This window comes from Podarcis melisellensis (genome assembly GCF_964234715.1).
Source record: "Podarcis melisellensis genome assembly, chromosome: 7".
Lineage (NCBI taxonomy): Eukaryota > Metazoa > Chordata > Lepidosauria > Squamata > Lacertidae > Podarcis > Podarcis melisellensis.
The window spans coordinates 66195302-66267390 of NC_138539.1; the positions used below are offsets into that span (position 1 = coordinate 66195302).

A 72089-nucleotide genomic window follows, 5' to 3' on the forward strand; every position below is an offset into this window, starting at 1 on the left:
AACCAACCTGGACAAAAGCAATAGACTTGTCTCCGTAGAGTTGATTGGCAAAGCTCAGCTCGTAGTTTCTGCTCGGTTTGTCAAGCTGAGCAAGGATTTTGTGGAACTCCTTATGGCTGCCTTCGGGCATCTCACATTTATAATCAGGAGCTTCCTAAAAACACAACAAGAAATGGTGAAACACGTCTTATTCTGGTGCTAAACAAAAAATGCCCAAAATATTATTCCCTAAGAGTACCTGAACCAGGGAGAAACAGGTTAAAATCCCCACTACACCACAAAGCTCACTGGGTGGCCTTTGGCCTGTCTCTGTCTCTCCACCTAACCTGCCTCACAGTTGTTGTGGTGAGGATAAAATGGAGGAGGGGCCATTTTCCTCACATAAACCATAATAAATAAATAATGATGCCTAGCTTAGGACAGTTGTGCCAGGTAGCAAGATTTATGGCCCATTCCAGTGTCTTCGTTTTCTGCTCAATTTCATTTAATTCCACATTAGCAATGTGCTTCCGCAAAGTCTTCGACAATAAAACCCTGCCTGCTTTCTGGATGCACGCTCATCTGCATGCACATCCATCTGTTTAACACATCCGTCCCTCAGCCACAAAGCAGTCCTGTCCAGTCGGTGTGGTATTGCTACAGGCAGTGCTTTTTTTCTAGAAAAAGAGGTGCCAAAGCTCACCATGAACTTCTCCCTTGTTCTCCTGGAATGGCAATGGCACCCACCTGAGAGGTGCCAGAGTTGAGCTTCTCTGGGGGGAAAGCTCTGGTTATAGGTCAACTTAAGCAGAAACCCTCAAACAACAGAATGGATTCCCCCCCCCCATTTCTCAAGCTCCTTTTGTGTTCAGAACAGAAGCATACCCTATGAGGGCGAGGTGCAGATTCAGGTTCAGGAGAAGGTACTGCCATGCCACAAGGGTGTGGTGCTGGGCCCTGTGTTTTCTGCCTACTGTCCACTGTCCCATGGCTTTTGGCAGTTTCAGGACATCCTCTTCCACGTTCTTCCTCTTTTTCCAAATGAAGTATCTAATGCAGAATTTTGGTTTGCAGTCATAAATAATATTGTGGTAGATGGTACATTTCATTGTGCAACGGTGCTCAGCAACCCATGCACATTAAGAGGCTTCCCCTTTTACATAGTTTAGATGTACAGTGGTACCTCTGGTTACAGACGCATCAGGTTACAGACGCGGCTAACCCAGAAATAGTACCTCAGGTTAAGAACTTTGCTTCAGGATAAGAACTGAAATCGTGCTCCGGCAGCGCAGCAGCAGCAGCAGGAGGCCCCATTAGCTAAAGTGGTGCTTCAGGTTAAGAACAGTTTCAGGTTAAGAACAGATCTCTGGAAGGAATTAAGTACTTAACCCAAGGTACCACTGTATATAAATATAAAATAAATTTTGCTTTCTTTTTCTAAATTTGCAATCTATGCTTTCTAAATCTGCAATCTATTTTTTGTCTTCTCTGCCCAATTTCACAAATCTAAGAACAGACTGAAGAGGAAACCAAGGACAGGAAACATACCTCTTCCTCTTAGGCATAACTCATGCAGATTTTGGAGTTGCACTGAAACTGCTTCCCACATTTTCCAATTCAAATGAGAATGAGTTGAATGGGTGCCACATACTGGAAGCATGATGCACATCCCAAAGTGACCCTGCCTTGCCATAAACATGAAGTGCAGATATGCTTTAGGAAGCAGGATGGGCACTTAAGCTATGCCAACTCTTCCCAACTTGGTGTCCTCCAGATGTTGTTGGACTACAGCTCCCATTATTCCTGATCACTGGTCATGTTGGCTGGGGCTGCTGGGAGTTGGAGTCCAACAAGAGGCTCAAATATTGTCTTTAAGACGAAATTTTAGCTTCCTGTTAATTGTGTTACTTTGAATGTGTTCTTTATATTTGACTGTCTTCTGTTATGCCTTGTTCTATTATGCCTTATTCTGGTTTGTCTTATTTGATGTCTTAATGTGTTGCCAACCTCTTTGAGATTATTTCTTAGAAATAGAATGCAGTGTAGAAATAAAATGAATTACTGCCAATAATATTGTCTAGCCTGGTTAGCAGCAGCTCTCCAGAATTCGAAACGGAAGTCACTCCCAGACCTACCTTGAGGTGTCAGAGATTGAACCTGCAACCTTCTGCATGCAAAGCAAATGTCCTTCCACTGATCTATGGCCCTTCCCTAATGGATATGACATTCATGTGTTTAAAGTTTCTCTGGATCAGAACTAGAAGCGGAAAGAACGGTACTTTATTTCCAGCACACAATAAAGGCTTCTATCTGCAGCAAATGCCCACCATTTCTCAGCTTTGCAAACATAAATTAAAGCAGTGCCTTTGAACTGAAATTGAAATTGAAGCTTGCCCTTTGAATTTTGCTTCAAAGGACTGAGGTATTATACCATACCTACCTTTTGCAGTTCAGCAGCTGTGTGGCCCCGGGCCCCAGAAAGGAGGACTTTCAAGGCGACTGCCAAATTTACAGGAGAGAACAGGATGCTTTCACAGTGTTCATCCTTGCTCAACTTCAGGAAAAAGTCAAGGGCAGCTTTTGCATTTGCTTCTGTGTGAGGAGAGGCCATTACAAAATCTAAAAGCAAGGACAGAGCACTGCAATTTTCAGAAATTTTCAGGCATCAGGCTCGCCACAGTGAGAACAGCATGCTGGACTAGATAGGCTACTAGACCATGGGTAGGCAAACTAAGGCCTGGGGACCGGATCCAGCCCAATTGCCAGGCTCCGACCTGGTGGAATGCTCTGTCCCATGAGACTAGGGCCCTACAGGACTTGATCTCCTTCCACAGGGCCTGTAAAACAGAGCTATTCCGCCTGGCCAGATCCAATATTCCCTTTTCCCTTTCCTCTTCTATGAAGAAACCCTTTCTGGGACCCCACATTTAAATTCTTCCCTGGTCTCCTTGCTGGCCCTTGTAGGACCAACTTGGCCAGTTAGCCCTGGTGATCATTCGATGTATATTGACTGGGTTTTGTTTTTTTCCAAAAATGACCCCTGAATTTTTGAATTTGATGCTGCATTTTATGTTGTATTCTATGCTGTTTTGTGCTGTTTTTTAAGTCGCATTTTAATCAATGTTTTATATTTGCTGTTAGCTGCCCTGAGCCCGGTTTTTAAACCGGGAAGGGCGGGGTATAAATAAAAAATTATTATTTATTATTTATTATTAAATCCGGCCCGCAGACGGTCCAGGAATCAGCGTGTTTTTACATGAGTAGAATGTGTCCTTTTATTTAAAATGCATCTCTGGATTATTTGTGGGGCATAGGAGTTCGTTCATCCCCCCAAAATATATATATATATATAGTCCAGGCCCCCACAAGGTCTGAGGGACAGTGGACCGGCCCCCTGCCGAAAAAGCTTTCTGACCCCTGCACTAGCCTAATCCAGGAGACTCTTCTCTTGTCTAAGGCGATTTGTGGCCGCTCTTTATAGAAAGAAACATGGCAAGTTATAAGCTTTTAAACATCTTTTAATGTAGCATACAGCCAAGGTGTGGATTTGAATCTGGTGTGAGCACAACTCTCTGCAGTGCATTCGCTTTCAAGGGAGGATTTCACATGAGACTGTTTAGCGTCATAGCATCACCTACAGGCAGCAAGTGGTTTCAGCCATACAGGGGAACTTGCTTATATTCTTCTGCTCAATCCTCACTTTTAGCAACTTCTGCCTCACCCCACCCCTGTTTCGTGCCACCTCTGTCTGCACACCAAAGGCCTGGGCACCTCCACCTTTGGAAGATAAGTGATTAGAGAGAAGGTCTTTGGAGCCCTGGTTGTTAAATTCCCTTCTTAGACATACTGGCTTGCATCCAAACGGAGACTGCAATCCCAACCCCACTTACCTGGGAGTAAATCCCATTAAATTCAGTAGGACTGACTTTTGAGTATACATGGTTAGGGCTGCATTCTATGTCATAACTAACTTGTTCCACTGATTTCAGTGGGTTCTAAAGTGTGATCAACTTAGGCTAGCTCCAACATGTTATGCCTGGCACCATCATTGTTACTGATTAGATGTTTAGATGCTAGATTAATTTAGGTACTAGATGTGATAGCCATCTTCAAATATCTCAAGAGCTGTCGCATGGAAGAGGGAACAAGCTCTGGAGGGTAGGACTCGAACCAATGGCTTCAAGTTACAAGAAAGGAGACTCTGAATAAACATACGGAAAAACTTTCTGACAATAAGAGCTGTTCAATAGTGGAAGAGTCTCCCTCGGGAGGTTGTGGACTCCCCTTCCTTGGAGGTTTTTAAGCAGAGGCTGGATGGCCATCTGTCATGGAGGCTTTAGCTGAGATTCCTGCATTGGAGGGGGTTGGACTAAATTCTCCTTGTGGTCCCTTCCAACTATGTGATTCTATGATTAACTCAATTAGCTTCTTTCAAACTTTTAATGACAGCTAGGGACTTTTTGGCTGAGATCATCGCATCTGTATGTCTGTGCTCTGTGTGCTCGCGTTTAGTTTCTTGCTAATTCTTGATTTGTATTACTGTTAGTGTTAGTATCTGAGATGTTTTCAATTGAATAAGTTGCTTTGAGGGGGTTTTGTTATGGAAAGGTGGGGTGCAAATGTATAAACAAAACTGTCCAGTAAGTAAAATCACTCTAACTCCACAAAGGTTGCTTAGTTTGGCTAAACTGGCAGATCTACTAACAAGCCTACAACGGAAACTAAATTATACAAATTTCCATCAATGAAAGCAAGGGTGAGTTCAGCTTTGAAAAATAAGACATTTCTTTACCTGGTCTTCCAGGGTGCATTTAAGAGCTGCTTGACAGAGAGCTGGTTGTTGCTCACTGGAGAATATATCTATATATAGGCCTTTTCCACACCTACTTTATTTTGATTTGCATTTGTTAGGAGCTGATGACTAAATATAATTTGCCTAATGAAGCCAAAAGTGGTGGCCTCAAACTGAGCATTTTTCTGTAATCAAGGAAAACCTTCACTTGGAATATCCTACGAACAACAGAATGGTACACTCTAATCCTAAACAGCTGAACCTAAACATATTTACAAAGAAGTACCCTATTCCATTTTGCATTTTGCATATAAAACTATACCATTATAAGATCAGCCAGGGCAGAGGAAGGGAATCTAGTATGAACTGAGAAGAGGTGGCATGGGCTTTGGGTCTCATAGAACGACATTATGGTGCTCCAATCCCTGTTTCCACTTCACGAGGATTATCAGGAAACATAAGTTTTGTTTTGTTCTGTTTTGCTTAACTCCCTATTATATATAATTTTTATTTTCTGTTTTACAATTTAAAATACTCATTTTGCATCCATAAGATATCAGTTACTTCCCTTCTTCTCTTTCCATGGTTCATTTTACATATCATAAATCCCTGCATATAAAACTATACCATTCAGTATTCCATTATTACTGTACATCCATCAAAAAGTGTTTATACTGTTGAATTTATCTTAAGGCTGGCAGTGTTTTCAGCTGTTTACAATTCTTTCCCATACTGTATATGTATTCAATAAATGTTTTCCAATCTTCTTTAAATGTATGTTCTTCTTGTTCTCGTATTCTATACGTTAAGTCTGCGAGTTGTGCATATTCTGTCAACTAAAGTTGCCATTCCTCTTTAGTTGGAACCTCGCTCGTTTTCCATTTTTGGGCTAACAAACCACAAACCACAGTGGTTTGTTGTTGTTGTTGTTGTTGTTGTTTAGTCATTTAGTCATGTCCGACTCTTCGTGACCCCATGGACCAGAGCACGCCAGGCACTTCTGTCTTCCACTGCCTCCCGCAGTTTGGTCAAACTCATGCTGGTAGCTTCGAGGACACTATCCAACCATCTCGTCCTCTGTCATCCCCTTCTCCTTGTGCCCTCAATCTTTCCCAACATCAGCTTCTTTTGCAGGGAGTCTTCCCTTCTCATGAGGTGGCCAAAGTATTGGAGCCTCAGCTTCACAATCTGTCTTTCCAGTGAGCACTCAGTGCTGATTTCCTTAAGAATGGAAAGGTTTGATCTTCTTGCAGTCCATGGGACTCTCAACTGCAATGGTAGCATACATAAATAACCTTTTTTGACACCTGGGAATTTCAGTCTGAATTATCACCAACAGAAAGGACTTGGGGGGAGTACTTTTAAACATTTTTTACAATTCATTATGGATTACTTCCCAATACGTTTTTACCCTTTTACAAGTCCACCACATATGAAAGAGAAAACGTAAGTTTTAATATTGTGTCCTTCAAGGCATAGGTTTCAATCCAAAAATGTGACGATAAATTGAGCAACCCTCCTACACCAACCGCATCCCCAAATTTGCTTCTTCCTTGCAAAAAAGGAGGGGGCTAAGGATGAGAGTAAATGTAAATTCTAAAGACCCCTTTCAGGGTCAGCTAATTCCACCAGAGATCGAAATTACATATCATTTCCCCCTGCTTGCCCACTTGCTAAAAGAATACAAAGACTAGGTGACTGACTCATTTGTAAGAGTCATGGTTCAAAGTGAAGCATCACAGCAATCAACCTTAGAAGCCCTCAGGCATGGGTGTTCTACCTGTGTAATTAATAGGCTATTATTAAGGTTAACCATTATATCACAAGGAAATGTTACAAGGAAAACATGGGATACGCAAACCCATCTTTCCCTTGTGGCATTAATTTGGGAGTTATCCAGGGCACTTGCAGTCTGGTGTCAGGTCAGTTTTCTCCTGCAATTTTTCACCAGATGATATTTAAGAAGATCCCCTCCTTTAGCAATGTCCCCAAAACAGAAAGGAGCCTAGCAGAAGAGAACTGGCAGGTACAAGCAGAGATGGGAACATCTGTCTATTTTTTGTTTCTCTTTTTTCATAATAATTTTAAATTTAATTTTCAAAAGTTTAACATATATACTTCAATACATAATTTTCCATGGTGTTTTAATTTTTCCCCATCTGCTGCGCAATACCTTCTATTTCTTATACCAACACAGCAATTGTATTCTCTCATTCCTGATGTTGCTCATACTTCAAATCCTGCTCGCGAGTTCAGCAAACAATAATTATTTATATAGTCTGAAAGGGGTTCACGTTCTTCCACAAAGCAGTCATCATTAGATTCTCTTGTTTTGGCTGTTGCCTGCCATTTTTGGATAGTCCATCACCTTACCTATCCATTTGTCTTTGGTGGGAACTTCTACTTCCTTCCATTTTTGTGCATAGAGAATCCTGGCATTTTGGTTTCTCTCTGCATCTCCTTTTTCCAGTTTCCCACATTTCCACATCACTTTGGAAAAACATTTAGTCCTCATGGAAATTTATTGGCATTTTAGTGCAAATTTCTCCTACTGCTGTAAACATATATGCATTTTGCCCAATATATACATTTTTGCAAAAACCATTCTCTCTAACATAATGCATTTTTATGCACACTTGGCACTATAAAATTGGGAGAAGTGCAGTTTCAGAAGGATGACTCTGTTTTGGTGCACCTATTGTTTCAGAAAATGTGGTTTAGGTTGCTCCACCTTTAAATGTGAACTGAATTTCACATTTGAACTGGATTTATACCCCATCTCTTGGTACAAGGGAGATTAAGCACCTCCTCCTCCTAGATGTCTTCCCCACATGAATTCTTTGTCATCGCAGCAAATGTGAGGTGGAGCTACTTGTTTGCCAAGATAACATCTCCCTATACATAGTTTGAACTTTAATCCTCTACTGTTTTTGTGTGTATTCAATGTATACCTGAAGGAGTGTCTCCACTCCCATCGTTCAGCCCAGACACTGAGATCCAGCTCCGAGGGTCTTCTGGCGGTTCCCTCACTACAGGAAGTGAGGTTACAGGGAACCAGGCAGAAGGTCTTTTCGGTAGTGGCACCCGCCCTGTGGAAAGCCCTCCCATCAGATGTCAAAGAGATAGTAGGATTCCTTAAAGCTGGGAAGTCTTCGCTGTTGTGTGAAATTTCCAATGCAAAACCAGCAGAGGCTTCTTACCCATTCACAACTTTAAAGTCACATGTAGGCAATGTCCACTTTGAAAGCTATAAGCTTATAAGTTGCAAGCATGGTTTTCTAAGACTTCAGTTCCAGTGCTAAATATTTTTATTGAGCTTCATGATATTTCCTCCCGAAAGAGCAACAGCAAAATTGTATAGCATGGAAACTTGGTCTGTATTTTTGTGTTTTTATATTGCAAGCCACCCTGTGATCTTCAGATGAAAGGTGGTCGAGAAATTTAATAAACCACAATAATAATACAGTTTAAAATAAGTAAAGTGGTACATCTAGTTGTGGACATGATCCGTTCAGGGGTGCCATTTGCACCCTGAAAAGTCCGCAACTAGAGTTGTGCTTCTGCGCAAGCGCGGTGCATGTTAGGGCACTTCTGCGCATGTGTGAAGCATGCAGAACACTTCCGGGTTTGTCGCGTTCGCAAGCCAAAAAGACACAACATAAACCTAACGCAACACAAGGCATGACTGTAGGTAGATGGCCATTTAGGATGGGCATCAGCAACTTGAGCCATAGCAGATATGAAATAGGAATAATCATAGGTGAGATAAAGCTACAGCATGGCACAACATTGGATGGAGAGAGGCAGGATGTTACAAAGAGAAGGTCTGGGTTATTATATTTAAGGCATCTCAAAGACAACTATATATGTACACAACTTAAGAAGAGCAGGCTAGATCAGGCCAAAGGCCCATCTAAGTCCAGCAACCTGTCGTTGCAGTGGCCAACCAGATGCCTATGGGACACCCACAAACAGGGCATGACCAGTGGCATCGCAACAGGGGGCGTGGGGGGCGGTACGCCCCGGGTTCCATGCCTGCGGGGGTGACAAGCCTGCGGGGGTGACAAGCCTGTGGGGGCTCACGGCAGCACAAGCAGCCATCGCGCCGCCTTATCCGCCTTTGGAGGTTCCCCCTTTTCGGCTGCAGCCATAAGCAGAGGATCCCTGCGCCGTCAGCAAACCGCTAAGTACAGTGCATGTGTGGCGTCACACGCATGCGCTGTACGTAGCGACGCCGCACATGCGCCGTATGGACGGTGCCAGGATGCCTCCGTCGCTGCTACAGCGTTCGCGCTACATGATGTTCGCGCTACATGCACCCTATGTTGTGATGCCCACCCCGGGTGTCACAACACCCTCCTTCACCCCTGTGCATGAGTGCAACAGTGCTCTCCCCACCTCCAGTTTCCAGCAGCTGGCACCCAGAGGCATACTGCCACCAACAGAGGAGCTGGAACATAGCAATTGTGGCAAGTAGCAGCATTTTATAACAGAATAACAGCTCACCAGTAGCCTAACCAGATGAACCTGTCCCACCGTGTTCTGTCAGAATTGGCACAAGTTGCCTGAGGCAGAAAATCCAAATGGCAACACCAGCTCATAAAAACATAATAATAAACTAAATCGTTGCCAATTTGCTGTTCCTTGACGTTACCCCGAAACCATAAATCACCTGAGGCATGCTGCCTCATTCTAACAAACAGCTGGCCTGGTGTCAAGTTTAAGAAACAAGCCTCTGTAGTTGCATTGGCTCAAACCACAGCAGCTCTGCATAGTCATAGGATCAAAGTCTAAGGAGCGCTCATCAGTTGCTCCTCATGTCTTCCATTTGCATTTCACCTCAACCCAAAGAGCCTAATCCTTTTTGTGGCACAATCACCAGACGTCGGCTACTTAGCAATTTTAGCATGGAGATGGAGATTCTGAAGTCCCCACTTCAGAATCGGTGTTCTGGAATGCAAAGCAGAAATGGGATAACCAAAGCATAGTGCTGTGTTCTCTCAGTTCCTTACCTCCTTCAAACTCAAAATGATCATAAGAAGAAGATGGAGAAGGAAGATCCACATCTGAGAGCTGTCCCTGGCAAACTGTCTTCTAATGTGTTGCTCCCCAGGGGGTTACCAGCAGGAGAAAACAGCAGCAGTGCTCTGATTTGTCATGTGTAACTATGACCACAACACCACCATTTTAATTGCCCACAATGTCCCAACATAACTTTGCTCCAAGGCAGTGGAGGGATGGGGAGAGGGATCGAAAAGAGGTTGAAAAAGTTCACCAATCTGCATAATGTTTGCATGTAGTAATTTATATGTATAGATATAAAATTAGGAGACCATTGCTATAATTTATATTGTAATACACTGCATCGCACCATGGTGGGGAAGACATCAGGTGACTTCCATGCTTGACCAATCTGCTGACCAGGTTCTGCTAAATGTTGGTGGGCAATTTCAAGGCTCCTGGTCCCCCTTTTTATTAGGACAGCACACAAACGACCAGAATGAGTCTGTGGAGATGGGTCTACTGTTCGATTTTGTTTTTTAAATCCTAATTATAGATGCAGTCAGCAGGGGGCAGAGGAAGGAGACACTGGGTCTTCTTCACACCCATCCCAACTGAGAGCTGGAGGATTCAGTCTTGCTGGGGTCTGCTTCACCTTGCCTTTAGGGATCTTGTTGACAAAACGGATCCTTGCACCCTTTGCACGTAACACTCTGACCCCTGAATTCCCTGGATCTGGGCAGATCTGTGTGGTCCGACTCAGGGAAATACAGGGGTTGTTGTTGTTTAGTCGTTTAGTCGTGTCTGACCCTTCGTGACCCCATGGACCAGAGCACGCCAGGCATTCCTGTCTTCCACGGCCTCCCGCAGTTTGGTCAAACTCATGCTGGTAGCTTCGAAAACACTATCCAACCATCTCGTCCTATGTCGTCCCATTCTCCTTCTGTCCTCCATCTTTCCCAGCATCAGGGTCTTTTCCAGGGAGTCTTCTCTTCTCATGAGGTGGCCAGAGTATTAGAGCCTCAGCTTCAAGATCTGTCCTTCCAGTGAGCACTCAGGGCTGGTTTCCTTCAGAATGGATAGGTTTGATCTTCTTGCAGTCCATGGGACTCTCAAGAGTCTCCTCCAACACCATAATTCAATTCTTCGGCAATCAGCCTTCTTTATGGTCCAGCTCTCACTTCCATACATCACTACTGGGAAAACCATGGCTTTAACTATACGGACCTTTGTTGGCAAAGTGATGTCTCTGCTTTTTAAGATGCTGTCTTACAGGGGTACCTTCCCTGAATTCATCCCAAACTTAAATCTCCCACAAACTGACTCAAACCATTTCTGGAGTTGGCCAGATCTGTTGCACAGTCCCACTTTTCATCCTTCCTTATCTTTCAGCTAGATTTAGACTCTCAAAGAGAGGGCTGTCCGCTGGCAACCAACCCTTTGACAACCTACATGGCTACCCTAATTTAAAACAATCACCTGTGGCACTAGGTAATCCCAAACTCAAGAATGTTGGTGACAAGGCAGGCTGGATCCAAGCATGGTGCAGATGTCAATGCTGGTAGGATGTTGCCAGCATCCCTGCAGCTGCCTGTGGGTTCCAGACACTTGACACTATGTCCAAAGAAAATGAATGACTTGTTCATTTCAAAACCCATCAGTAAGATATGGGAGCAGAAAGTCTGAGAGAGGGTGGAGCTGAAACCATTTTCCCTGCTTCATTTTTATGTATGGAAACAATGCGTGCTATGTATTCATAGACCTCAGCGTATGCATTTTGCATATTCATGTAACGACTCTATGTGCAATAGGCATAAAATTCTTAAATTGTATTTCTTATGTGTGCCATTGACTCCTCTCACTTCCTGTGTCTCACTCACTGGGCAGTCTAGAATATGCAAGGTGAGAATCTGATTTCCTCATCTGATGTGGCGCTGCAGAGCAGCAGTGGGTCAAAGGTTGTGTTGAACAAAGCTTTTAGACCCAAGCTGAACAGTTTATTGTACTAGCAATGATTCCCCCCCCCCCATCCCATGTGTAAATGCCTGGAGCTGGATTATTGCCATGGGGACTGACTCTCACTGCTACTCCATTGGGCAGGTTGGAACAGGATGGGGGAAAGTGTAGCAATGTCACCCAGAAGAGTGCTGGCTTCTAGATAAATAGAGCCGATAAATGGCACCCAAAGAAATAGAACATGCCATCAGTGGGTACCTTTTGTATAAGTGCAGGTGTCAGGCCTGAGGAATCTCTCCGTGGTGTAGTGGTTAAGAGCGGTGGATTCGTAACCTGGTGAACCAGGTTCGCGTCTCCACTCCTCCACATGCAGCTGCTGGGTGACCTTGGGCCAGTCACACTTCTCTGAAGTCTCTCAGCCTCGCTCACCTCACAGAGTGTTTGTTGTGGGGAAGGAAGGGAAAGGAGAATGTTAGCCGCTTTGAGGCTTCTTAAGGGGAGTGAAAGGCAGGATATCAAGTCCAAACTCTTCTTAGCCAGGTAACAGAGGGTATGTAACCGCTTGGTCTGCTGCTTATCCAAGCACAACCGGGCCACAATTTCACCACACACCTGATTCTCCTGGGAGCAGCGCTGGCCCACCCAATAGCCAAGGTTAGTCCCTTGCCTCAGACGGCGGTTCAAGAGGAGCAGCAGATCCGTATCTCCTCTGCCTGTGATGGCTACTCTCTGCCTTCACAGTTGCAGGCAATCCTGCTTCTGCACGCCACCTGCTGGAATCCACAGGAGGAGAGAGTGCTCTTGGGCTCGTATCCTGCTTTCGGGTTTCCCGCAAGTATCTGGTTGCCCACTGGGGGAACAGTGGCCTGAACCAGAAAAGTCATCTTATGTTCCTATATTCATTTCTTAGCAACTACACTCAAGTTTCACCTTCCATTTGGTCCACAGACTTTTTTTTTTATGAAGCTTGTTTTAAAAAGTTATCCAATGCCCTTGACTGTACAAAAGGCAAAAAAACAACTTTGTAATACTAGCAGGAGAATACAAATAAATGCACTCAATGCACAGCTGGACTTTGAGCCCTGCCTTATAACTATTTGAATCTCAAACTTCAAAATGCAGTCGCATCCAGAAAATTACACGTGTGCAACTGGATGGCATTATTGCAGATTCACAAGGAGCACAAGTCTGTCTGCTTTGATCTTTCTTTTTTGCAGCGTAAGAGGTTGCAACCCCACACTTTGCACAACATCAACATTCTGTCCCTCTTAGTTACTTCCCCCTGAACCTCTGATGACCAGGAGGGGAATTAAAGGACCAAAGAAAATCTGGCAGCACCCTGACTGTGGGACAGGGATCCATTTGTCTCCAAGGAATGTAAACAACAGCAACCTTCTTCCCAGCTTTGTAGGTGGCTTACCCAGACAGAATCACCATCTAATTCACAATGTGGACAAGACGAAAGACAACAAAATGAATTAGAAGGCTTGACCTAATGGTTACATAAAACGACTGCCCATGTATGGGCTGATTCGCTTTATTTCATTAGGGGTGTTGGATCAGCCGCCAAACCATCTTGTCATAGCTTCTCCACCACACTCTTTTTCCAAGAGCATGTGTGTGTTTGCTTGACTACTGCAGATTAAAAGGTGGCAGTTGTCTCCCAAGCAACACACTTTTTTTATTAGTCCCTTGAAGGGGAGGGAGAGGGAGAGGATAAGGGCAAATTGTCTGTTTGTCCACACTGGTGCATCATGCCCCAAAGTTCCCATTAATATTACACAGGCACTGTCACAATACTGTTTTCAGCTCCAGCTAAGCTAAAACTCAAAGCAAAAATCGCATTACCCAGGCATGTGATTTTAGCATACAATTTTAACATGTGATTTTAGTTAATATACTTGTTTCAAAATTTGCTAGCTTCACATTAAGTTTTTATGTACACATTTGTGTAATTTGCTTTTAATGCTTACTTTTATTAGTATTTTAAGGAAAGTTTTAGAGTGCCTTTTGTAAAGGACTTGGAGGTCTTAAGTTTGAAAAAGCAGCAGTGTGGTGTAGTGGTCAAGAGCGGTAGTCTCGTAATCTGGTGAATCGGGTTCGTGTCTCCGCTCCTCCACATGTAGCTGCTGGGTGACCTTGGGCTAGTCACACTTCTCTGAAGTCTCTCAGCCCCACTCACCTCACAGAGTGTTTGTTGTGGGGGAGGAAGGGAAAGGAGAATGTTAGCCACTTTGAGACTCCTTCAGGTAGTGATAAAGAGGGATATCAAATCCAAACTGTTCTTCGTGTAATTGTGTGAAAATAACAGCAGCAGCAGCAGCAAGTAAAAATAAGCCAGAAGTGCACTCTGGAAAAGTGCAACATCCCAGGCTGTGCAGAAAGCCCAATCAATTCCACTTGTAGCTTAGACGGGACAGAGCAATGATTCTGTAGCACTGGGTGTTCTATCTACACCTGGAAAAGTTATCCATTGTCAGTATATTCCTCATATGAGATTGACACTTCGGGTGACTCCGAGTAACCCTGAAAGTAAATGAAAGCTAATTGCTTCATGATCCCTAAGCTATCATTAATGGAGATTAGCAGAGCATCCGTCTCTTCAGTGCCTGCCTTGTTGGCACGTATCACTAGAAATGGCAGCAAGAAGTGTGTTTATAGAAATGTCTTCCCTGTGGGGATTAAACCAGTCTGTGCTTTCGTGAGGTTTAAATCCAGTCACTACCCTCATCTGATTCTTCGCAACTCCTGAGTCATGTCTGCACATTAACTTGAAACGTCGGTCTTGCTTTATTTCCCTCAAAAAAAAAAAAAATCAACAAGAAAATTTCCAGATGACTAATTAAAAATAATGATAAAACTTCATAAGGGGTCCTTTGGTTGAAGCTCCTCAAAGACTGAGAATGTAAAACATCTGAAGGCTTATGTCTATTTCCCTGAGAAGACTCCACATAACTCCACAGAAACATCTGGCGGAATTGATTTGTGACACTATGAAACTCTTTAGTGGGGAGGAATCGTGGGAGGGAGGGGGATATATCTCTCCAAACAACCCCTGAAGGTCCCACCCCCATAAGCCAATGGGTCTGCTCATTGGCGCCTCAAAAACAGGCCTGCTCATTGGCTCCCCAGAGGCAGCACTGCAAACCATCTAACCACACCATACGCAGACAAGGGAGCCCGTTCCCCCCCCCCTGCACTCATGATGGGGGCACCATTCTGGGTCCCCTGCTGAGATGGGGACCCTGTACTTGTGCACCCATGTGCAGCTTGGGAGTTAGTGCAGAAGTGAAGCTGAGGCTCCAATACTTTGGTCACCTCATGAGAAGAGAAGACTCCCTGGAAAAGACCCTGATGTTGGGAAAGATGGAGGGCACAAGGAGAAGGGGACGACAGAGGACAAGATGGCTGGACAGTGTTCTCGAAGCTACCAGCATGAGTTTGACCAAACTGCAGGAGGCAGTGGAAGACAGGAGTGCCTGGCGTGCTCTGGTCCATGGGTCCACGAAGAATTGGACAGGACTAAACAACTAAACAACTAAACGATGCAGAGACTTATGGAGGCTCAACAAGGCCACAACCCTCTTGGTTATAGTGCACCAAGCTTGGTGTGGCATAGTGTGAGGATGCAGCCATCAAAAATCTCGACTGCTGGATGGTATCCTGGTTCCAGCCCACTTGCAAGAAGTTGGCCTGATAGCATAAGCTACTCTAGTGCATGGGTAGGCAAACTAAGGCCCGGGGGCCGGATCCAGCCCAATCGCCTTCTAAATCTGGCCTGTGGATGGTCTGGGAATCAGCATGTTTTCACATGAGTAGAATGTGTCCTTTTATTTAAAATGCATCTCTGGGTTATTTGTAGTGTATAGGAATTCTTTCATTCCCCCCCCCAAAAAAAAATATATAGTCCAGCCCCCCACAAGGTCTGAGTGGACCAGCCCCCTACTGAAAAGGTTTGCTGACCCCTGCTCTAGTGGGTTCCTGTAACTGAATGAGAGTTCAGGTTAGCTAATTTCTCTGCTGTTCCACTGATATTTGCAGCCCGTTGCCATGCATCTGGACTTAGAACCAAGCTCCACTGAGTTAAATGCAGCTGGGTGGATTTTGGCAGGATCACAGTATCTGTCTCCTTGGAATGAATACTAGGCAGATGGAATAGTGGGGAACAAGTCTGGACTAAAGGGTTAAAACACACATTGATTTAAAAGAGTATTTTTACAAAATGATGTGTCGTTGGTACCTAACTCCCAGTAAGTTATTTAGAATGTGTAAAAATGTTCCAAATGTTTGTTGGAAGCATCAAGAACACGAAGGTACATTTTATAATGCTAGGTGAGCATGCAGAAAAGCTAAAGCATGTTGGATACAAATACAGCGGTACCTCGGGTTACATACGCTTCAGGCTACAGACTCCGCTAACCCAGAAATAATACCTTGGGTTAAGAACTTTGCTTCAGGATGAGAACAGAAATCGTTCTCTGGCGGCACGGCGGCAGTGGAAGGTCCCATTAGCTAAAGTGGTGCTTCAGGTTAAGAACAGTTTCAGGTTAAGAACGGACCTCCGGAATGAATTAAGTACTTAACCTGAGGTACCACCACTGTACATACATTGATGCAGAAGATTTTGGTTTTGGTTTTTTAAATTCATTTTTATTGATTTAAAATATCATCTTATATATATATTACAAATAGTTACATCAAAATTAAACACAAAAATATAATAGAAAAAAGATAAAGAAAATAAAAAGCAAAAAAGAGTTAACAATAAGAAATAAATATTGCTTATAACATCCTGTCTTTTCTAATAAAGTCTTCTGAAAGAAACTTCCCATCATTCTCATACTTTTTCTGTCTTAATTTTATCGCACAGTTTGTTTTATAACTTTTCCTGTATATATATCTAGTAAATTTATTCCATTTGTTTATTATATACAAGATGCAGAAGATTTTGAAGGTCTTTGCTCAGCTGAAACCAAAGCTCTTCCTGGTGGAACAGATGGATATATAACTGGAAAAAGAATTTGGAAGATTAGTGCAATATGCGATCATAGAGGCGAGACTTATATGCATAAAGATGGGGGGACTTACTGTATTATTACCTACTATGGAAGAATGGTCATTTAAATTAATGGATTTGGCTGAGATGGCAAAATTGACGTGCTTAATTAGGGAAAGATCATTGTTGACATTTATTAATGATTGGAAACCCCTTATGGACTTCTTTGCACAAAAAGGAAAATGAGCTTCTGATATCTGGCTTTGAAGACTGAACAAAAGGTTGGTTTAAGGAAAGTAGAAGAGTTGGATGTTATTATAAAGTAAGAGTTTTGTATAAGTTTTTTAAGCTGATAGTTCAAGAACTGGGAGTCTTTCGTTTACTTTTCATGTAAAAATATGCTTGATATTTGATGTTGATTTCTGTATATATATTTTTCAAGCTTTAATAAAAATAGCTTAATAAAGCAGGGAAAATGAATGCTAGGAAAATGTCATTGCCCTACAAGCCTTTTTAAAAAATAAATGCATACTTCAGACATTTTCAGCTGGTAAAATAACCAGATAAGTCACCTCTCCTTGAAAACAAGATCATTATAATAGGTAATAAAGATTGCATCTAGGAGTCAGTTTAGACATACTTAATGTTCAAGCAGTTGCAGACAGTATCAGGATCAAATTAGTCCATGATAATGATGCTTATGAATGTATTTTAAGTAACCCATGGCCACACGCAACTGATGGTGATGCTGCAATTCTTCCTTTGATTACACAGATTTCAAAGGAGCTCAGGTAGCTCAGCACGCTTTCCACCTGTACCTAATGCAGGAGGATGCAATAACTTCTCTTTTTAAAAATAGGTGAAGGGCAAATCTCCCTCTCACACATACCCCTGGATTGATTCGGAATTCAAAACAAAGCAGAAAATAGCTTAGTAATTCTGTATCCAGTACACCTTCAACTATTATACCTAAAAGAAAAGCTTATGTGCTTTTAACAAAAAAAAATTTAGAAATTTTTTTTCCCAATTCATTATATATCATCTCCCAGTAAGTCTTAACCTTTTTGTCCACCATATGTGATAGAATGTACCTTCTTTTTCTTTGCATTTCCAGCAGATATCTGATTCAGATTTATACTTTTTGGCTAATTTACTCGGTGTCAATTATTTTCATGCAATCAATCTGCACTCTCTCCTATAGAAAAGCAAGGACCCTTGAACCATACCTCCTTATGGGCCTGTCTCTCACCGTGCTTGATGATCAGGTCTAATGTTCTCATGCGATGCAAAAGAGCTATTTTGCTTTTCCTCCTTGTAGGATGTGGAGTGGAAGACTTTTACCACCAGTGATAAAGGGAATAATGGCAAATGAGGTGTGTCAGCTTGTACTTGAATCAATGCACATATTCCCATTTCATCTCAGGCAGCAAATCAAGACCCCTGTGTCTCCTGATACTAAAAACTGTCCTTAATTGTAAAGGGAACAATTATTCTCGTGTCTGTTTGGGAGCTCTCCTAGGTAAAATGACCCCTGACCGTTAGAAGAAGAAGAAGAGTTTGGATTTGATATCCCGCTTTATCACTACCCGAAGGAGTCTCCAAGCGGCTAACAATCTCCTTTCCCTTCCTCCCCCACAACAAACACTCTGTGAGGTGAGTGGGGCTGAGAGACTTCAAAGAAGTGTGACTAGCCCAAGGTCACCCAGCAGCTGCATGTGGAGGAGCGGAGACGCGAACCCAGTTCCCCAGATTACGAGACTACCACTCTTAACTACTACACCACACTGGCTCCCAGTTGTAGATGTGGGGTTGTGGCACTCATCTCACTTTACTGGCCAAGGGAGCTGGCGTTTGTCCGCAGACAGCTTCCAGGTCATGCGGCCAGCACACTCTGGTGAACCAGAGCAGCACACGGAAATGCTGTTTACCTTCCCACCGGAGCGGTACCTATTTATCTACTTGCACTTTGACATGTTTTCGAACTGCTAGGTTGGCAGGAGCAGGGACCGAGCAACGGAAGCTTACCCCGTCACAGGGATTCGAACCACTGACCTTCTGAGTGCTCCTACTTTCCCTTTATTTTTCCAGTATTAAGAGCATAAGAAGCTGCCTTCTTATTGGTGTGTCTACCTCAGTATTGTCTACTCTGAGTGGACGCGCCTCCCCAGGGTTTCAGACAGAAGACCTTCCCAGCCCTACTTGGACTGAACCAATCTAGGACCTGCTAGATGCAAGACAGATGAGCAAGACCCTCTCCCAGCCGCTTTTACTACTGAATGTGGTCTTTCAATTTTAATGTAGCATCTTGTGCCTCTCCCCACCCTGCAGCAAGTCTGCTTATTAACTTGCTCTGCTGCTGCTTTCCATTATGGCAGAGAAATCTCTTGGCATTGGTTAGTGCTGGTAAAATAGTAACTCAGTGTTTCCCAAAAGTGTGTGATACCACCCCTTCGGGGGCGTTGGAACGGCCCAGGGGGGCTGTAGCCTCGGGTGCAATGGGAGGGGGGCATTGAATAAAAATAAGGGGTGTGGAAGCATAAAGAAAGAAGAGAAGAAAATAAAAATGGCAAAACCATTTGTACATGTTTCATCTGCTGGGAGCCTCTGCACTAGCTGAAAACATGGCGGCCGACATCAACCTTGGGGGAAGGCAGGTGTAGGGAGCATTTTTCAGGGCCATGTCCCTTGCTAGGAAACTTTCAGGGGCCCACTTGATGGTGGTGGTTGGAGTCAGGTGCAAAGGCGGGTGGAGCAACAAATGTTTATTTAGAGAGGCATCCATCTGCCCAAGGCATGATGGACAACAACAACAACCAGGGGAAAGAAAGACGTATCTTACAAGGACAGGAAGAAACACCACGGACAGAATAATTGCCACACACAGGAAGAACAAGGATATACAGTGGTACCTCAGTTAAGTATTTAATTCGTTCTGGAGGTCTGTACTTAACCTGAAACTGTTCTTAACCTGAAGCACCACTTTAGCTAATAGGGCCTCCTGCTGCTGCCGCGCCGCGGGAGCCCGATTTCTGTTCTCATCCTGAAGCAAAGTTCTTAATCTGAAACACTATTTCTGGGTTAGCAGAGTCTGTAACCTGAAGCGTATGTAACCTGAGGTACCACTGTAGTTTGAGTTCCTCACTTGTAGTTTTGTAAATCATTTAATGGGTCAACACGAATAGAAGCTATTAATATTGCAGTTGTTGTATAAGGGATTATTATTAAGACCAGAATGTAATGGAAATTAGTAAGATTTATTTTTTCGAAATTATTTTATTTGGTTTTTCAGATTTAAAATTTACAGCCACATATCCAACATACAACATACAAACAAGAGTCCAATGAATCTCTTGAACTTCCCTTTTCCCCATTGTGGGTCCTACTGTTAAGTCATTTCCTCCTGCATCTTTTATCATAATCCAAATCTTTTATCTCTCCATTGTATCTAAACTACAAGTGATATTCTGAAATTACTGGTAATAAGATTTTGGAATGCAGAAATAAAGCAAAGAATCAAACCATCAAATCTAGCACACAGGGAGCCATTTTTTTCTAAATTATGCAATTTGGTATTTGAACAATTGGTATTAATAATTGTATTATAAATTGGTATTGTTATAATGAGGCTATTATTGCATTTGTTATGTACTGAAGTTCTCACCCTGGGCCAGCAGGGGGATACTGTAGATAGTTCAGGTCCACATATGCAAATAAGGGATCAAAAGTGATGTTCAGTGATTGGATAGTTACAGAAAATGTTTACTGTTGAGTTCTAGTGGGCTGGCTGAACCCTTCAGTTCAGTTCTGTTCTGGCCTGTGAATAAACAAGAGCTGTTTGAAGAATCATTGTGTCATCTGATATGTTCACCCACAACTTAACAGCATTGTAATTCAAAACTAATATTTCTTTTATCTAAAATAAAATAAAATAGAGAGGCATCAAGGGTCACATGCAACTCCCAGGCCAAAAGTTTCCCATCGCTGGTGTAAGTGGTCCCCTATTGCAAAAAATAAAATAAAAAACAGGCCTTAATATTACATTGGACAAGGCACTTTGTTTTCAGTCCTTTTCAATAAGCTGAAAGAAGGAATCTGACTTGTGTTTTAAGGGGAGCAGAGTTTGCCAAGGAAAAGGATGGCATTGCTAGGATTGTGCCGGATGCAGAAGAGGAACGGGTGATTAGCCTCAAATAGTTTATAGGACGGCAAGGATCTGTTGGAGACCACAGCGCCTGTGGCAGCGGCTGCTTTTGTCCCCACTTCGTCAACGTCCACAAAGGCTTTGTGAAGCACTTTGGATAAGTATAATTGATCCGAGGCAGCCATCCCAGAAAGGTCGGCTCTGGATCTGTCAAACACATCAATCATCCCCAGGGCTTGCAAAGGCGAGTTGAGGTCGAAGGACTCTTCAAGCTTGAACTGGGGGAGATACACCTCGACATTCTCCTCTGTCAAGTTTTCTGAGGCAGTCCAGCATGCTAAATTCTCACTGGTCATGGTGTTTTCAACCTGTATGGCAAAAAAAAAAAAAATTAAGAAACAACATGGCTAAAATAAACATCACCAGGGCCGGATTTAGTTTTAATGAGGCCCTAAGCTCCTGAAGGGATGCGGGTGGCGCTGTGGGTTAAACCACAGAGCCTAGGACTTGCCGATCAGAAGGTCGGCAGTTCGAATCCCTGCGACGGGGTGAGCTCCCGTTGCTCGGTCCCAGCTCCTGCCTACCTAGCAGTTCGAAAATACGTCAAAGTGCAAGTAGATAAATAGGAACCGCTCTGGCGGGAATGTAAACAGCATTTCTGTGTGCTGCTCTGGTTCACCAGAAGCGGCTTAGTCATGCTGGCCACATGACCCGGAAGCTGTTTGCGGACAAACGCTGGCTCCTTCGGCCTATAGAACGAGATGAGCGCTGCAACCCCAGAGTCAGCCACAACTGGACCTAATGGTCAGGGGTCCCTTTACCTTTACTTTAAGCTACTGAAGGTAATGAGGCCCTTTATATGTCCAGCTGTCCTCTGTAAACAACAAATTGCTGCTGTTTTTTGTGTTGAATATATATGGTAATATATGGACCCAATAGGTAACTAAAGCCATTTGCACATGTTGTCATGCAACCAGTCCATGCAGAATGTAGGCACCCTATATATAGAAATGAACAAACCAGTGATATTTTAGGGAGCAGGCTATTTGTTTTTTATCTTATATTTTGGAAATGTACATCCAGGGTTTTTTCCCTTTAATTTTTTTGGGGGCCCCCAAGAGAGTGGGGCCCTAAGCTATAGCTTGTTTAGCTTATACGTAAATCCGGCACTGAACATCACACACAGGAAATATATGGGATACAGAACTCCGCTTGCAGAAAAATGAAATTTATTAAATGTGCCAATATGATTGGAAGTAAAAAAAGCAACTCTGTAGCTGCTGATAAGGGATCAAGATCAAGACTGAATGTTATAGGACTAATTAAGACTTCGGAAGCAGGACAAAATAAAATGATCTCACCTTGAAATCTAGCACATGGGAGGCCACACAAAATTTATAATTGCCTTTATAATTAATATATATTTGAATTTGAATTGTAATTTGAGATTGATATAATGTGGTTTATATTGGATTTTAGTAAAATTTGTAAAATTATTTACAAAACCAAACATGATTCACTGTAAGTTATGAGGGCAAATCATACGAAGGAAACTCAAAACAGTTGAGTTTGTTAAAAAAAGTAGAGATTTTTTTGAAGGAGCGGGGCTTGAAAATGAGAGGTGCCCTACACTTGTGGAACACATTGAGACTCATTTTAAGGTGATCCAGATTCTTGCTTGGGTTGATCCTCACAGTGATCCTTCCATACTCCAGTCCTAGTAAACATAATCTCCTGGGCTTGGCCTTAATGGAAAGCAATGGTTAATTAAACCAGGAAGTCTCCAATCATGGTGTACAAGGACAGAAAGGGAAAAAGGGTGGCATGAACAAGGTTCAGATAAACTGAGATACGTATGTCAAAACCAGACCATTATTCTGCATCTCTGTGATTTATGTTTCAAACATGGTGACTTGTTTGTGACTTACCTGTTTCAAATTGCTGATGTCGTCTGGCAATATAATGATCATGGACAACACTTTGCCATGGTATGGGAGGCAAAGGATCTGTGCATCCCTCTCCATCGTGTATCCCAGCTTAAATCGACCTTTCTGGTGCATCATCTGTACATGTTTACTTTCATTCTGGCAATAGAGAAAGACGTAGGTTTAGCAGAAACACACACTCTCTGGTTGTCAATAAATATGGCAAGAAGACAGCATGCTGTTCACTTCTTGGGTCAGCCGAATGCACAAATGCTGAACAACTGTTTGATAGCATTGTACAAGCCAATTATTCAGAGGGTCATAGCTGGCAGGGGACAGGACTGGCTAAGAATGGAAGCTGTGAGGAAATAGATGATTAAAATCTCAGTTCAACCGCAAATTTGCTAGGTGAGGCTACTATGCTTGTCTGCTTCACAGAGGGTGGATCAACACACAGGAAAAAATGCTATAAATAAGTCAGAAATTAAATTGTTATAACAAAAAAAAAAACATGATGTAAAAATCACATAGAAAATTTCTTTGCTCTCTGGCGTCATCTGGTGTTGCATGTTTATACTGCATTCAAAGCGGGTTTGTTTTTTTACAAATATAGCTGAGTCCAGAGTTGCTGTTGGGTTACTTTGAATATTTGAAGTGAATTGAATGTATGCTCCATTTTTCTGTCCACTAGAGATGCCCTTTACTTTCTGCTACCTTTTCTTGGTGAATACACTGCCTCTCCCCCCGCCCCTTGGTGACATTTTTAGGAATGCCTTTTGTCCATTTTTGTAGCATTTGTAGTAAATATTGCTGAATGTTCTGCAATAAGTTGCAGGTGTTCCGTGTATTTCTTTAAAAGCGTAGCACTTAATATAATAAAAGGCAAAACCTTTTTTAAAAATGGGAAAATTTCATAATTTATTTAAGAGACCACTGCAAGCAGATGAAAACATTAGCAGGATTTTTACCTCACTTGTAATGTAGCAAACACTATGGAAAAGATGGATAGGTATAAAATATAGAATATGGAATAATATGGCAGTTGTAAATGTTGACAATAGGACCCATAGATGGAATGGGGGGAAGTCTCAAGTCATCTCTACATACGGATATGTACGGTATTTGGATTGTTATATCTCCACATGTAATCGTCCTCTCTGTCGCTGTAGAGATTGTTTAGTAATAGAGGAGCGCCCTCTTGTGAACCCTTGGAGTAAAATCATTTGCATTATACAGACTTTAGCTTAAGCTACACATATAGCAGGTGGCGCTGTGGGTTAAACCACAGAGCCTAGGACTTGCCGATCAGAAGGTCGGCGGTTCGAATCCCCGTGACGGGGTTAGCTCCTGTTGCTCGGTCCCTGCTCCTACCAACCTAGCAGTTCAAAAGCACGTCAAAGTGCAAGTAGATAAATAGGTACCGCTCCAGCGGGAAGGTAAATGGCGTTTCCATGCACTGCTCTGGTTCGCCAGAAGCGGCTTAGTCATGCTGGCCACATGACCCGGAAGCTGTACGCCGGCTCCCTCGGCCAATAAAGCGAGATGAGCGCCACAACCCCAAAGTTGCCCATGACTGGACCTAATGGTCAGGGGTCCCTTTACCTTTACCTTTACACATATAGCAGAATAAAGCTGTGAGCTGACAGAAAAGGATGTGCCACTTCACACTGCCCACATGGGCTGCTATTTATTTAGTACTCCCCAGTGCTGGATTTATGTATAAGCTAAATAAGCTATAGCTTAGGGCCCCACTTGAATTTACAATAGCTTATAATAAGTCTAAACCTTAACACTAAGAATACTATGTACAGAACACCACATCAGAAGGAAAAGAGATGGAAAGAAAAAGTGAAACTCAAGCTCCTTCTGGCCTCTTGCTTCAGCATGACCTTGAAGAAGAGATAACAGAACCATTTTACTGTACTCAGCTTCTCTGAAGGAATAACCCAAACTTCATGAACCTTCTGCTTGTTTATTTCACACAGATAAGCTTCCAAAACCCTCTTGAATTAATTAGAATAGGAAAGATCAGATCAATACTTTTCTGCACATCAGATCAATACTTTTCTGCACTAAGAAATGCAAACTGATATATATATCTAGCTCAGCTGCATTTACACAGACTAGCAGGCATTCTCCAGAGCTTCTTTCCTAGACACACATGGAGATGTTGAGGGCTGAAGCTTGGACCTTTTCCATGAGTTATGGCCTCTTGCCAAAGGAAATGCAAGATCCATGGCTTGAGCCAGCCAGCCAACCAAGTCCTTGACCTGTTCTACCACACAGCTGAGAAGGCTGGTAGAGTGCCATTGGGCCGCCATTTTGTAACATACTTGAATCAGCATTGAACATTCACACGATTCTAAAACAATAGATTCAGTTGTGCTACGATACCTCATTCAGCTTAAATTCTCTTTCTGTTGTAAGCTTTGGGTCAAACTGGTGTTCCCAAGTTGCTTTAAAGTAGACGGCATTTGCCAGCACCAGCACAGTGTCTGTCTGAATAATTCCCGGAGGGAAAAGGTCCTTGATGTTTCCTTAGAGAAAATAAATTTGAATTAATATGGGGTTTTTTTTAAGTATAACCTCACCGCCTTTCATACATAGTAAAAGCGACTGAATTGTTTTTGATTCACAGAACTGAGGAATTGTGCTTATCACACTTCCCCCAACCCCTCAATTACTGTTTTATTTTTATTTATTTATAGACCACTCTCCATCACATTGAGGTTATCCTGGGGCAGTGTCCAGCATATAAAAATAAATACAACTGTCAATAAGAACCGAATGATTAGCACAGCAGCATAAAGCTCCAATAGCAGTGGCAACTCTCATTATGAGCTCCTGTAGGTTGGACGTGTGTGGCGCTGTGGGTTAAACCACAGAGCCTAGGACTTGCCAATCAGAAGGTCGGCGGTTCGAATCCCCATGACAGGGTGAGCTCCCGTTGGCTCGGTCCCTGCTCCTGCCAACCTAGCAGTTCGAAAGCACGTCAAAGTGCAAGTAGATAAATAGGTACCGCTCCAGCAGGAAGGTAAACGGCATTTCTGTGCGCTGCTCTGGTTCTCCAGAAGCGGCTTAGTCATGCTGGCCACATGACCACATGCTGGCCAGCTACCTCGGCCAATAAAGCAAGATGAGTGCCGCAACCCCAGAGACAGCCACGACTGGACCTAATGGTCAGGGGACCCTTTACCTTTACCTAGGTTGGGGCAGCGGGCATTGCAAGTGAATTCTGCAATATGCCATTGATGCAGTAATAATACATTAGTGGTGGATTGCACATCATTTCACCTTTTTAGTAGCCCTGCAATGCTTCCTCAGTGTTAACCCTGTCGACACAAGGGCTTCGACTTATGCCATGGGGCTTTCCCTCACTCTTCCCCAGGAAAGTCCTGTAGAATCCCCAGAACATCATGCAAGGGAACGAGGATCGTTCTGCCTGGCAAACAGACATATTGGTGCAGAAGGAGCATTTGTAATAGCATGTGATTGAATTCCACTCTAAGTTTAGTAGTGTTTAACAACTTCAGTGGGCCTTCACTTAGGGCAGCGGTTCTCAACCTGTGGGACCCCAGATGTTGTTGGACTACAACTCCCAGCATCGCTGACCACTGGTCATGCTGGCTAGGAATGATGGGAGTTGTAATCCAACAACATCTAGGGACCCAAAGGTTGAGAAACACTAGCACTGTACACCACCCAGTATGGCTACCCCAAAACCTTTGCAGGCGCAAACAGTATTGAAAATTGGGGTTGTGTAAAACCACCCTGGTAGCATCATGAGTACACAAAATCATGAATGCATTATTAAAAAATAGACGCCCCAAGGAACCTCTAGCACCTGAAAGAACTTGATGGAGAAAGTCCAGTAGGGTTTTCTCCCATTTGCACCTCCAGAGGAAGAGGATCCCAGACCTGGGAACCCACAACTTCACTGGATAAAATTTAGCTTGCTGTGCAAAATGCTGTTAAAGGCCCGGGGAAAGATTTGCTCACAAATGTATTGACAGCTGCACGAATTATGATAGATAGGAAGTGGAAGGGGGAAGCAGAATATAAGATGGAAGAGTGGTATAAAGAAATATGGGATATAGCTATTAATGATAAATTAACAGGGAATATGCAGGAGAAATTATTTCAAGGAGATATGGAAGGTTGTTTGTAGAATTTGTACTGTTAAAATGAAAAAGGGTCAAACCATCACAAGAGGTGTTGAAATTTTGGGAGGTTGGATAGTTACAACGGAATGGTCTCAGTGGTGGGGTGTATATTTTTATTCTTATTTATTTATGGTTATTACTTTGTCAAAATAGAAGGAGAAGGAGAGGAGGAAGAGAGGAGGAGGAGGAGGAGGAGGAGGAGGAGGAGGAGGAGGAGGAGGAGGAGGAGGAGGAGGAGGAGGAGGAAGAAGAAGAAGGAGGAGGAGGAGGAGGAGGAGGAGGAGGAGGAGGAGGAGGAGGAGGAGGAGGAAGAAGAAGGAGGAGGAGGAGGAGGAGGAGGAGGAGGAGGAGGAGGAGGAGGAGGAGGAGGAGGAGGAGGAGGAGGAGGAATAAAGGCCTGGGGTATTGCAAGAAAAATAAGGTGGTGATCTTGGTTTTGTGCTACAAATCAATGATTCCTGCGACACTGAGTGCTCCCAGGCTGTTGCTATTCCTGAGTGGGGTGCTGGGTAAATTCACTGGGAAGTGTGGAATAATACTTGATGATGTAACATGGTCTAACATCCCCACAAACAAATGGGGCACCCTGCAGTATTTACAAGCCTCTGCCTTGGCTTTATGACTCCCACAAGAATGGATGCTCAGGAGGAATGCTCAATAAACATGTCGTCGGGAAGTGACCTTCAGCTTCCTTACCCCTTGTCTGCCTGGCAACTTCAAGGTTAATCTCCTGCCTTGCTTTTTCGGTAGCATTTTGAAAGTCGACCGTTTGCAGCGTAGCTCCAAAGATTTCCTTCGTGCGTGTGAGATATTGCTGTAGAATTTTTAAAAAGGTAAGAGAAATATTGTGAATTCCCCAGGTGAGCCATTTGTAGATGACAGTATACAGGTACTGATCACCTCTTACCTAGTGCCTTGCTGGGTAATCCATGAGACCTTCCCACAGAAAGTGAACCATTCACCCCGCCAGAGCAACACTTGATATGCAGTGTGGACTGCAGCTTCCTCTTCTGGGGCATTTGGCCACAAAAGTGAGAGGCAGATAAACACTCAGCACTCATGCAAAGTGCACAGAAAATTTAGCCAACCCTTAAAATATAGTCAAGGTATTTCTAGTTATGCACCTGTCAGGATGCTGTCAGAGGCTCCCGGCTGCTTGCCCAGGAAAGTATAAAGACAAGGAAAAGTTGCTCACAGTCCTTTTTTATTTCAAACTTTACAGAGAGAGGCTATAGAACCCAGACTCTTGGATAATGGCTTTGTCCCAAGTCTCCACCCCTCATCTCTCCCACTTCCTCATTTGTCATCATCATCATCATCACCTCCTTTACGGTACCACTAAGTACCCTCTGCCTTCAAGCTCTTTGCTCTCCTACTTTTAAGGCTCGTCGGGTTCTGGGAGATAGAGGGTCTGGAATGCTTTCTAATGACAATGTTTCAGTCGGCCGTTCTGGCTGTCCCATGATTTCCCAACTTTTCCCTTTGAAAAGTTGCCTCTGAGCTGTGACCTCCCTCAAACTACTGTTGTTAATCTATACTGTCTTCCTCTTCCTCCTCCATGGAAGGGTCAGGATGAAGAGGCCTCCACCATTCCTCCTCTGCCCAGTCCCTGACAACACCCCTCCTTTGTGGTCACAACAGCTTTTTTGGATCTAAGGGGGCACCTTTGGCCTTCCATATGATGCTTGACTCTCAACTCCCATCACTGTCAACCGGTATGGGCAGTTGTTAGGGATGAATGAAGTTGGAGTCCAACAACATTTGGAAAGCTACAGGTTTCCCACCCTTGATTTAATGATGAATGTAGCCTGGATTCAGAAGACTATCATTTAAACCTTTTAAAACTATTGGCAACAAGTCTTGGTGGGCTTCCACCTCCCCTCTCCTCCTCCTCCTCCTTCATGCACAAGAAGACTGTGAAAACATCCGCTTTTATTTTCTTTTTTTACTAAGCCACAATTTCCCATTTATGTACACTCTGGGATCCAATCAGAAACGAGGATGACCTTAGCCCAGTTGGGGTATATATCTCCACCCCCACTATTCAGCCCAGACATTGAGGTCCAGCTCTGAGGGCCTTCTGGTGGTTCTCTCACTGCGAGAAGAGAAACTACAGTGAACCAGGCAGAGGGCCTTCTTAGTAGTGGCGTCTGCCATGTGGAATGCCCTCCCATCAGATGTCAAGGAAATAAACAACTACCTGACTTTTAGAAGACATCTGAAGGCAGCCCTGTTTAGGGAAGTTTTTAACGTTTGATATTTTATCATGTTTTTTTAATATTCTGTTGGGAGCCACCCAGAGTGGCTAGGGAAACCCAGACAGATGGGCAGAGTATAAATAATATTTTATTATTACAGTGGTACCTCAGGTTAAGTACTTAATTCGTTCCGGAGGTCAGTTCTTAACCTGAAACTGTTCTTAACCTGAAGCACCACTTTAGCTAATGGGGCCTCCTGCTGCCCCTCCTGTAACCTGAAGCGTATGTAACCTGAAGCGTATGTAACCCGAGGTACCACTGTATTCTCATTATTATAATTCTGGGATGTCCTGCTCAAATCGGGACTGTTGACGGGTACAAGAGACCTTTTGCATGCATTGGGCAGCTCTGCAACTGAGCTACGCCTTTCCTTCCACAGTGAGAGATCACTTACCTTGAAAAATTCATATCCCTTCTGCATGAACAGATTGTTGGCCACATTCAGCTCATAGTCGTTACTGAGATTATTCAGCTGAAACAGAACTTTCTTGATCTCTGGATAGATTCCTTCTTCCTAGCCACAGTATTAAGAAGATTTCAAATGGGGGGAGAAACAAGTAGATTAATGGATGCAGAAATGTTTGGCAGCAAGAGCTCATTGCTATCTATTATTTTTAAGGGCTTGCAATGGAAAATGACAGAGGCCAATCATCAGCAACAATTTACCAATCAGGTATCCCGAAGCTTCTAAAATGGGGATTGCCCATCTTCAGTGAGCCTCTGGAGGTTGCTGCAGTCAGTGTATGACTCGCCTTGTTGCATGTGCCAGCCCCTCCATTTGGATGCTTGACCAATGGGCCTCTCCCTCCCCCAGTGGGTCTTCAACACTTGTCACAGGATTGCTGTATATGCTTATACTCTAAAGACTTCCTGCCTAGGGAGCTATGTGGGTGTGTTGCTGTATATTGCTTTCCTCTCCCCCCCCCCAATTCTGTTGTGTCTGTTCAGAAGGATGCTCGAGGGCTTCCAGTTCAGGGACACTACTGGCAGTGCCACTGGGGCTGGTGGACTAGGGAAGCCATAGCAACATCGCATGTGTGGTTCAAGGGATTTGTGTTGGGGAGGGTGTCATTGTCATTGTGAATTACAGTCGTACCTTGAATCCCGAACTCCTTGGCTCCCAAACAAATCAACTCCTGAACGATCAAAACCCGGAAGTGAGTGTTCCAGTTTTCAAATGATTTTCAGAAGCTGAACGTCCAGCGCGGCTTCCACGGCTTCTGATTGGCTGCAGGAGCTTCCTGCAGCCAATCAGAAGCCGTGCATTGGTTACCAAACATTTTGGAAGTCCAAGGTACAACTGTAATTGACTCCCTCCAAAAGTGGGTGACATGCGGCTTATGGGTGTGATTGCTGGCACTGTTCCTGATTGGTCCATTCCCCAGGGGTGCTGTAGGTTTGCCTGCCATTTTTATGTCATCTCCTGTTTTCCTGTGTTGCTTGCTTTCCAGGCTGTGTGGATGTGGCCATTCTACCAGTGTGTTGATGGTATATCTACCCACCGCCAACTCAGTGCAATTGGTGTAGAGGGTCGCTTGACACATTTCTGGCTACAGGTCTTGATGGTACCAAAAAAATAACCCGCCACTTAGTCCTATGGCTTTAAGAATAGTTCTGGACATACCACTGAAAACTGAGCTGCAGTATCTCTTTCGGGTTCTGACGCAAAAAGGCACATTTTACCCTCAGAAGCAGCTTGTCTTGTGCTTCCCAGAGTCCTATTGAAGTGCAGCACCTATAGCAGAAACAAGTTGTAAGCAATGCAAAGCATCCAGGATAGCAAGGAGGCAAAAAATCCCACTTACCTTGATTAAATAAACAAGAGACTACAACTGCTAAAAATATTGTTACTGCTGAAACAGCTACATTGGTTTGTGGCGGTAGTTGTTTTAAAAGGAAAGCAGGAAATGAATATGAAAAATGAAGTACGTAGCTTACAGGTTTGTACCAATGGCTTCTTTTAATCACTCTTACAGCTACTTTGAATATATAGTGTTTTGACACTCGTTTTCTTACAAATTTTCTGCTTTGCTAACACTAGTCAAACAAGTTCCTTTGTTAAGGCAATGTCCACAGCCTATCAGCTAAGTACCAATCACCTGCATTTTAAAGAGTGAGCTCTACTACCATAGAGATACATGGAAGGGCTTTCCCCATCTCACACCATGGGAATGCCATGACATCCTAGGATGAAGAACAATAGGCCAAGGGAGAGCTGTGTATGTGTGAGTCTTGGCTGACAATGGAAGCTGAAGACATAGAGAGTTGTCTTACACTGTGCTGGGGCAAAAGCTGTGGCTCAGGGTTTGCCTGGAAACCTAGTGAGGAGGCAAGAACTGTGGGAATGTTAATGCTGTCAGCTCCTCCATCCTATGCTCAGGTTGTATAGCTGTGTAAAAAAAAGCCAGCCATATATCCTAATGACACGTCAGTAACATTGACCTTCATTCCAGAGAAACCAAGTCCTGGGTAAGTGGGGAGATGTTATTGGGTTGTTGTTGTTGTTGTTGTTAATAATAATAATAATAATAATAATAATAATAATAATAATAATAATAATTTATTTCTATCCTGCGCATCTGGCTGGGTTTCTCCAGCCACTCTGGGCGGCTTTCAACAGAATATTAAAAACAGAATAAAACTTCAAACACTAAAAGGTTCCCTAAACAGGGCTGCCTTCAGATGTCTTCTAAAAGTTGGATAGTTGTTTTTTCCCTTGACATCTGATGGGAGTATTGTTTTTATTCTGATTATATATGTATAATCAGATTATTCTGATTATATATGTAGTAGTCTTTTCTGTGAACCACCCTGAGACCTCCTCCGGGTATAGGGTGGTATATAAATTCAATGAATAGATAGAATAGATAGAATAGAAGAAGGAGAAGAAGGAGAAGAAAAGCAGGAGCGCCTGCAGCCTCTTGCCGCTTAGAGATGCAATTGTATGTATTTGTTGATGCTCACCTCTTCCATCTGAGTTTTGCTGCTTCCCCTGGCACCAAGTTGTACCATGGCGAGGGCGGATGTGATACTTATTGGAGAGAAGAAGATGTTTTTGCAAGTGTCACTTCTATTCAGCTTCTTGTAAAGATCAAGACCAAAAGCAATAATTGCTGTAGGAAGGGGGTCCTTGGTGAAATTCAGATCCATGATGACTAGCAGGTGAAGGAAGGGAGAGAGAGAGATTGATTGCTCAAGTTAGGAAAACTTGACTTCATGAAACTGGTTTAGTTCTGCTGCAGATATATGACTGGAAAGCCACACACCCAAGTGGAAAGTTTTTTCCCCCACAGACCATTTTTCCTCCCAGAGCATTTCAATATTGAAAAGATCTCTTGAGGAACACCTTTCCAAGCCTATTCCTCAATTGTTCACTTTATATTCAAAGGATACGTGCAACTGGAAGTTATTAGTCAGCAGCACAAAAGCAGAATGCAGAAAGCTATAAGATTCATAAGAAACTTTTGATAACGTTGTAGAGGAAAGTAGGATTGGTATCAGGCAGGACATAATGTAGTTGGGACCACATTTGCATAGCAATTAAAACAAATAAGCCAGGCTGAAAGGCCATGCTACAGCTTTTCAAAAGTAGTCCTCAAGCATAACAACCACCACCACAATAATAATAATAATAATTTGTATACTGCCCTATACCCATAGATCTCAAGGCAGTTCACAACTTGAAAAGTGCGTGTTGGTTTTAATCTTTTTATCCTATCTATGCACTACAATGTCAAAACGTACAAGACTTAAATATCATGTGAAGTCTTGTAATCCGTGCTTGCTTTCAATGTTTCAGAAGTTAGTACCTGAGAGTAGGGATTTTTGCCAGCTTCATTAACGTATGAACCCAGAATTCTAGAGTCCCCCAAACGGATGCCAAAGTTTGGTGCTAGTTTTGTGCTAGATGGGGTATTGGTGCTAGATGGGGTGCCAGTTGCAGCACCAAGTTTCCTTCCCAATTTACATATCATGTTTAGGAGGTGGGGGTGGGGCTTTTCATCTGGACCACATCAGGGGAGAAATAGTTAAACTTTCCCTCCCCACTCCCTGGAGTTCTACTGCTGCTCTGCCCATCCCTATGGCTGCTGTGTTTTTTAAATATCTATATATATGATAATTAATTGTATTCACCCAATTAACATCATGCCTAGCTTGGCCCCGTGGCTGTAGGCATGTGAACACCTTGATTTTAACAAATTAGCCTGAATTTGTATTGTATAATGAACTGAAGGTATAAGCTGACATTTCATTTGCAAACCCACAAATTTGGGCTTCGTTTACAACCCTTAATCTGTTGTAAACGAGATGCCTTGCGAAATCAACCTTTAGGCTTATTGTTATTTAAACAATAATTTTAAACATATATTTACCTCCTTGTCTTCGGGAGTCAAGAGATCAGTATATACTCAGTATTCTCTTCCTCTGTCTCCGGCTTTCTGGAGGAACTGGAATATTCAAGGTGTGGCCACGCCCACTAATAAATATTCCACATGACCTCATGATCATTCCCGACTTCTGGTCTTCCCGCACTGATTATATTTTCTCAGATTTAGATTTGATTACACAGAAAGCTGTATATTTTAGGAGAATTCTCTTTCTTCTCAGACTATCCAAATCTGCTGCAACAAATGTCTCAGCTTCCTTTTATCACATGGAATTAGCAAACTCATCCAAATGTACTCAAAGCAGAGAAGCAGGAGTCTGCCAATACAGATTATATCAAGTTATATGAATGAAAGGAATGAGCAGGATTCGTTTTATGTTCCATTGCCTAGAGTAATTCTCCCACTGGCTCATATATGTATGTACATGTGTGCGTATGCATGTACACACACACACAGAGATGTCAAGATGATAAAGAACTACACAACTTTTAGAAGACAGCCCTGTATTGGGATGTTTCAATGTTTGACTTTTATTGTTTTTATATGTTTTGGAAGCTGCCCAAAGTGGGATATAAATTTTATGTTTGTGTGTGATTTAATAATTGTAAGCAAAATGAATACTAAACACAAGATAAAAAAATAAATAGAAAGTTGATAAAGAAAAGAGGGGATACAGCAGATTTGAAAAACACACTTTGAAAGAGAATTAAAGTCAATACATTACAAGGCGACACATCATGTGCTCTTTCATTCCCATACTGAATAAAAATAAATACATTTATTTTGATAATTATTATTTGATTCCAACCAAGCAGCTTTTGGTGCAATCTCATACCCTCATAGCAGCTAAGAGTCTTATCTGAATGTCTGCTGTCTCCCCCCACATTCTGCCTTTAGGCTCTCACCAGATGCAGAATCATGGAGTTATCTCCAGCCAAATTTTGTACCTTGTCACCATCCCCGTAACATAATTTGTATTATTGTTGTTATCTAGTCTGATGAAGAGTTCTGTAGAACTCCATTGATAGGATTGGCCTAATAAAAGTATTGTCGTAATATGGATGTTGGGGCTGTTCTCACTTGAAATGGAACTGTTTAATTCAGACGCGTAAATAAGCTTAGGAAAGTGAGTAGCCTGCAGAAAAATTACCAGACTGCTGGTAATTCTGTCCCTCCTTTGGCAGCCTGTTTGGTGACTATGCTGAGCTTCAAGAAGGGGTGTGGTACCCAATATCCTCCTCCACAAGTTTCCTCACTTGCTTCCCTCACTCATCTGCATGCAATTTGTTGTTGCCTGTAACTACCATCTTAGTTTTTAAATACAAGGCTGCTTTAATTGGTAATACCTCTTTGTATGTTGGGACGTGGGTGGCGCTGTGGGTTAAACCACAGAGCCTAGGACTTGCCGATCAGAAGGTTGGTGGTTCGAATCCCCACGACGGGGTGAGCTCCCGTTGCTCGGTCCCTGCTCCTGCCAACCTAGCAGTTCGAAAGCATGTCAAAGTACAAGTAGATAAATAGGTACTGCTCTGGCAGGAAGGTAAATGGAGTTTCTGTGCACTACTCTGGTTCTCCAGAAGTGGCTTAGTCATGCTGGCCACATGACCCAGAAGCTGTACTCCCGCTCCCTTGGCCAATGAAGCGAGATGAGTGCCGCAACCCCAGAGTCGGCCACGACTGGACCTAATGGTCAGGGGTCCCTTTACCTTTGCCTCTTTGTATAATACCCAAAATCAAAGTCAGAATGAACAGTTTAGATATAAGATTTTTTAAAGAAAAGGAAATAGCTTAATGACAATAGACAAGGTAGCTAAACAGGCATTTATTCTCACCACTACAGTGGCCCCATAGTAAAATAGCAGAACTTCACTGTTGTAGTTATAGTTGCTGCCTTCTGTTTTGGTTTGCAGTTCAGATTTAGTGCTTGCTTCACTGCACGGGTGCACAATAATTCTCTGGGCAGAATTATTTCCTCCTCCTTCTTGTCATGTGGGTGTTGCTGTGCGATTTCTCCATAGAGATACTATCCAGGCTCAGACCTGCTGCAACTTGTGAACTTTTCCTGAGATGAGGTGAGTTGCTGAGAACCTCAAAAGCCTAGCTATTGAAACTGGAAGGGTGTGGAAAAGTATATGCTTGAGTGCAACTTAGTAGTTCACATGTACACGTAACGTTCCTTACAATTTAATGATTCACTGCTGACTCATCTGAAAGCGTTGAGTCTGCAATAGTTTGGAGCCATAGGGAGGCTTACTCATGTATGTACCAGCCCCATGAATGGAAAGAGCAGAAAACTTGTGTAGACTTCAGTTTCTAAAAGCAACCTTCTTCTCTCTCTAGGGTGTGGTTCACACATGTATGCACAGCACTTGATTTCTCATCACTTGAAGACTTGAATACATAAACTGACTCCATTGCAAACTGAGTTTGAGTTGAAATTATATTCATTTATTTGTTGCCTGCTTTTCACCCCAAGGTCCCCAAGGTCCCAGGGTGGGTTACAACACTAAAACATATTAAAAACAGATAGATGATAGATGATAGATAGATAGATGATAGATAGATAGATAGATAGATAGATAGATAGATAGATAGATAGATGATAGATAGATGATAGATATTCTAAAAATATACACCTCAAGTGTCAAAATCCAGAGTAAAGAGGTGTATCTTCCACATTCTCTGGAAGCTGTATGATGAAGGTGCCAGACACACTTTGTGGAGAGGCAGTTCCATAGCTTAGGGCAGGGGTAGGCAACCTAAGGCCCAGGGGCTGGTTCCGGCCCAATCGCCTTCTAAATCTGGCCCATGGAAGGTCTGGGAATCTACGTGTTTCTAACATGAGTAGAATGTGTCCTTTTATTTAAAATGCATCTCTAGGTTATTTGTGGGGTATAGGAATTCGTTCACCCATATATATATATGGTCTGGCCCCCCACAACGTTTGAGGGACAGTGGACCGGCCCACGGCTGGAAAATGTTGCTGACCCCTGGCTTAGGGGTTGCCAAAGAAAATGCCCTCTCCTGGGCTGCTGCCACCCCCAAGCCTCTGAGGGCAGAGGAACTACTAAGAGTGCCCCTCTCTGTCAATCTCAACACCTAAGAGGGTCTGTGGGGAGGGAGGTGGTCTTTCAGATATTTAGGGCTCTAAACACTAATGTGGGTATCTGGATTGAGCCCAGAAATCAGCTGGCAACCAGTGCAGCTGTCTTAAAACAGCGGTTGTATGAGATCTAATTGGATCCCTAGCCAGTACCTTGGTGTAAACCTCATGGAACACAGTGGAAATAACATACATTTAATTGCTCCATTAAAAAAAAGATTTTGGACCTTACTTTTCATTTCCTATATAACAAATGGTGTTGCTGATTAAATTCCCTTCTCTCCTGGTATCTGAGGCCAGATTTTATGAGGTAAATGCAGGGCCAGCCAAAGAAATTTTGCTGACTGAGGCAAAATACAAGATGGCCACTCCTCCCCATGCCATGTACAAAAGCTGTCCAAGCTGGCAGCTGAATTGTATTTCAACACCCTCCACTGTTCCTGAGGGCAAAAGGTGAGAATAGGGTGCAGCATAGACTGAATGGCACACACAACTCTGTCTACCCATCACTGCTGAGACACCTCCCTCCCTCTGTCTAATGATAGGGCTGGGCCCTAGGTGAAGGTCAACACTTATTCCTACATAAACCATTTATCTTTGGCAATAAGAGAAGACACTCAGTTTCTGCAATGCTTTATTTGGAATGATTTAAGGTAATCTTGATGACCAAACACAGGTAGCAGGAAGGGAGTTAACAAAAGATGAAAACTTACATTTTTACTGTATTCAACTTGAATTTGGTTCAATCCCACAATAATAACTGGATTTCAATTTTAGAACAATTCTTTCCCCACAGGCAGAAAACAGCATCAAATCAAAAGCCATATAAACTTAAGATGTCAATTATTCCAGTAACATACTGGTATTTTACTTCCAGAGGGTTGTTGTTGTTGTTTTTTTACATCTGAGGAGATGCTACAAGTATTTCCCAAGGCCCAAAATTCCAGAAAAGTAATTAATTACTGTAGATGAGTAAAAAATGAACCACATTATTTTGGACACATAATACAAAGTTACATGCTATGTTAATTGCTGCCTCTGGAAAGTGCATATTGTCAATTCTGCTTTGAGTAATAACTTCATGTAGAAAGTAAGTTGTACAGCCTACTCAAAATATGAAACAGCTTAGATTACCTTTCCAATACTTCATACTCAGCTTTGAAAGGTTTGCAGAAAAAATGTTGTGATAGAAATATATAAATCAGGCTTCTGGTTAATTGCTTTTTTCTGTTTAAGGAGAACAGAATCTGCCAGCAAAAACAATATTGCGAGTTTTGGTGTGCCGGAAGAAGAAGAAAAATGGATGATCGGCCTTAAATTCATCTTTGTGTTGCAGGATCCGGTACCCTGGTACGTCTAGGGACTCTGCCCCTTCTTCAACAACTTCCAGAGAGACTTTGTGGATGACCTGAGACAAAACTACCCCTTTGGTCTCTGACATTTCAGAGAAATCTGACGCACTCTCATCAAACATGTTGGTCATGCCAAGACTTTCTAAAATTGGCTTGAAATCGTATTCCCCATCCACTTTGAATTTGGGAAGAAACACGTTGACTTTTGTGTTTGCCATCACACTTGGATTTGTCCATTGTATGAGCTTCTCGGGGGTGAGTTCCTTCTCAAGCTAAAGACATAAGGCAAAACAGCAAATGAATTAGAGTATCAGTGGTCACAGTGCTCTGTTAGCCAGCCAGTCCATTAGTTGCCACAATAAACTGTAACAGAGCTGTCTAATGTCTTACAGATACATAGCTGAAACCACGTGCAACGATGCTACAGCAGTTTCTAATGCAAGAGTACAAACATAAATCCGTCTTGCAATGCTGTCCACCCGGCACAACCCCCAAGCAATTAGGATACGGTTAGAATCATAGAATCATAAGAGTTGGAAGGGACCGAAAAGAATCTCATGCAGAAATCTCAGCTAAAGCATCCATGACAGATGGCCATCGAAGTCTATGGCAGACTTGAACAACTTGTGGCTTCCAAAGTTGGATGCAGCCCATCAGCCATTTATGGGAGGTTCAGGAAACCTGGTACGGCTGGCTGGTTGGGGCTGCAAAAATAGTGGGGTTGTCAAACACCTGGAAAGCCACAATATACAGAAGGGGTTCATTTGGCTTGGTAAGCCACAACTTAAGCAGGTCTGAGCAATGCTGGCAACACACCCTTCTGTCCCTGTGAACAATCTCTATGTTACTCTTTGAGATGGCGATTGTCACCTGTTGCATTGGTGCAACATTTTAGCATCACTAAAGGAATAACACTAGTTACCAGGGATATGCACGGCCCCACTTCCCGTGGGCTGGGCCAACCCAGGGATCACCCACCACAGGAGCCAACTTTTAGAGAGCCAGTGTGGTGTAGTGGTTAAGAGGGGTAGTCTCGTAATCTGGGGAATCGCGTTTACTTCCCCGCTCCTCCACATGCAGCTGCTGGGTGACCTTGGGCTAGTCACACTTCTCTGAAGTCTCTCAGCCCCACTCCCCTCACAGAGTGTTTGTTGTGGGGGAGGAAGGGAAAGGAGAATGTTAGCCGCTTTGAGACTCCTTCGGGTAGTGATAAAGCGGGATATCAAATCCAAACTCTTCTTCTTCTTTACCCCCCCAATAAAATATTTGAGGGGGCTGCCCCCCAAAGTTGATGGGCAATGCCATTCAAATGGTATGCGTGCACTGCATCATGTGATCAATTATGCAGGGCAGGGCTTATCTGCCCTCCCCAAAATATTTTATTCAAGTTGTCACCCCTGCTACCCCTGGATCAATGCGGGGGCAGGGCTAGTGTTTAATTGGAGCTTTTAAAACCCTAATGAAGCATATGGTCAGGAACGAGTGGTTTCCCTGCAGGGAACACACTGGTGAAGCAGACCCCTGTAGCTTTCCTGCCCAATACCCCGACTCCTGACAGTTCTGGATGACTCTGGGCATCCTGACCCAGGGCAATTTGGAGACATATATATTTGCTCCCTTCTCAATGGACCATTATGATGCATTTAAGGATGAGGGTGACCAACGTGTAGATCTTACTTGAGCTATCAAAGAGGGCTTTCAAATGGGTTTTCTACCTGTTCGAGTCCAGTGGTATCATCCTCAATGTCTTTGGGCAGCAAGATGAGCATGCTCATGTGCTTGTTATGACAGGGCAGCTCCAGAATCTTGACTTTTAAATCGTTTACGTAACCGAGGCAAAACGTAGCTTCCAGGTTCATCATCTGCACCGGCTTGGTTTCCGTCTGTTAAGAATGAACAAAAAATTAAAACGAATTTGCTTGAACGCTCATTGTGGATGATCCCACAATGGGGATCCCCGTTGAGCATGTTCACATTCGCCTTCCTGCATTAGAAATGTGCCTGGAGAATGAGTTCTCAGGCAGTTTCCAGGCAAGGTTTACCACTAGATAAAATGTATTACTGCTCAACTATGTGAATGCATATGAGACAACCCTTTAATGGTGCAATCCTATGGTTGCCTAGGGGGCAGTCGTAAGGTGGTGGGAATTATGAAGGCTGTTGAACTCTCTCACCCAGTAATAATTGTTGTTGTTGTTGTTATTTATTTATTTATTATTTGTACCCCGCCCATCTGGATGTAATAAAAAAAAAAGGAACACACACTTCAGGGTTTGACGTGGTTGTAATCCAAAACGGTTGTAAACCAAGGTACCACTGTACAGCTTAAGTCAAGGTTTGTGGTTTGCTTTAAAAGCAAGGTTTGCTTTTAAAGAACACAGACCTCTCACTGGCTTTCTGGGATTTCTGACAGAGCTTTAAGCAATGTGATGCTTTGTGAACAAAAAACTTGTCTTTCAAATCATAGAGTTGGAAGGGACAATGTAGCCTCTCCACTAGTACAGCATCTCTAATGGGGGGCCATCTGCCCTATGTTTTAAAACCTCTAATGAAGGAGAGTCCACCCCCTTCTGAGACAGCCTGTTCCACTGCTGAATGGCTCATTTTGCCAGCCTTCTCTTCCCAATGTCTGATCAGTTATTGTCGTGCAAACAAGTATGTTAATTCCTATGTTTCCAGGAATCCAGGATCAGAAAGGAAAGGAGGAGAGGTGGTGGAGAATCATTCAGCAACTGGATGATGGAATAGTGGTTACTTAGTTATGGTATCTATGTAAATATATTACGGCTCAATTGGCATGACCCCAAACCGTCTCTCTGCTACACCATCAACTGCAACATGCTAAGTAGTCATCTTATGGTCAATCAGCTTTAACTGCAGTATAAATATCTCTATGTCTTCTAATCATGTTGCCCGTATGCTTAATACTGGTCTTTCTGTGAAACAGAGCCTAAGGGAACATTTTGCCATAGAGCACTGCTTGAACTAGGTGGTGTGGATAGAATCAAAGACTGCTTTAAAAGCTCAGAAGGAAGTCAGGGATTTTCGTGTAATATTTAATTTCTGTTTTGAATACGGGTTCTATCTGATAAATGAGATACCATTATTTTAAGGGGGGAATGCTTTCTTCCATACCTTGTTTATCCTAAAAGGACATTCCTTAGTTTGCGCCTCAGGAAATCTCTTCATCCAGTTGGTTACAAAATAGGCAGCATTTATCAAGAGGATCTTTGTCTGGTCATTGACAGTCCCCTCAATCAAAATATTCTCCATTTTACCTGCAGGTGCATTAGAAATAATACTTCATTAGAACAGTATTCACACACACCCCAAATGTCAGAGGTACTGGGTCACAGGTACATCCTGCCAAAGTTAACACTTTAGGATAATTGCAGTTCAACAATTTCCAGAATAATTGATGAGGAACAACCAACGTGGTGACTTCCAGATGTTGCTGGACTTCAGCTCCCATCATCCTTGACCATTGGCCATTCTAGCTGGGGCTGATGGGAGTTGTAGTCCAACAACATCTGGAGGACACTATCTTGACTTTCCCTGAACTAGATTCTTAAAGTGTCAACTTCATGTCATAAAACAGGCAAATTGACTGCTTGCAGAAAATGTTACCTATGAAAGGTAGATCCACAATCAGATCTTCCATCTCTTTTTTTAAAAAAGTGTGTGTGTGTGTGTGTGAGAGAGAGAGAGAGAGAGAGAGAGAGAGAGAGAGAGAGAGAGAGCGCAAACTTGATCAGGATTGCAGAGCTAGGGGAAGGAGAATAAGCCTGTTTCCAGACTGTTAATTGCCTTTTTAGGAAAAAATATGCATGCACTCATACTTTTGCCCTGCTATTGACACTTATAATTGAGAGCCCATTCATGCAATCACTAATTGGATGAATGAAATCACATTTAGTTTAGTCTGCAGTGTTTGCTTGCAAACAAGCACACACATGGCCTCAGGGGTGAGGTACCTCATTTACCTCCACAAAAAGGGTGTTTGAGTGTTATTGCTATGTTCTTGCCACATGGGGGCACTCAATACAAAAATATCATGCAGTGGTTAAGGCTTCAAGTGAACAGCCTTAGGGTTGCCTGTCGACAGCATAATTACTCTCTGCCAGTACAAGGTATGGCGAAAGCACACCTAATATCAAACATCTGTTTTCCTTTGGAGTAAAAAGGAAGGTGTGCTTCCTTTTGTCTGTCCGGAACCTTCCAGTGATCGGCTTCATTGGGTGACCTGAGTTTTAGTATTGTGTAAAAGGGAGAACAACTTCTTTCTATCCACATTCTCCACAAAATGCATATTTTTATTCAGGTGTGTCATGCTTCCCAATACTCACATTTTCTCCAAATTAACAAGCCCCAAGTGTTCATTTGATTTCTTTTTTTAAAAAATCCTGAGGTATAGCTAAGTTAGGGTGTCAACTATATTACAAGAGAGATCCAAGTGCATATTGTAAATTTAGGTTTGCGCAATTAGTAGATTAGAGCATTTTCTTGCCAGAGTGCAACAAATTCACTTTTTGAAATAATCAGATTTTTTTTATGGTTTGGAAGGTGAAAATGCATTGAAAAGTGCAGGATAAAGAAGTGATGGAAGGGAAGACAAGCTGAATGCAGAATTTAGGCTCATTGTCATATAACTGTCCTGCAAACAAATCAGAATAAAGAACAGATATCTAACCTCCATGTAAGCTTTGTTCAAGCAAATCAGGACAAGTGCTTAATAAATAGTCATCTGGAGGAGCCCTGTGTCTTGTTGCAGCAAGAACAACAGAGCCTTGAGGCACCTTAAGGATTTAACAAATATATTACGGCTTAAGAAACAATAATGAAGCAGAGATCACTTCATCAGCTGCATGAGGTGTTATAGATCATGGGAGTTAAATGAACTGATGGCCACATGTACTAACAGCTCACACAACTTCACTGAAACTACTGGGGGATTTTACTTCAACTCTAATGGAGTCAGGATTGGATTTGCTGGCTTTTTTAAAAAAAAGAAGTTGAAAACATTTCAATGCAATATGGTATACCTAGCCTCTGCATTCACAGAATTTCCTTTACATGCATGTGGTTCATGCCTTCCATCAACCAGACCTATTACTGTATTAGATAAAGCTAAAGGGACCCCTGACCATTAGGTCCAGTCGTGGCCGACTCTGGGGTTGTGGTGCTCATCTCACTTTATTGGCTGAGGGAGCCGGCGTACAGCTTCCGGGTCATGTGGCCAGCATGACTAAGCCGCTTCTGGCGAACCAGAGCAGCGCACGGAAACACCATTTACCTTCCCACCACAGCAGTACCTATTTATCTACTTGCACTTTGACGTGCTTTTGAACTGCTAGGTTGGCAGGAGCAGGGACCGAGCAACAGGAGCTCACCCCGTCACGGGGATTCGAACCACCGACCTTCTGATCGGCAAGTCCTAGGCTCTGTGGTTTAACCCACAGTGCCACCCGCGTCCCTGATTATTGTATTAGGGGACTTTAAACTGCAGTTTTATCACAGCAACCCAGGAGGAGAGCTTTTTCTCTTTGTGGTCCTGCCAGGTTTTGGGTGCTTTTGCTGCTTAAAATGATCAAAGAGGGAGAAAGGGCAAACTTGGCCCTCATATATTATGGAGAGGAAAGGAAGGATCAAGCTAGCAAGAGGCAGAGGGGTCAGAACAGGAAGAAGATCCTCGTGAGAGGGTCAGGTGTGAGGTGCAATTGTGTGAGGAGCTCCAATCTGCCAAGGGTTTCTGAATGCTGTGGAGAAAAGGAGTTCAGTGTGTTGATGGAGGAATGAAAGAGCCATTGCTGGGGTTTAATAAAATATGGAGCAAAGCAGGCTGGGAAAGAAGTCAGACCCTCCAAGTGTCCCTATTTCCAAAGTACAATCCTGGATTTACAGAAGCCACCCCAAACTCTGATTTGACCCTGGAATGTTCCACTTTTCCTTAGAACATCCCTATTTTCATCGGAGAAATGTTGGAGGGTATGGTATGTGACCCCCCCAAGCCGAGCAGATAAGTAACTTTACAACCTTTATAAGATATCTGAGGGCAGTCCTGTGTATAGTGAAGTGTTTTAATGTTTAATGTTTTATTATGTTTTTATATGTGTTGGAAGCCACCCAGAGTGGCTGGGGCAACCTTGTCAGATGGGTGGGGCTTAAATAAAAAAAATATTATTATCATTATGGGACAGGACGTCCCTATTTTTGTTGGAGAAAGGTTGGAGGGTATGAGAAGTTTCTCTGAAGGTCCCTGGCAAAGTGGAAAGTGCCATTTTAATATTTGACCTATGGTGAGTTCCACTCTGAGGGGCACTCCTGATTCAAAGAGTTTGTTCATTAGAGTTCACTTCTGTGTTTAAGGATTTTGAACAGAGCACTCTGTTAAGATACGCTTACCATCAGTGAGATCAGAAACAGATTTGTTGATTTGCAGTCTGGTGTCTTCTGTTTTCTCTTTGAAGTCCACTAATTCCAATTCCGATGGGAAGGGTCTTTTCACAGAACTTACAAACTCCTGAAAGGCACGAGGAGCCAAGTTAAGTTCTAATGCATAATGCTGAACCAAACTTCCTAACAGATGTGCCCAGTGGCACTGACACCATTTCAAGAAAGTGGGTTTTGTATAACCATTTTTCTTCTGCTGGAAGTGAAGCTTTTTTCAATCACTGATGAGAGTGGGGGCTTGCTCCATGTGGCAAGCTGTAATGCCTGTGCTGAGGGAAAGACCATAATAGCACAAAGTTGAATTCCACCCATTATGCATTTTAATCCAGTGTACAATATAAGCACGCACAACTTAAGGCGAAACCCCTTAACAAAAAATATGTGTGATTTAAACATCAATTGTAATGGTACTATAGCTGTTGTTTATGGGGTTATGATTTTGAAGGGAATGTAATTGAAATTATTAAGATTTTGGAACACAGAAAATAAAATAAAATAAAATAAAAAACCAAAGAGTAAGCCATGAAATCTAACACGTGAGGAAGCCACTTTAACTAAATTGTATAATTTGGTATATAAATAATTGGTTTTATTAATTGGATAAAATTGGCATTGTTATAATGAGGCTGTTATTGGAATGATATTGAAAAATCAATAAAAATATTTATTTTTTAAAAAAAGAAAATCTGTAAACAAAATACAATGCAACTCGTGCAATAAAACTATAAAAAGAGAAAATTAATGTAATTTCAAAGGAGGTTTTACAAAGAAAAAAGTACAGAACATGTTTGAATAAAGTGCAGGTATTTTTTTATTATTATTATTATTATTATTATTATTATTATTATTATTATTATATCAATGCCGCCATGTAGAAACACTATTTACAGTAAGATTTAAGCCACCATAGTCAACCAGTTGACCCAGACAGAAACAGCTAGAATTTCTTAGCAGCTTACCATAGTGGGGTTAAGGGACTTTTCTACAAAGAGACGCTTGACCATTTTCAGAGGATAAAAAGAACTAAGTTTGGCAGCATCCGTTGTTATTGTTTGGAATCCGAAAGGCACATCTTTGACATCTTCTAAATGTAGGCCCTGTTAAGAAATTAGTTTAGATTTTAACATTGCTTCCATTATGCATCTCTGAAAGTACTGATCTGTCAACACAATTGTGCCAAATATCCTGTAACACATAATGCAGTGTGTGTAGAAACTTCTTACACTCAGGCGGGGGCAAGAGGTGGGTTGGTGGAGGGAAGGGGAGACTGGCTGTCAGTTGTCCATGGCAGAGGAAGGTGTGGAGAAGTGTAGAGGTGGGAGAGGAGCCAGCAGTCAGGGAGGCCCCCCCAAAAAATATTTTGTTCAAGTTGGCACCTATGCTCCTAGGGCTGGCCCTATCATTAGGCAGAGTGAGGCAGCTGCCTTGGGTAAGAGATACTGAGGAACTTGTGTGTGTATCACACAGCCTTCCCCACGCTGTCTAAGCTAGCCCACATTAAGGTATGTGGGATGATGCTGTCCCATTGGCAGCACTGTCCGTCTCACTGACTTCTGCAGGTGGAATGGGGGAGGCGTCATGTTGCCCTTTGCCTCAGGCGGCAAAACATCTTAGACTGGTGCTGCATTTTCCTGATGAAAATCACACCGCCCCCAGCTGCTATTTGCCACTTAGGAGGAAACTTACAAGTACCAGCTGTATTTTGCAAACAACTGCAGGGGAATTGAGAATAGATATGAACTCCTTTGCAGCAAGGCTCCCTCCCCAACACTCATTTAGAGCAAAGTTAATGCTTTGCTCCTGGCTACAGGGCATTATGATCTCATTGCATATGATTCCTGATTGGTTGGGTTTGCTCTGCCTGGGACAGCAGGAAGAAATGGCGCCGCCACAACAGCGACAGAGGAGGAGGAAAACAAATACTATAAACAGCAGCAACAACATAGGTAATATTTAAGATAACTTTTTAGGTTCTCCAAACTCCCTCCTTAACCCCAAAGATGTTTACAAGCAAATATGAGAGCCAGTGTGGTGTAGTGGTTAAGAGCGGCAGTCACATAATCTGGGGAACCGGGTTCGCGTCTCCGCTCCTCCACATGCAGCTGCTGGGTGACCTTGGGCCAGTCATACTTCTGTGAAGTCTCTCAGCCCCACTCACCTCACAGAGTGTTTGTTGTGGTGGAGGAAGGGAAAGGAGGTTGTTAGCCGCTTTGAGACTCCTGAAGGGGAGTGAAAGGCGGGATATCAAATCCAAACTCTTCTTCTTCTATCTAGTGCAACCTTAGGGCATGTGAATGTGTGTGTGTGTGGTCTCATGTTATTAAGGGGGAAATGTACATTTTTAAATAAAAACATTTTACACACAGAGAGAGAATTCTGGAATTCTAGTTTAGTCCTCACAGAGCTACCCTTTGAAAAACTACAGTTCCCATGATTCTTGGGGCAGGGAATGTCCTTTGAATGTCCTTTAAATGTATGTGCTGCGTTATCCTACATCCAAGTTGGAAGCGGAAACCTACCTGTTTCATTTGGGTTGCTGTGTCGCCCTTGGCAGCTTTGTATGCAAGAGCCAGTGAGGTTGAAGTGCAAAGGGGAGCGAAAATAATATTAGCAGTTTTGTCCTTTTCGGCCAGTTTCTTCAAAACGTCAACCGCAAATGCAGTGTTTGCAACTTGTAGGGCGTCCATTGCTGTGGTTCTGAAACAGAAAAGACACATTGACGATACCAACCAATCCTGCCTATAAAGAACTACTGCTTTGCCTTCCTAGTTAAGGGTGCTTAACTTCATTGATTTCAACAGGCCAAAACACATTTCATTTAGCATTGGATTGTGGCCTTAGCGTCTATTTTCTTTTTTTCTTTTTTGTAATGCTTTTTTATTATTATTTTTTTAAAAATGATATTTATTGAAGTTTCCATTAAGAACATGTACAAACAAACAACAACAATAAAAAACAAACATAAACAAAAACAACAAGTATAGTTTCAAACCTTATTTTCTCAACCTACTTTCCCCGACTCCCTCATACCTCCCCGTTCTGTATTCTAATTTCATTATCCAGTCAGTAAATCCATTCCCTTATTTCCCAAAGTTTTTTGACAATTCCATTCCTTTTCTTGATCTACATCTCTGAACACCATATTATTTTCCAACCCATGTCATTCTAGCCTTCATTAGTTTTATAGTATTTGTTAAGATAATCTTTAAATTTCTTCCAATCTTCTGTTCCACTGTCTCTTTCTCCTGGTCTCTGATTCTGCCCTTCATCTCGGCCAGTCCCATATAGTCTGTCATTTTCATCTGCCATTCTTCCAAGGTGGGTAGCTCTGGTGTCTTCCAATACTTTGCAATAAGAATCCTTGCTGCTGTTGTGGCATACATAAACAAAGTTCTGTCCTTCTTTAACACTACATGGCTAACCTTGCCCAGGAGAAAGGCCTCTGGTTTCTTCAAGAAGGTATATTTAAATACCTTTTTCATTTCATTATATATCATTTCCCAGAAAGCCTTAATCTTTGGGCACGTCCACCAAAGGTGAAAGAATGTTCCTTCAGTTTCTTTGCATTTCCAACATTTATTGTCGGGCAAATGATAGATTTTTGCCAGTTTGGCTGGGGTCATGTACCACCTGTAAATCATTTTCATAATATTTTCTCTGCTTTTTTATTAAATGTTCAACAAACAACAAATAAAACAATCTTTTACAATCAACATTTTGTGTCATCTTATTTACATTGCGTATCTTCACGCCACGACTTCCTTCCTTCCCTGCGTCGGTTTTCTTAAAACATATCTTCTCTTGTAGATTCTTATTGACCTTCTATACACATTGCAAGATTTATGTTAACTGTGCCGTAGTTTTTAAACTTCTATAGTTATTTCTTATATATACCACAAATTTACCCCACTCTTCTTCGAACTTTGTACCTTTTTGGTCTCAAATTCTATATGTCATTTTAGCTAATTCTGTGTACTCAAAAAATTTGGCCTGCCATTCTATTATCGTTGGGGTCTCCTGTAATTTCCATTTTTGGGCCACAAGTATTCTGGCTGCTGCAGTAGCATATTGAAATAATTTATGGTCTTTCTTTTTTACTTCCTTCCCTATTATCCCTAATAAAGAGATTTTCGGTTTTTTCGGAAATGTGTACTTGAAAAGTTTTTTCAATTCATTATATATTAGGTCCCAAAACCTTTTCATATTTTCACAGTCCCACCACATGTGGTAGAGATCCCCATCTTTTAATTTACATTTCCAACAGGCTTTATTGTTCAATTTATACATTTTGGCCAATTTAACCGGGGTAATATACCACCGGTACATCATTTCCCCCAAATTCTCTCTTAAGGTTGAGCATGCGTTAAATTTTATCCCTTCATTCCATAGTTTAGTCCATTTATTGTATTCAATATTATACCCAAAATCAACAGCCCACTTTATCATAACTTCTTGAACCATCTCATCCTTGGTATCCTTAGCGTCTATTTTCATAGGTGGTGCATTACTCATGTGGTGACTCTACCATATCACCATCTAGGACAAGGTGATTTGAAAGCATTCCCTTGTGGAAATTATGACTCACATGGAAACTTACCATGATAGAAAGAGGGCTGGGCTAGGAATGGAGAAGGAATTTTGTACAGTTCCAGGAGTGCCAACTCCTTGGGGCCCAACCTTTTTGCCCTCCCCAGCTCCTCCCAATGCCATGATATCATGTCACACATGACATCACACACATGACGTTTCCCCCAATCTCGCTCACAAGTTGGGGCCTCTGTTCAGTGCTCATTTAAAGCTGGACCAAAATTTGACTTTCCAAAACAAGAACCGAAATGCAGCTATCCTTCAGAATCTGCACTTCTCAAAATTTTGCATTGCATTTGCAGCCAAATAATGTGTACAGAAATGAATATCATGAGGTAAAGTTGTATCAGAAGAAGTGTGTCTGAAGAAGTGTGCATGCACACGAAAGCTCATACCAAGAACTAACTTAGTTGGTCTTTAAGGTGCTACTGGAAGGAAATTTTTTTGTTATGAGGTAAAGTGTCCATCAAAATGCAAATATTAGTGGAAAATCACATACAAAAAGGCATTATATTATGGGAAATTGCTTATGTTATTAGGCTAATTGCATATAAACATTTATGTTAGGAAAAAATTACACTCAAATGCTGATGAATCTTCATAATAACATGGGCTGTTGTTGTTGTTTTTACAAACTGATGTAGAAATGTGGAGGACTCAACAGATGATTGGAAAAATGAGAAGCTGAGAGAAACCAAAGTTGACAGATTCACCCATCTCTATGTCGGTCTGGAAGCATTTGCTCTGATGTGGTAAATTTTGACATAGTGCCTGCTTTTTGCAGGGGAATATTCTTAAGTGACTTCTCCTGTGAACGCCACTGAATTACAGGCCTCACTGGTGGAACAACTTGTACTTCTGAATCAGCCATACAGTTTTCCAACCAGACAAAGAAGTGCATCAGAAGCCAACAGAGAGTGATCAACAGCAGGAGAAAAAGAGTTAGAGAAAACTACATTCAGAAAAGCCCAGTTTGTTCTAATGGTACACCAAATTTGCCCAGCCTTAACCTTCCCATGGGAAGCAAACCGCCGTGTGAGGAGGGCTAGGACTTGTGCCGTGGGAACAGTGACGCTCTGCAGTAGACCTAGAAGCGCAATTTTAATATTGATTCACAATGAAGCAACATCTGACAATCACTACCTGCTCTTAGGCGCTGGGAAATCTCAGGCAGGGTGGAGTCAAGGAAAAACTGAAACATGAGTTAAGGAAACTGCTGCTGTACAAGCTCATACCACATTCTTTCTTCCCTATGGAGGAGAAATGTTAAGTCAGCATCTAACCAATTGCCCATGGCATAGCGGTATCCTTGAAGTACAGTTAGCTTGCAACCCGCCCACATATGATTGAAATGTCTAGGTGAGACATTACCCTTATTAAACTTTCTATTTGGAGCTTTCTTAAGAAATCCGGGTTGTTCATGTTTAAGCACCGCTGATAACTCCCAAGACGTCGTGGGTTGTTAACGTGCATTGTTAAAAAGATTGATGAAATAAGGAAATGTGCATATTTCTACAAATACCTGGGTGAACAAAACATGGGTAGTAGGATAGGGAGCTCTCTCCTCAACTTTTTAAAGTCAGCTTAAGAGTTTTCCACATGCTAGGAAGCAACAAGTCATCCTGCACTTGTGTGTAATATGTGGTCAGTTTGACAGTAATACGTGGCAAGATAAATGTGGCATATATCTGTTGCATCACATCTCAATATGCCATTAGGTCATATTGCAGCAATGGCGGGGAACCTGTGGCATTCCTGGTGTTATTGAGCTCCGATTCCCATCATCCCCAATCAGCATGGCCAATGGTAGGGATATTGGGAGTTGTAGTCCATGACAATATGAACCTTAACTGTCAAAGGGTTGCACCCTGAGAAAACCTCTCAACTGTTGTCCATGTGGTTTGATTTCAAACTACATAGGCCAGGCATGTACAAAGTCTGTTTTGGGGGCCTAATTCAGCCCCTGTGGCAGCTTATTTATTGGGGTCAAATCCTTTAAAAAGCTCATCAACTTCAATCCTAAGAAAAGCTCAACAACTTTGGGGTAAAATTGTAAAAAAAGGTCGGCCCTCACACATGTTCACTTCATCAAATCTGGCCCTCTTTGAAAAAAGTTTGGGCACCCGTAACATAGGCAAAGGAAAATCCTTCACTTGACAACATGGTGTCATCAGGTTATTGATATATGGGCAACTGTGTCCACTGGTCAGAAAGGCCCAAGGCAGTTGGGTGAGGTAAATAACTCACCCAGTAGCCAGATCCAGTTGCTTTGGGCTGAGTGGGTTGATGGCTGAGTGGGGAGCATCTAGTCTGACACTCCGACCACTAAACCACACTGAGGGTGACAGAAAGATTCCAGTCCATTTTCTGGGAAATGTTTGGATTTAAAATTATTTGACAATCAAAACAAATGGGGGGGGGGGGAGAAGGGATTTATAGCTGGAAAATGCTATATAACCTTAATGTCACAGCAGCCACAAAGGGACAGAGACAGAATTTCCTTAACACTCCAAAGTAAACACCGTCTACTTAATACCATTTCCTGTAACAGTTGCAGAGACAGAGATAGAGAACCAATGACTTGGAGCTTTCATATCAAACACAGATATGAGGCAGGCCTCCGCCATTTGCAAGTCAGAAAGCTGAGCACAGCCTACAAGGTACACACTGTGGATTGCCTGGTGCTATGGCAACCTGTCTCTTTTTGCAACCCCAGGAAGGCAGTGACCAAAGCAGGAGGTTTTTTAAGTCCTTCATACGGCTGGTGGGCTGGACTTGCCTTGATGGGTTCCAAATTGTACAACACCCTCCACCCAACGCTCCCAGGACTCTTGGCTGTAGATTTGCTTCAGCACCCTTCCTTTGTTCTTACCAAGACAATGTTAAAAGCCCTGGACTGTATGCAGGAACCCTGTGGCTTTCTCCGCCCCCCTTCCCATGCCAGCATCAACCAAATTTTTTAAAAGGTTTACACCGGCTTGGAAAGGAGTCACACCACAGCCTTCTCCTGTGCGGTCCAGGGCTTCTCATGTGATCTTGCCAGCACAGGCCATGAGGAAATATGAACACCTTGCATTTAAATGCATTAATTATACTCATATAGTGACACTATTAGGCCCTTACTACTGGACACAAGTCTTAGACCTCAAAAGACTCTGGAGAAGGCAGCAATCTTTGAAAGCAAGGAGTAAGGGTACTATAACTTCCATCATAGAGAAAACAAAAAAATTTCCTTCCAGTAGCACCTTAAAGACCAACTAAGTTAGTTCTTGGTATGAGCTTTCGTGTGCATGCACACTTCTTCAGATACCAAGTGTGCATGCACACGAAAGCTCATACCAAGAACTAACTTAGTTGGTCTTTAAGGTGCTACTGGAAGGAATTTTTTTTGTTTTGACTATGGCAGACCAACATGGCTACCTATCTGTAACTTCCATCATAGAGGTTCGGTATGCTGATGACAAAGGGACACAGGTGGCGCTGTGGGTTAAAGCCTCAGCGCCTAGGACTTGCCGATCTAAAGGTCGGCGGTTCGAATCCCTGCTGCGGGGTGCGCTCCCGCTGCTCGGTCCCAGCGCCTGCCAACCTAGCAGTTCGAAAGCACCTCTGGGTGCAAGTAGATAAATAGGGACCGCTTACCAGCGGGAAGGTAAACGGCGTTTCCGTGTGCAGCTCTGGCTCGCCAGAGCAGCGATGTCACGCTGGCCACGTGACCCGGAAGAGTCTCCGGACAGCGCTGGCCCCTGGCCTCTTAAGTGAGATGGGCGCACAACCCCAGAGTCTGTCAAGACTGGCCCGTACGGGCAGGGGTACCTTTACCTTTTACCTTTATGCTGATGACAATGTAGTAGGTGCACACTCGGAGGATGACCTCCAAACCATCCTAAATATCTTTGCAGAAGCTTACAAGCTTACAGAAAGCTTGGTCTATCACTCAACATCCAAAAAACCATAGTGCTGTACGGAAAAATACAAAACAACCCCTCTGCCATGCCACCAATCCAGCTCAGTGGTGTAACGTTGGAAAGTGTCAATCAGTTCTCCTACCTGGGCAGTTATGTTTACACAAGGGCCGACTCTGATGCCAAAATCCAGCATCGACTGAGCTCTGTGAAAGCAGGTTTCTCCCAACTGAAGTGCAGAGGGTTTGAGGACTGGAACATTCACAGGGAAACCAAAATGCTTTACAAAGCTATTGTACTATCAACCTTACTGTATGCTTGTGAAACATGGAACACTTTTAAATGCCATCTCCAACTCAAAAGATTCCATCAATGGTGTCTCCGGGGAGGGGGGGGTACATATCACTTGGGAAGACAGGCAAACTAATGTCAGTGTACTGGAAGAAGGAATGATCACCAGTGTCGAAGAATTGATTCTTCAACATCAACTTTGTTGGACTAGTCATGTTGTTCAGATGCCTGATTATCGTCTTCCAAAGCAACTACTCTATTCCAAACTTAAAAATTGAAAGCATAATGCTGGTGGTCAATAAAAGAGGTTTAAAGTCTCTCTCAAGGCAAATCTTTAAAAAGTAGTATAAACACTGACAACTGGGAAACACTGCAACTGCTCCAACTGGAGAACAGCCTTTACCACAGATATCATGGACATTGAAGACACTCGAAATCAGGACGAAAGGGAGAAACATGCTAAGAGTAAGGCACATTTGGCACACCCTCACCATGATCAACTCTGATCTGGAAACCTATGTCCTCACTGTGGAAGGACATGTTGATCCAGAATTGTCCTCCACAGTCACTTACAGACCTACTGTTAAGACTGTGCTCATGGAAGACAATCTTACTCAGCTATGAGTGATGCCAAAGAAGAGAAGAAAAAGTTCTCCCCTTGCTTTTGGTGGCCTTTAAATACTAGTTACTGGGAATTGCAGGTGTGGGGAGTTCTGTTTTACTCATGTCAGGAAGCTGTCAGTGGCTCCCGGCTGGTTGCCCAGGAACGTATAAAGACAAGGAAAAGTTTCTTACAGTCCTTTTTTTATTTCAAACTACAGAGAGAGGCTATAGAACCCAACCTCTTGGATAAATGGCATTGTCTTGAGTGACTCTCCACCCCCCATCTCTCCCACTTCCTCATTCTTCATCCTCTTCGTCTTCCTCCTCCCTGGAAGGGTCAGGATGGGGAGTCGGTCTCCACCATTCCTCCTCTACCCAGTACCTGACATCTTGGTCCTATTTGTGGGCTTCCCATAGGCATCTGGTGGCCACTGTGATGACAATGGTGCTAGACTAGGTGGTTCTTTGCTCTGATCCAACATGGCTGTTCTTATGTTCTGGCAGTGCTCTTGAACTTATACCCTGCTTTTCATCCATGAACAAAGCTCAGAGCAGCATACATGAGGTTCTCTGGTGGTCTCCCATCCAGAAAAAGGCTAGATCCAGATAAGTTTTAGCAAAGCTGCTACATCATGTTCTTCAAGTTCATGCCTTGGCATCAGAGTCCTAAATGTTCATAGTTCTATCAACTGTAACTGAACTGAACAGTTTCTGGAGCTCCTTGAAAACAAGGAGAATAGGATAATTTTGCCCTCAGAAAACCCACAAATTGCTGGTGAAGCACATAGGGACACAGGCACAGTTTTGGCTGCCACTTGCTGGGTGCTATGACAGGGTGTGGTAGAACATGTGTAAGCACTCTTGGTGACTCATTCCATCTCTTAACCCAACTGTATCAAGGTGGAAGATCTAGCAGACCTTTTGTGAAGGTTTTCAGACAGACTCTTGGGTTGAGAAACAAGTTCGTCATGTAGAGGACCCAAATCTGGGGGTGGGTTGGTGTCTATGTCTGCATCACAACTTTTGCCAACCCGGTGGCTTTTAGATGCTGTTAGACGATGACTCCCATCAAGCTTATGGGAGATACATTCCAAAGCACATCACTGGCAAAGGCTGCTCTGCTGCCAGCTTTTAGCTATACAAAGCAACAGCCCAGCTATGCAGTTCCTATGGAAGGTTAGTTTTGAGTTCTTTATGGGCTGGGGATACATTTTTAAAAGTAAAGGAGAAGAAAAGTTGAAGAGGAAAATAGTTATTCTTCCCCCTCTCTTGTGACTGACGTTCAAATTCAGAGACAGAATCTTAAAGTTGGAAGGGACTCCGAGAATGGTCGAGTCCAGTTCCCCTACAATGCAGGCTCAGCTAAGGCATCCATGACAGATAGCCATCCAACCTCTGCTTAAAAACCTCCAAGGAAGGAGAGTCCACAAACTCCCGAGAGAGACCTTTCCACTGTCGAACAGCTCTTACTGTCAGAAAGGTTCTTCCTGTTTATTTGGAATCTCCTTTCTTGTAACTTGAAGCCATTGCTTCGAATCCTACCCTCCAGAGCAGGAGAAAACAAGCTTGTTCCCTCTTCCGTGCGGCAGCCCTTGAGAAATCTGAAGATGACTATCGCATCTTCTCTTTTCCAGGCTAAAGATACCCAGCTCCTTCAACCACCCAGCCTACAATCACACAACCAGAAATCCATGGGTCCCACCCAGCCTCAGGCCCCCGCCAGCTACCTCTCCCCATGATAGCAGCTCTTTGGGAAAGAGGAAAGATAAGAGGGAAGGGAACTCTAGGCATATGGGAGATGCCCTGTTGGTGCACACCCAGGAATCCTCCTCTCCTCTGCCCTCTACCTCAGGGGGGGGGGGCGAGGACCACAGCTCAGCAACAGAGTGGCTCTTTGCATTCAAAACAGCTCCAGGTAGGGCTGGAAGAAAACCCTCTCCAAAGTCCTGGAGTTTCTCTGCCAGTCAGTGTAGACCATACCAACCTAGCTGGACCAATTGTCAGCTTCCTATGCTCACCCTCTCAAGCTTTATATTACATCTATTTGGTTGAACAATGTGAGATCATCACATGGGCTATTTATTTGCAGCGTCCTATTTATAGAGTCACATCGGAAGGCAGTAAACCCAGCCAGGCTGAAAGCGAAGGTTGGTTCCAGCATTCTCTTAGCTGGAGCAAGCATTAGTCATTTGATTAACTGCATAAAGAAAGCTGAGTGGGTGATACACACCCAGGTGGAAAATTCTGCCTGGAACAGAGTCTCTTCTAGCAATCTCCGATCATGAAACACACGCCGTGCACAAAAGGTGCATTCAACCTACAGTACAATTGTCTGGGTAAGGAAGCTTATCGTTCTTGTGTGACAACAGAAAGCCTGACTTTTTAAAAAATAATTTGTTTAGAAATTTATCTGTCATCAGGAAACAAATGAACGATACAGTTCTGGGTCTTTATCCTGTCGCAGCAGGAACAGTCACAAATTGCAACTAGGCAAGGAAACTGCAGTAACCTAATAAAACTTTTTTATCTGCCCGGGACTGAAAGATCTAAGCTCAGGCTGAAAATGAGAGTCACATCTTACACGTGCTCAAGTTTCTCCTATGCTAGTTCAACTTCTACAATTTTCACCCCACCTTCTTCCTTCTCTTCTTGCTTCAGTTCCAAAGAATTCGAGGCACTTCCTAGATAGAGGCAATTAAAAAACAACAACTGTGTACATATTCAACACTCACCTCTCTGTGCAGAAAGTCCACTCACGGAAATGGCGGAAAGGAAAGAAAAAAGGTTGAAAGAGGCAGAGTAAAAAGAACGGGTGTTGCTGGTGTCACTGCGGAGCAGCAAGAATGTTTCGGCTCACCTGAACTCCGACGCCACTCCCTCTTTTGCGATTGTGCTTTCTCTCTCTCTCTCTCTCTCTTAATCATCCCTCTTGGCAATTTATACATGATAGAAAAAAAATGGATTCAGGCTGAACTTGCCAACTACAAAGCTTCACAGGGCTATAACATGCTTCGGCAGGAAGCGGCCACCTTATGAAGATTCCTCTCTGAGGTGAATTTCACACAGGAGGTCTGGCACTGAGGGAGACACTCATGTGTGCCATCCCAAACCACACAAGTTAAGAGCTGCCTAGAAGAATTATTCCAAATTTTTATATGGGTCCGTTTGGGGAATAATTCTACAATCATATGAGCGGTCAGTGACATGCATTTTGAGAGTTTGTGGTTAAAAGATTCCTGAAATGTAATTTGGGTCAAAGATAGTCAATCAGCAGGACTTTGCTTAAACCTAAATGATTCTGGGTAGTGTTTTGGGATGGAGGGGGGTTCAATTTTGCTTGCAAAGAAGCACCCTCATTAGCCTTTCTTCCAACGAACACATGAACCAAAACCCAATTATCTTTTGAAGTTTTCAGTTCTCTTAATTTTGCAACGCCGTTCTCCTTCCAGTGTGTATACAAACACATGTACTGGTGAAAATGGCAAGACATTCATTATACTGGAGGTAAAATTGCTTACAAAATTGTTTACATTAGTCAAAGCTGCATATGAAAATGTGCATACAGTTTCCTCAGGTTAAGTACTTAAATTGTTCCAGAGGTCTGTTCTTAACCTGAAACTGTTCTTAACCAGAAGCACCACTTTAGCTAATGGGGCCTCCTGCTGCCGCTGCGCCGCCAGAGCATGATTTCTGTTCTCACCCTGAAGCAAAGTTCTTAACCTGAAACACTATTTCTGGGTTAGTGGAATCTGTAACCTGAAGCATCTGTAACCTGAAGCATATATAACCTGAGGTACCACTGTACTGAGAAACTTTCACGTTAAGATGCTGGTGGACTTTCATGAGTTGTTTTTTTAAAGGAGAAAAGAAGATGGCAGGTTGGTGCAGAAATTTGGGGAACTGAATTTAAGACTGGATAAATGAGAAACTCAGAGAAACTAGATTTGACAGAGTCATAGCGTTTCTGTGTAGCGTTTTAAGGAACATCAACTTAGGGGTAGGAGATACTTTGAGGCTTGGTTCTCCTTGGTCTGATTCGTTTTAACACCTGTAGTACTGGTACTTGTGTTGTCTCCTACATAGTCAATAGCAGCTTCAAGAAAGCAGATCATCATCCAGCAAACAGCGTGAGCTAAGGAATAAAATGTCCTCCCTCTGTTATGTGGCCTGAACCCACCTTCATGGCTGCTCTCAGCAAAACCTTTAAAAAGACACCAGGAAAATGATCATGAATCTCCTGTGTTGTGTCTAGTATGGTGGAGAAATTCCATTCAGTTCACATTTCTAAGCAAACCTATCTAATTCTCACTGCCCAAAGCAGAAACACAATTATCCTTTAGAATTCGTACATGGTGCAGATTTTGTGATGTGGTTCTCCAACCCCCAAATGTGTTTTAAAATGTGTATATTAAGGGGGACGGTGCATATTAAAACACACATATATTCTTGTGAAAATTATGTACACAAATGAATTATATTACAGGAAAAGAAAAGTGTATATTGGGCAAAACTGCATGCAAAATTGTATGTGTTAGGAGAAATGCAACACTGAAATATTGCAGCATTCGAGGAACTTCAGTAATAGTTGCAAGTTAGACATAAGAGTTAAGATATATTAAGAAAAAAGGGTGTGTTGGCAATAAAAAATATGAAATTGAAATAAGGAATAGATGGGAGGTCGGGTCTATAGTGTTAAGACCAACTTATGTTTTATTGTTTGTTAATAAAATTTTGTGTTTATTGTTATTCCTGTGTATAATTCTGTATCTGCGTTTTCTCCTTTTTTTCTTTTCTTGCTGTATCAATAAAAAGAAATATTGCAGAAGTTTAGTGAGAACTTTAAAAAAAGAGGAATAAACTGATGCAGAAACGGACTTCTGACTGGAAAACTGAGAAACCGAAACTGACAGGTTTGCCTATATTTTTTAAAAATTAAGGTGGGGGGGGAGAATAGAAAAAGAGGGTTACAAACAAAACACAGCCACAGAACATGATGTGCCAAATCTTTAAAAAGCAAAGCAAATGATGGTGTTTCTGGGACTGAATATCCAAAGGTGCTAGACACAAATATGTGTCACATTCCAATGTAACAAATTGTTCAGCTGGAGAGCTGGCACTGCATAAAACCTGTAGCCCTATAATCAGCATGTTCAACTATAATCTTCAACTAAAGCTCTGCCACACCCTATACAGAGCCGGAGTGGTTTGTTCAAACACGTTGTGAAATCATTCTCGTCTTCCAAAACTTGCTTTAGCAAAATCCCCAGAGCGTTCTGGATATTATACGGCATTCATTCAACGGGGCTGTCCTAAAATAGCACAGCGTTTATTTACACCAAACCTATATAGCTGTGTGTTCACTCCAACGTACACGCTATTTCCAAACATACAAGACACTCTGAATTCAACCTAATCCACCTGCAACTAGTCCTTGGACAGCTGCTGGAGCAGGCACAAGACTGGTGCTGATTTATTATCAAGTACAACAGCTCAAGCCTGGATCCCTCACGACTGCTCTTTGCTTCTTAGACTTAGCATCGTATGCAAAAACATACGACCCTAACCCCGTTTTTGTGGAGTAGATCTCGTTGAATTGAATAGGACTTACTTCTGCATAAATAGGTTTAGGGATGTGCTGTTAGGGAAGGCAGCTGGATATTAATGGGCACGTGATTATGCCTCCAGAGATTTCTGGATCTTCTTATTGCCATTCAGAATTAGATCTATTCGCAGAACAAGACTCTACAAGAGACCAAAATAAGAAGCTACAAGGTATTGCAATAAAGCACGTGTACATACCGGTATTTTCCCATGACTCGCAAATCAGTACAGTGGTACCTCGGGTTAAGTACTTAATTCATTCCAGAGGTCCGTTCTTAACCTGAAACTGTTCTTAACCTGAAGCACCACTTTAGCTAATGGGGCCTCCTGCTGCTGCCGTGCGATTTCTGTTCTCATCCTGAAGCAAAGTTCTTAACTCAAAGGTACTATTTCTGGGTTAGCGGAGTCTGTAACCTGAAGCGTATGTAACCTGAAGCGTATGTAACCCTTGGTACCACTGTACTAATATCAAAATCTTTGGCAGTGTAAACAGTCTCTTACAAAATGATAAAATGTGTAACTTCTGTGACAGCAACAGTGATAAATTCAAGCCATGCATTTTTGGTTGTTATGAGGGGAGTAGAAGTAACTACAACAAATGATTCTAATTTGAATATATCTGAGAAGTCATTGAATTTTTCCACAGCACTTGCTCCTGTGCTACTGAATCATTTGCCTGACTTGTGACAGATAGCAAAGACTGGTTGCAATCTTATACAAAGCTGATTTTAAAGTGCTTAGGTATAATTTTGCATAAGATTAGGTAATATGTCACCTTGTTAGAAAAGTCCTGCTTGGGTGACTGTAGAATGAGATTGGGTGACTGTAGAATGGCTACACAACAGAGAGGGGGAACCTGTGGCCCTCCAGATATTGCTACACTGCAACTTACATCATTCTTGACAATTAGCCATGTTCAGTTGTTATGAGGGGAGTTCAGTGGGAGTTGGAGTTGTTATATTGAGAGCCTTCTCAGTAGTGGCACCCACCCTGTAGAATGCCCTCCAATCAGATGTCAAGGAGATAAGTAACCTTTAGAAGACATCTGAAGGAAGCCCTGTATAGGGAAGTTTTTAAGGTTTAATGTTTTATTATGTTTTTATATATGTAGGAAGCCACCCAGAATGGCTGGGGCAACCCAGTCAGTTGGGTGGGGTACAAATAATAAAGTTGTTATTATTGTTGTTGTTGCTGTTGGAGTCTAATACCACTTTTCCCATGCCTGGTCTGTGGAATTGAATGCACTGTGCCCATTGACATCATTGGACATGGGCAAGCCATAGATCTTGACTTGTAAGGTGAGCTAGAAATTAGTAGTGCCTTCCTTCCTTTACAAAACTCATTGACTCTGATTGACTCCCATCCTGGCTTCCAGATGGATTTTGCCTGGGAGCTGTGTATAAACTGATCAAAGGCCTAGTCCTATGCCTTCTGCAACCGCTGAAGGATACTGTACCTGAATACCAGATGAGGAGAGCATTGTTGCACTCACATCCTGCTTCCGGGCTTCCCATTGGCATCTGATTGGCCACTCTGAAAACAGGATGCTTGGCCTCTTATGTGTTCTTATGACCCGTATAATCAGAGCCTTCATTATAAAAAAGGAAAACTGGCTCTTTTAGTCAGTCCAAATGACCATTTCCATTTTTTCTTGCTTAGACTGTCTCACAGATTAACACTTTGCAAATGGTCAGCTAAAATTACATCTTCCAGTAGCCTTTGATTTTGTTGATTATATGGTGCTGGTGGTACAAATGGCACAGCTTGAAAAGTATTAAAAGTATTGCTTTAGTATGATTTATGTGGCTTTAAATATGGTAAGCAGCTGACTGTGAAATATGAGCCATTTACAATAGTAATAATCTTTCCGGCTTGTATGGCTACCTTTGTGAGTATTGACAGTATGATGGTTGCGGGGTGAAGGAGAAAATTACTAGGATTAAAAAGATACTTATGCATCAGAGGACGCGGGTGGCGCTGTGGGTAAAACCTCAGTGCCTAGGACTTGCCGATCGTATGGTCGGCGGTTCGAATCCCCGCGGCGGGGTGAGCTCCCGTCTTCAGTCCCAGCTCCTGCCCACCTAGCAGTTCGAAAGCACCCCTAAGTGCAAGTAGATAAATAGGTACCGCTTTATAGCGGGAAGGTAAACGGCGTTTCCGTGTGCTGCACTGGTGCCGGCTCGCCAGAGCAGCTTCGTCACGCTGGCCATGTGACCCGGAAGTGTCTGCGGACAGCACTGGCCCCCGGCCTCTTAAGTGAGATGAGCGCACAACCCTAGAGTTGGACACGACTGGCCCGCACGGGCAGGGGTACCTTTACCTTTACCTTTACCTATGCATCAGAATGTCAACTGGAGTGATCCTCCAAGCACCTCTCCATTCTGTGATGATGACACCATTGGTCTAGTGGCACAAACATGTAGCTTGCTTATTATTACACTGATCTTATTTACATGATGACATGTCCAATTTTGCACTGTAAACAGCACACCAGCTTATTACACAGCAAAAAAATAAATAAACTACTGCAGGCTTCACAGCCTACAGTAAATATATGTATTTAAGCCACTAGTAATAGTTACTTTTAATGCAGGAAAATCGCACGATGTTGTTGGATGATTTAGGGATATAAATAATAACGATCAGGTAAACTCGGTTCTCCAGGAGCAATGAGGTATGAATTGCAACTTCAGCACAACATCTCCAACCCTTGTGTTTCAGTGGTGTCCAAAGGATGCTCTGCCAATTACTCAGGCATATCTTCTGGGCAGGATGGGTGCATTAGCAGAGTTGTCGTCTGGCGGCATAGGAGCTTGTAGCTTGTTTGCATATCCTCCCCAAAGCCTCTGCTGAAGACACCAGAGATCACTGTTTAAGATGATTAGGGCCTGGGTTTCTTGCCACTATCTGCACCAGAGGGAGAAAACTGCTGAGGTCTGATGACCTAGCAGTTGGTCTGCATACCCTCCAAACAGCCTCTACTGAAGAAGTGAAACAGAGGCTGGCCACTTACACGAAACTAACCAGAAGGAAATGCATAACAAAAAAAGGAAGGACACCAGTATGTGTAAAATCTGCACATAAATTTGTGCAAATAGATGCAAATTTACGATTTAAATAGAAATGCAATGCAATATGACCTATATGCCCACACAGTCTGCTGTCCAGGTGCTGATTGCTATTTTTGAATAGAACAGTAGAAGTATTCATAGGTGATCTTATAAGGTTGTTCCATGTTAAAACTCATTATGGTGTCACTTCCTGTTTTTTATTAAAACAAGAACTGGGTCAGCTGATGATTTTTTAAAAGTTTTTTTATTTATACTCTTCAAATTTATATATTTCATTAGTTTCACAATCAATTTGACGCTTCAAATTTTGACTCCCTTCCCCCTCTTTCAGCGGTTCCTTAAATTTTTTTCTTAATCTCTTCTGCATATCCAAGTTCATTTAACTTGCTCATTTAATTATCCCCTGTAAATATATACTCTTACAAAACTGCAAGTTATTACACTAATCCTGCTAATGTTTTTATCTGTTTACAATTTACCTGTCAATATTCAATAAACCATATCCATTCTTTTATAAAAAGATTTCTTATTCTTCCGGTAAGTTTCGCCATTTCTGCATATTCCATGAGTTTTTGTATCTATTCTTCCTTTGCTGGGACTTCTGCTTCTTTCCACTTTGGGGCAAGTAACATTCTTGCTGCTGTAGTAGCATACATAAATAAATTTCTTTTCTTTTTAAAAATATGTTTTAATTAAGAGTTTCAACACATTAATTTTAACAAAAGTACATCATCCACATTGTTTCTCCCCCCATTCCCCCCCTCCCCCCTGAACATATGCCCATCCTCCCATCCCCACCCCCCGACTTCCCTCAGCTCCTATGTCTGGTTTCTCAACATATATTTTTATCTGCATGTTATAAAATTGTAGAGATCCTCAATTTATCTATCAGTATATTACCAATAGAGATTTTGTGAGTGTTTATTCAAATCCTGCCAAAGAGTCCAGTTCGTATTGTTGTTTCTTCAAATATTTCGTAAAAGGTTCCCATCCATCTTTAAAGTCACAGTTATCCTTGTCACATAGTTTGTGTGTCAGTTTTGCCAATTCCACATAATCCATCAGTTTTTCTTGCCACAGTTCTTTTGTCGGGGTTTCTTCATTCTTCCATCCTTGTGCGACTCTTACCGCCGTTGTCGCATACATAAAAGTGTTCTTAAATTTATTTGGCAGGTCTTTCCCCATAATCCCTAACAGGAAGGCTTCGGGTTTATTCACAAATGTTAAATGAAACTTTTTCTTTAGCTCATTATATATCATTTCCCAAAACGTTTTGATTTTACTGCAATCCCACCACATATGGTAAAAAGTCCCTTCTTTTTCTTGCATTTCCAACATAGGTTTGAGCCTGTTTTGAACATTTTCCCTAATTGTACTGGTGTTATGTACCATCTGTACATCATTTTCATGTAATTTTCTTTCAGTAAAGAACAGTCTGTAAATTTTAAGTCAATTTTCCATAACCTTTCCCAGTCTTCCGGCATAATATTGTGTCCTACATCTTGTGCCCATTTAATCATAACTCCTTTCACCTCTACATCTTTAGTCTCCCATTCTAACAGGCTATTGTATGCACCTTTCAACAGTTTTACTTTCCCTTCTATCACTTCTTTTTGATAGATAAATAAATTTCTATACAATTTAGGTAGTTCTGTCCCTATAATTCCTAAGTGACTGGGTCACTTGCATACCCCTAACAAAGTTTTTCACTTTTCACCTGCTCCTCAGTCAGTCAGTTTCCCATAAAGAAAATAGTGGGTGGGAGAGCAAAGGGGGACAAGGCCTGTCCGTGAGGCCACTGGCATGGCTGCGAGGGGCACCAAGCGGTTACAGGCACTGAAAAGCGGTCATTACAGTCGCTTGGCTCCAGCTTGCTTTGTTTGGGTGCTGCATCTGTGTCCCTGCACCAGACTTTGAGTAGGAGCTGGGGGACTGGTATAAAATATGTCCCTATTTGCATCCGATAGATGCTGGAGGGCATGCAGATGTTTATCATCAACTGCTGCCTGGTCCTTTTAGCTGAAGACCCCAATAACTGAACCTGGAGCCTTCTGCATTCTAACTCTGCTGTCAGGGATTGGCCAGATGCAGAGGAGAGGTGGGAAGCACCAGCTGTGGACCCCCAAGGAAACCGCCGGGGGAAGAAGGGGGTTGGTGGTTGGATGACGATGGGGAGTCAGAGGGAGAAGAGGGAGCAGACTGGGAGGAGACAGGCGTCAGAAGCTGAAAAGGCAACAGGATTTAGTGAGCAGGAAGAAGCTGAGGCAGAGAGCAGTGCTGATTCAGAGCTGGAGAGGAGGGGAGCCAGGAGACAGAGATGAGGTCGGCTGCTGAAGAATCTAGGGCAGGGGTCCCTCAGACCTTGGGGGGGGGGATAAACAAACTCCTATGCCCCACAAGTAACCCAGAGATGCATTTTAAATAAAAGAACACATTCTACTCATGTAAAAACACCAGGCAGGTCCCACAAATAACCCAGAGATGCATTTTAAATAAAAGAACACATTCTACTCATGTAAAAACATGCTGAGTCACGGACCATCCACAGGCCAGATTTAGAAGGTGATTGGGCCGGATCCAGACCCCGGGCCTTAGTTTGCCTACCCATGATCTAGGGAGTCTCCCCTCCTGGGAGTCTCCCAGAACACATAGAAAAATAAAATGAGCAGAGGAGAATTAGGTTGTGCGCAGACACAGTCTCCAATTGCTTGGAAAAAATACCCTGGGGAGCAGGAGACATAGGCAGCTGTAAGAAGGCAGGGACCTTCAGTCCTTGCAGCTGCCTCATTGAGGCAAGACCTACAGGGAAGACTTGCTGGGACAACCAGATCTGCACTGTTTTTGTTTCTTTGAAGTTAACTTCATTGACACCTGTGTTTTTTATTGCTGAATTACGCCTGACTCCTGCTCCTGACATCGGCATTCCACCACTGAGTTTCAATCTCTTCCTTAAACAGAGCCTGTCCTTATCTGTGTCAGAGTTCAGCCATTACGGGGAAAGGATGAGGGCATAGGTGCCATCTCACACCAAAGATTGCGGATGCTTCAACTTGGCCCATTGATTTTGTGGGGGCTCAGCCCCACAAATATATTATTGTGGGAACCGAAACACCCTGGAGTTGGCCATATTCCACTATGGACAACCTTCTGAGGGTCACATGCAAATGGTGACTGGGACCAAAAGCAAACATGGACAGAGAAACGTTACCTTTGTTCAGCAGGCTAGTTTCAGCGTGTGCGCGCGCGCACACACACACACACACACACACACACACACACTCTATCCTCCATCAAGACAAGGACCTTTAATAACGTAAAGGCCAAAACCGACATTTTGATGCATTCAAAACAGAATGGCAGTACATTTCCAGGTTTTCAATGAATTGCTAAAAATGAATAACAGATAACTCATATAAACTTGCCATCAGAATGTAGGTGAGGCTAAGTTCGTGCCACAACTTGCTTCTTCCCTTAGAAGTTGGCAACGCGGTTGCAAGCAACGAATACAACATTCTGCCTTTCAAAGTTTTTGCTGAAGGGACACACCCTGCATTCCCACATGCATGTCTGTTTAATCATGCCCAGTGCAGCTTTCCAGATTTGAATGAAATAATAAGCCCAGTCCACAAATGGACATGAGCCGTGGAAATGGCCACACCTTCAGTGTCAAGAGAGCCGAATACATCACAGCTTCCCAAGGGTGCCTTCACAGAAGCATCCTCCTCATCCGTGATTTGTTCACTTTGGGCAGAGCAGCCAGATGATATCGTTTCCAAATTGTTAACTTCCAGTGTTTCATTTCATGGCACCATCAAATGAAAAACATCCTCTTTGCAGAGCCAACCCTTCCTCCTGAGCCCAACTGGAATAACAGCTCCCCCTTGAATACCTTCCCTGGGAATTGCCCTATGCCAGGTTTTCCCCTGGAAAAGGAGGGGTGAGTCTTTGCTCAGTAACTGCTCCACATACAGAAGGTTCCAGGCAGTGGTGGAGGAACCCTCTCCATCACCCAAGGTGGTACACACAACATCCCAATCGAACTGCGTACATGCGTCAGCCCATTCGGACACTGTGTGAGTGGCAGCCGTACGAAAGCCTATCATAGATTCCTGTATATTTTACAAAAACTAAACCATTCAATATTCCATTAATGCATCCATCAAACCTTATTTACGCTGTTAAATTTATCTTAATGCTGCCAATGTTTATACTCAATTTCCCCCCATATATTCAATAAATGTTTTCCAATCTTCTCTAAACATACGTTCTTCTTGTTCTCTAATTCTATATGTTAAATCTGTAAACTGCTCATATTCTGTCAGCTTAAGTTGCCATTCTTCTTTAGTTGGGACCTTGCTCGTTTTCCATTTTTGGGCTAACAAAACAGTAGTGGCATACATAAATAACCTTTTTCGACGCCTAGGAATTTCAGTCTGAATTATCCCCAACAGAAAGGGCTCTGGTTTTTTGGAAAAGAACTTTTAAACTTTTTTTTTTCAATTCATCATGTATTATTTCCCAATACTCTTTTACCCTTTTACAAGTCCACCAGATGTGAAAGAACATTTCCTCCACCTCTTTGCATCTCCAGCACGTGTCTGATTCAATCTTATACATCTTTGCAAGCCTACTCAGTGTCTGTAAATCATTTTCAAGTAGTTCTCCTTCAAAGAATAGCATGCTGTAAACTTCAAATCACTTTTCCAGGGTTTTTTCCCAGAGGTTAAAATCTATATTGTGTCTGTGGTGGGGCGCTTTCTACCAGCTTGGGTTGGTATGCCAGCTGAGATCCTGTCCAGAGGATTGAACCTTGCTAGAGTTATTCACACACTACTGACTCCCAGGCTCTATGCACAGAGAAAATTGCCTCCCCTCTTCTTATGCTAGGAAACACCTCTGCTGGGGGGAAAAACCATCCCACAAGCATCACCACTGTACTGGATTTCACCAAGAGCAAATCACCAGTGCTCTGTCATCACACGGAAAACCTTCCCTGTAAAAGATGGCCCTTTAAAAATATGATGCTCCTCAGGCAAACAGGGAGCCTGAAACAGTATGCTTTCTTTAAAAGGGAGGGAAAGATAATAAAGGAAGCCGGTGTTACTGAAACAATGAATGACAAAGATCCTAAATCTGCAGATGAGCAGAGGAATTAAGACACTGAATGAAGTCTTTAAACAAATGCCGGTGAGTCAACAAAGTGCACTCACGCTGCGCTGCCTTCATCAGCCGTAGTTGTGATACTTTGCAAAGGTGCATGGTTCATTCAGTGATATTAAAATAGCTGTCAACCCTGTTTCTCTAGGGAACCGAGATTTGTAGTTTTACAAGAGCGTTGAAAGCCCCAACGCTTTCACATAATTGCAGCCCCGTAACTCCAGGGGGTGAGGGAGACAAGTTACTTAAATCAGCTGAGGTTTGGAGTGCAGATCCAGCCAAAGGTGATTTTCATAAGTGATGCTAAGAACTCTTATTAGCCTGGAACGTATAATCTCCTATGAATATTATTGTGCAACTTAGACAAAAAAAGAAAGCCCTATTAGAACCGAAAACGCAGTCTTGCCCATGCAGATTTTAATTTTTGTTTTTAGCTTGTATTGCAAACTGCATAAAGCGAAGAAACATTTTAAGTGTCACTTTTGAAATCAGCACAATAATGCAATCCTCAAAGCCTCTGTGTGAATAATTGTAGGACTTTAAATGTGCAACGTGATATGAAAGGATTTTGGGGACTGTTGGACTTTGATATACAGTGGTACCTTGGGTTACGTACTTAATTCGTTCCAGAAGTCTGTTCTTAACCTGAAACTGTTCTTAACCTGAGGCGCGCTTTCGCTAATGGGGCCTCCCGCTGCCACCACGCCACCGCCGCACGATTTCCGTTCTCATCCTGGGCAACCCGTTCTCAAGTTCTCAACTACTTCCAGGTTAGTGGAGTTTGTAACCCGAAGTATTTGTAACTCAAAGTGTTTGTAACCCAAGGTACCACTGTATGTGGTCTGGTAAGACTGCAGGTTGAAAAAAAAATACTGTAAGAAACTTAAGAATCAGTAAGGGACAAATTGGTTGCTTTCTATCTGTCGCCCTCTACTGATCCAAGTAATTTACTGCAAATGTTATTGCTTCACTCCTAACAGGGACTAACAGTGCAATCAGAAGCAAGTCTTATTAAGTTAAATGGGACTTAGTCCTAGATAAGCAAATAGGACTGCACACTTACCTGGCAGAAAAGCTGCACTGAACTCAACAGAACTTACTTCTGAATAAACACTGTATATTTATTACCATTCATTTAAAATAAAAAAAGAAGCAAAAAAAAATCAACCCCTCCCATGCCATCTTGCCCAGACTTCTGTTTCCAGCAGACGCTGCCTAGAATTCTGGGCGCTGTCGTTTGTTAACAGTTGCAGGGAATTGTAACTCTTTGAGGGATAAACTACAGTGCTCAGAATTCTTTGAGGGAAAGAAAGCGCTTCAAATGTGCTTTAATAGTGTGCCTTCTTCTTCTTTGGTGATCACTCGTAGGAGAGTAAGATTGTCTTCCATAAACACGGTTTCGACAGTGGGTCCGTAAGTGACTGTGGAGGCCAGTTCTGGATCCACACATCCTCCCACAGTGGGGACATAGATTTCCAGGTGGGAGTTGATCACGGTGAGGGTTTGCCAAGCATGCCTTCCTCTTAGCACGTTTCACCCTTTCATCCTGAGTTTGAGCATCTTCAAAACCCATGACACCTTTGGTAAAGGCTGTTTTCCCATTGGAGCACTCGCAGTCCAGCGTTTCCCAGTTGCTGGTGTTTATACTACATTTTTAAAGATTTGCCTTGAGAGAGTCTTTAAACCTCTTTTGTTGACCACCAGCATTAAGCTTTCCATTTTTAAGTTCGGAATAGAGTAGTTGCTTTGGAAGACATCCACACAACATGACCAGTCCAATGAAGCTGATGTTGAAGAATCATCGCTTCGACGCTGGTTGTTGGTACTAGGACACTAGTGGAACATAGCCAGAGTCATCTAAGCCAGGGGGCACCCCGCATCTTGTGGCAATGAATTCTACAAGCTACCTGTGCAATGTTCACATTTTCAAAGTAATAAAAAACATGGTGGCAAAACAGAAATACAGTACTGACAATATGGTTTTATAACATTTTCAGTTGCAGAGACATTTGTCTTTATATAGCCATAATCTAGATGGCTTAGGGCAGGCATAGGCAAACTCAGCCCTCCAGATGTTTTGGGACTAAAACTCCCATCATCCCTAGCTAACAGGACCAGTGGTCAGGGATGGTGTGAATTGTAGTCGCAAAACATCTGGAGAGCCAAGTTTGGCTATGCCTGGTTTGGTGACTAACACTTACAATTCGCAAGTTTTATTACAGGCTTCTCAAAGGACACATTGTTTCAGGGTGAATTTTAAAGGAAAACCTTTTTTTCCACATGGTGACAGCCAGTGGAGTCACATGGGTTTCCAGCAAGTTTTGCACCCCCTAACACGACGCTGTGCACCCCCCACCTCCTTGGAGAAGGTTCCTTCTTTCACATTGAAGATGAGCTCACTTCTTCTCCCCAAGGTTTTCTGGAGGACGGAGTCTCCCAAGGCCTGCCCCCGAGCAAATGGGCAACTGTAACAGTAGTGCAGGTAGCCATATTCAAGGAAGAGGGACCAACTCAAAGATTTTTGCCCCACATACTCCACCTCAAACCTAGGACCAGAAATGCTTCACATCCAATAAGTGTGAGAAGGGACGCGGGTGGCGCTGTGGGTTAAACCACAGAGCCTAGGACTTGCCAATCAGAAGGTTGGTGGTTCGAATCCCTGTGACAGGGTGAGCTCCCATTGCTCAGTCCCTGCTAGCAGTTTGAAAGCACATCAAAGTGCAAGTAGATAAATAGGTACCGCTCTGGCGGGAAGGTAAACAGCGTTTCCATGTGCTGCTCTGGTTCGCCAGAAGCGGCTTAGTCATGCTGGCCACATGACCTGGAAGCTGTACGCCAGTTCCCTCAGCCAGTAAAGCGAGATGAGCGCCACAACCCCAGAGTCAGCCATGACTGGACCTAATGGTCAAGGGTCCCTTTACCTTTACATTTTTAATAAGTGTGAGAGGAGGGGCTGTAGAGAGCAATTCACATTGCTTGAATGTTGCTCATACAATTAGCAAGCAGTTCAGAGAGGCGGTGAATTGTTCGATTTCACTTTTGAGCTGCTCCCATGCCAACTCACCAAATGAGGGAGTTTAGAAAGCAATTGCAGGAGCAGGGCAATGTGGGGAATCTGTACAGGCAGCTGCTTAAAAGGAAAACACCAGAAAAACTGTGGCACATGCAGAGTCAGTGCACACACAGCATTGAGGGTTCAGAGCCAATGCTTTTTTTCCCTTCTGTATTTGAAGATGATTGAAAACACAAACCAAAAACACAGGAATTGTTATTCTCCTTCTGGGCACAAGATGGCATCATTACTTCACTGGAAACCCAAAGAAGGTCATATGAACTCCCTATGCAAAGTGATTAGCGCCTGTCCCAGGCAGGTATTTGCCAGGGCCCCAAAGCCAGCAGAGGGCCTCTCTTCCCCATATTTCCCATGCAAACCTCATGGCCACAGGCAGCTTGAGGGATCACTTAGCTTGCACACCCCACCTCTTCCATCTTCCCTTGCACAAGGACCCTCGTAATCTTGGTAACCCTTCACTAAAAAACAAATCCTCTCAATAGGATTACATATTTATATTCAATGTTTTCCTCAGGCTAGTTGTTAGTTTAACTTACTAAAAAGATATACAGTGGTACCTCAGGTTACATACGCTTCAGGTTACAGACTCCGCTAACCCAGAAATAGTGCTTCAGGTTAAGTACTTTGCTTCAGGATAAGAACAGAAATTGTGCAGCGGCAGAGCGGCGACAGCAGGAGGCCCCATTAGCTAAAGTGGTGCTTCAGGTTAAGAACAGTTTCAGGTTAAGAATGGGTTAAGTACTTAATTCGTTCCGGAGGAAGCAAAGTTCTTAACCCAAGGTACTATTTCTGGATTAGCGGAGTCTGTAACCTGAAGCGTATGCAACCTGAGGTTCCACTGTACCGCATATGCAGGATTGCTTCGACTGTCAAATATATGAATTCCATTAGGAAGTGGAGCTAAGCTTTGGGCAGGAGTATTCAATATAGGGCCCTCCAGACTAAAATTCCCACCATTCCTGGCCAGAGTTGTAGTCAAACAACATCTAGAAGGCACCACAGCATCTATGCCTCTCCAAAGGTATTGCTGCCGCCATCTTTATGACCAGGTGCTGGAACAGAGGTTTACCAGCTCTTTTAGAGACCCTGGCCATACTGTGTGAGAGATAGCTCAGTCGGTAGAGCATGAGACATTTTAACCTCAGGGTTGTGGCTTCGAGCCGCATGTTGGGCTAGATGGCTCTCATGGTCCTTCCCAGTGCTTTTTCCCCCTTTAAAAATGTTTAGGGGTACTCTCATTTCCCTACTCTTATTGAAATAACTGCCGCTCCATGAGACCAAACTTAGATTCACAAAATGT

At 42.9% G+C, this 72089-nt stretch overlaps 1 protein-coding gene across 1 annotated transcript; it reads right to left on the reverse strand.

The window, feature by feature from the left end:
- Positions 1–20639: 20639 nt before the first annotated feature.
- Positions 20640–47220, reverse strand: SERPINB5 (serpin family B member 5). Its single transcript, XM_081919997.1, has 13 exons — positions 47024–47220; positions 45464–45601; positions 44457–44574; positions 41190–41332; positions 39770–39937; positions 37942–38326; positions 32176–32366; positions 30836–30946; positions 29606–29725; positions 27650–27767; positions 25185–25327; positions 22794–22949; positions 20640–21233 (listed from the first exon to the last, which is right to left on the reverse strand). Exons 1-13 carry the CDS (start codon positions 47189–47191, stop codon positions 20829–20831), a joined length of 2364 nt encoding a protein of 787 aa, XP_081776123.1. The 5' UTR covers positions 47192–47220; the 3' UTR covers positions 20640–20828.
- Positions 47221–72089: the final 24869 nt, after the last annotated feature.

Coding starts and splice junctions, on each gene's coding strand:
- SERPINB5 (XM_081919997.1), bottom strand. CDS start 47,191: ATGGACGCCCTACAAGTTGCAAACACTGCATTTGCGGTTGACGTTTTG. Junction 44,575..45,463: donor AGTCCCTTAACCCCACTATG/GTAAGCTGCTAA, acceptor CGTGCCTTTCAG/GAGTTTGTAAGTTCTGTGAA. Junction 38,327..39,769: donor ATACCACTGGACTCGAACAG/GTAGAAAACCCA, acceptor TTATGTCTTTAG/CTTGAGAAGGAACTCACCCC.